The 72,089-nt window shown below is 31.4% G+C and overlaps 2 protein-coding genes and 1 long non-coding RNA gene across 4 annotated transcripts; all 3 read right to left on the reverse strand.

Moving 5' to 3' along the window:
* Window positions 1-31,786: 31,786 nt before the first annotated feature.
* On the reverse strand, window positions 31,787-32,961 carry LOC123654349. Its single transcript, XM_045590261.1, has one exon. It carries the CDS (start codon window positions 32,950-32,952, stop codon window positions 32,197-32,199), a length of 756 nt encoding a protein of 251 aa, XP_045446217.1. The 5' UTR covers window positions 32,953-32,961; the 3' UTR covers window positions 31,787-32,196.
* Window positions 32,931-34,726, reverse strand: LOC123654350. 2 transcript variants are annotated; one of them, XR_006743226.1, is made up of 3 exons: window positions 34,446-34,726; window positions 33,362-33,825; window positions 32,931-33,167 (listed from the first exon to the last, which is right to left on the reverse strand). XR_006743226.1 is itself a non-coding variant. In XM_045590262.1 (3 exons), the coding sequence occupies exon 2, from the start codon at window positions 33,783-33,785 to the stop codon at window positions 33,435-33,437; it is 351 nt and encodes a 116-aa protein (XP_045446218.1). In that variant the 5' UTR covers window positions 33,786-33,825; window positions 34,446-34,716; the 3' UTR covers window positions 32,931-33,167; window positions 33,430-33,434. The 2 variants fall into 2 exon arrangements, 1 of the variants encoding a protein (XP_045446218.1); XM_045590262.1 differs by having other exon boundaries at window positions 33,430-33,825; window positions 34,446-34,716.
* Window positions 34,727-53,647: 18,921 nt separating this feature from the next.
* On the reverse strand, window positions 53,648-53,965 carry LOC123654352. Its single transcript, XR_006743227.1, has 2 exons — window positions 53,729-53,965; window positions 53,648-53,680 (listed from the first exon to the last, which is right to left on the reverse strand). It is a non-coding gene; the product is annotated as an uncharacterized LOC123654352 (long non-coding RNA).
* Between the last annotated feature and the right edge of the window lie 18,124 nt (window positions 53,966-72,089).

A 72,089-nucleotide genomic window follows, 5' to 3' on the forward strand; every position in this document is an offset into this window, starting at 1 on the left:
TGCATAGTTGTTGGAATTTGCAAGAGGCTTATAGTGTAGTGTAGTATAGTTAACGTCTCTGATCATTGTTCTACATTAAATGTATTCAATGATCTGGAAAATTTAATCATAATCAATGCCAAAGTTTCAAAATTTCGAGCTCAACTCGAGTGTCATGTCATGCATTTTTGGCAGACAGAAAGATTTATAATAGAAATATATTTTGAAAAGGACATTGTTATAGACTTTTTCATTATTGAAAAAATTAGAATAGATATTGTGCTCAGCTGTTAAAAAAAGACTAATCATTATGCGAAGAAAATATCGTCTTCAAAGTTGCGATAGCTACTATTCGAAAGACAAGGATTAAATTGCTTGAATATAAAATATATTCTATAGGAATATCCCTTGTGACATTCATAATTTTTCCTTCCTAAGATGGAATACCTTTCAGGGCAGGAAAATATTTGGAGGGTAAAAAATTTGAAGGTAAAGGCATTTTAGGATCACCGAGGCAAAGTCGATTTTAAGACACACTACGCATTATAGGACATTTTTTGATTAGAAACGTAATATGTTAAGGAAACAAGAGTTTGGTCTTGCGAATCTTACAAGTTAACAGACAAGACAGTAAGGTTACCACTTTAATAAAGATAGCATAAAGATGTTTAACCGTCTCTTGCGTTACTATATTAAAAGATTATGTTGATTGAAGGCAGTCAAACATTAAACTGATATTAATACGAGTACATAGCGATTCACATTTTAGTCTGCTTTAAATTTCATACAATACAGTTCTTTTTCTGTTTGTACTGTATAATCATGAATTGTTAGAGTAATTTATATCCTTTTCTAGGCCTGAATACGAGTATATCTACATAGAATTTTATTACAAACAATCAAACATTATTCATTTTACAAGTTTATCAAAAATCTGTATACATAGCCGAGGATGTCGTGTCAACTATAAACACCGAATTTTTAGTTCCCGTGTAGAATGTATGAAGATGCGACAAGGGAGCATGCGCAAGCAAAACATCTTGTACTTTAGTAAGCAAAATGTCTCGTGAAGACGAGCAGTGTCGATCAGATATGTTATAACCTCACATTACAGGCAAAAATGTTGTATGTAATATGTACTGTAATATTGAATTCTATGTACGAGTGTATTATTCAATATTTTATTTGAAAACAATTAAGAAAATATCTTATACGCAGCGGCCCTACAAATATTTAAATATTATAAAAAAGTATATGAAATAATGACAAGAAATTATGCTAATTATTTATTTTTATTAAAACCTAATGCTAAATATCTCAATTTCATATCGCTGCCAAACAAAAATATAGAACTATTAACATATAATAGATATTCTTTAGTTTAGTAACATAAATTGCCATTCACGAATGAATGAATATTTTCCCTGATTAATACGAGAACATCCCTTAATGCCTGTGACATATATGTACATTATAAGTATATAAAGTGCCGCAAGTGACTATAATAGCTCAAGAGGCCACGGGAGGCAAACTGTCGTCATTTTATAAAAGCTGAAACTTTCTAAACGCATGCTCCCAACACTAAGTTAAACCTCATAGTGGCTTTGGCAGATACCAGGTATCAATTAAAAAAAAAGTGTTGAATACATGGTGTGACTAAAAAAAGGGAATGATAAAACAGATAACGTAAAAATAAATAAACATTAAGCAGAAATATAATTAAAACAGTTTTTAATTTTGAATTGGAGAGCTGACAGTTTTTTTTTATACAAAAGTTGGCAAACATGCGTACGAATCACCGGATAAGTGATTACCGTAGCTTATAGACCTGCAACACCAGAAGCATCGCAAACATGTTGGAAATCAAAATCAAAAATTACTTTAATCAAATAGGTTTCAAAATCAATTACCATAATATTATATTTAGCTAAATTAATTAATTATTATAGCTAAAAGTGAAGTTACCACCGATTCGGAATTCAGATTCTGTAGAGAAGAATCGGGAAAAATCTCGGCTGTTACCTACTCATAAAAAAACATGTATTATTATAAAAATAATATTATATTGCATGAAATACAGCTTCAATAAATCTACAAATCTGTATCGATAATATAATCCTGGACCGAATAAGGAGCTATACATTTCTTTTTTAATTTTTAATTATAACGTTGCCGACGCTACCCCCGAACCTGCCAAGGAGCTCGACTACCTTATTACCACCACTCACTACCACCATATGAACACAACACTACTTGAGAGCAGTGTTATTTAGCTGTGATCTTCTGTAATGAGATTCTGATGGTTGAGGTACCGTCCCAGACGGACTGCTCCTAATTTTGAGCAGGATATATCCTGCTGTGACCTCCCAATCAAGTTATAGGTAATTATTGCCGATATGAAAGATCCACTAAAAGGCAACGAAGTATATTGGTTTTTGAAAGATGAAATAATAACTATATAATGCTAAACTTAACTAAATAACTTTGTGTTAGGATGTTGTTTATGTATTTAATAAATATGAAATTAATAAATTTAATATAATTTAATAAACCATCTACAAAGTAGATTAAGATCTTTATCCAATCTGTTTTATTTAATGAAACAACTGAAGGGAATAAAGAGACTAGCATTGAAAGATAGCTTACGGCTATGAAACACCGGTTAAGAGGGGGCTAGGTTGTTTGACGTCACTTGCGTGACGTCAATCCCGGGGGTGGGGCGCGGCCGATGACATAGAGAGACTCGAGTAATAGCTGCTATACAAAATATGTTCCTACTGCTATTATGACGATCTGAATTTCTATCAGATTAAGATAAATGCATACATTTGTAGAGTAGAATTTATCCATAGAGTCGATGTAACATATCGACACCTCCGGCGCATAAGGTCGTATACAGAATATGGCAAGTTTACAGTATGGCCATTTAAAGTTTACTTTTGTCACTACTCGAAAACGAGAAGGAAATTTAAATTTTCTAAAACTCGTTAATTAAAAGTAATAATAAGATTCTTATTTCAGGAATTTATAAAACTCATATACGTAATTACGATAATGTAAAATATAGGTTTTCAATAAAAAGGGCGTTAAGACCTTATGCGTCGGAGGTGTCGATATTTGTGTAATAAAAGATGTGACCTCACTCATTCAATTCATAATAAAATAATAAAATTGTTAATGGATAATGAAATTAAAATATTTTTAATATTTTCTACGGAAAAAATTAAAATATTATATCATTGTGTTAATATAGGCTGTATCTTCCTACCTACCTGTAATAGGTATTGTAGTATTGTAAGAAAAAAGAATATTATGCTATAACGCCATCTATCTTTCACATCGTCAACTAATATTTCAAGAGTAGACATAACTTCTTGGCAAGCTGAAGCAACTACGCCGGCGGAATTCACTTCAGGAGTTTCGTCAAATATCTTCAAATTACTCATAGATGGCGCTTTCTGAGGTTTAAGTTTCTACAAATACGTATTAGGTGGTACCTACCAAATGATGAGTATTATTTTATAAGCCACTACTTTAATTGATAGTTTAATGCTTTTTATGGGACATAGGAGTAAATTTTATTAGCTTGTAAAACATTATTGGCGCCCATTAACCATAAATATTAAACCGAATTTAGTTCAACTTTAACTACCGAAATAAAATTAAGCGTATTGTTTATTTCAAATCTAAAACAATATTTGTATGTTGAAATTTCGTAAAAGGATATTTTCTTGGTAAGCTATAGAGAGCAAGCAAACATTGGCTTTTTAAAATGTGTCCCTCAAGCTCAAAATACGAAAATGACCGTAACTAATTTATTTGTTTATTTTGACTTTACTAAAACATATTAGATAAGACATAAACAGTACGGGAACAATAGTAGCCTGTAGCTATTAAGAAAAGTAATATAAAAACAGTAAATAGCTCATATACTTGAAGGAACTTATGATTCCGAGAACATGAGGGAGCTATGCTTGGAAGCTATGTGGGTGTCAAGATTGTTTGCAAATATTTGCTATCCAGTCGGTATTATGATAACAATAACTATGTTTGCTCGCAAACTAAAAAAAAACGACTTCAATCACATCGACAAGTAATACAACGTAAGTAGACGAACAAAATTAACAAATACACTAGTTGCCACTACGATTTTTGAAGGTTAACCTCGATTTCTTTAGGATGCCATCATCAGTACCTGGTCTCCTTATCATGGTACTACCCTTAGGATATCTCCTTTCCAACAAAAAAAAAAGAATCATCAAAATCGGTTCACAAAAGCCGAAGTTTTCCGCGAACACACATAAAAAAAAAATCTATATACGGTCCAATTGAAAAACCCCCTTCTTTTTTGAAGTCGGCTAAAAATGGATGCCATAATTTTGAAAATTTTATAAGATCATTTATTTTACGTAGGTTAGATTTTATCAAATAAATTTTCTCAATATTTTATTTAAGGTTATGTAACAACTTTCGTTTCCACTTACGAACAACAAATTCGTTTAAGAAATCCGAATAAAACTGCAAAGATACTCAAAAGAAGTTAAGGTAATGTGTTATTAAAGAATTGAATTATTATATGCCAGGAATGATATAATGATAATAAGACTAGCAATTCACATTCACAAGCGCTGCGTAGTTTGTTACGAAATCAGACAATACAAAACTAATTGTTTTAAATATCGCGAATTAAATATAAAAAAAATTGTTTTATCAGATTAGTAAATAATCTAATGAGCTAAACTATGTTTGTGAAACCAAAGACTAACGCGTTTTAAGCTACGTCTTTCAAGGGCTTAAAAGGTTCGGTTCACGATGCGATCGAATGAAATAATCGTGAATTAATAATATAGAAATAATGAAGTAAACGAGCTTACTCGTGTCTAAATAGTTTACGTCCATATTTGTGTTATAAGACACACAAATTAGCTTAGTTTCAGTCGGAGAAAGTATCGGAGTTACATTGAATAAGGTAACAGTAGCCTGACACAAAGATCAGTGACGTCAATCCACATCTGTAACGTGAAGATAAAATCAGCGGTAAGCGTGTGGTACCGGTAAGCACCGTGGATGCAAAGTGCACGGGTAGTTCTGGTGGAGGTTGAGTCTCGTAGAGACTACAGTTGTATGAACTCACAGATAAATAAACAGAGGTTTGTTGGGTAGAATGGATAACCATAGGCGAAACGAATAAGATACCTGCTTAGTGATAACAATATGTATGAAGACAGAATAACAGAATGAACCCCAAGGATGGGCGTAACGCAGGATGGTCCGCCCTGTCGGAGACGTAAACTCGTCGTACGATTGAGAAGCAATTTGCGACGTAGTTTTTTGCTCGATTTTTCCACTGTTCGCCCACATGATGATACATAATAATATTTATTAAAGGGACACTTTCTTTCACTAGCTAATATACAATCATCTGTATAGAATAAGGGTAAAAGTGTGTATGTTTGTATATATATACAAATATAATTATGTACATGTGTATATTGGTATGTATATTTTATACGACGTATTTGTTATTAAAGTAAACTTGCAACTAGGTATACATAGCTGTTCAGTATGCTATTTACAAATATTTTTTTTATATGTTGCTAGGATTTTTCTTATATACTCTTATAAGTATACGTACATAAACGTTAAAGTTAAATAAGTAGCGCAAGATGTAATAAATTAAAAATTTAATAAAACTTACACTGTTTCTCCTGCTATATGAAATTCTTTCTCATGACCATGGGTTAAGATAATAAGAGATAAGTTCATATTTGTCATCAACCTTATAAATATGTCATAATTCTGTATACTTTATAAGTGTAGAGTATATAATTTATGCAACTTTATAACAAATACTCCAATATAGTTATGTATATAAAGGACTAAAATAATGTTTATTTTACCAATATTCAATTTGATATGTAAAGATGAGTATCGAATCTTCGCAAATACTTCAATAATTATTTATTTCACAGTCACAAAGTTACATTTTGTTATGATAAACAAATGACATAGTCTAAGGTTTCGCTACGGTTTATGGCAGCCGAGAAGTAGGTAAAAATAAAAACACGGACGTGTAAAGTGGAAATAAATAAAGTCATGAGTGTACGTAATAATTAAAGATGTCAAATACCATGTAATACAATTTATACTTGTAATATTAGTTGCAACAAAATTATTATTGATATTATTATGTATTATCGTATAATATTTTAATAGTAGCGGATTCTGTTCTGCGTGAAATTGAAAAAATTGCTACGTTTTTTTAATTTTCAAATATTCTTCATAATTTTCTGAAATTTTCATCCGTAATAATCGTCCACAAAGTATTAGAAAACGCGCGCGACTTAACAAAACAAATTTAGCGCTTAGCATCACATTTAGCGATTCATTTTTATATATTACATTAAGTGTTTATAAAAATATGTTTATTTGCATTCAGTTACCAACACAAAGCTATAAACGAATTGATAATACTGAATTATTCATTTATAAAATTATTTAATTACATCGCAATCTGGTAGTCGAAGGCGCAGACAAGTTTAAACTAAACTTAGCTCCTATGAAAACGTTTAGCCTTGATATTCTCATTTAAAATTAATTCATATTTTGTTTAGACTCATATCATGTATGTAAATTACTTTTGACAAAATCCTTAGCTTTAGAGAAAACGTTAAAAGAGATCGATATTTTACAGCTTTAAGCATCGTCGAAAAGCTTCGTATGTCTATGTATGTTCTGTTATATACTGTATGTTACTGTGCTCTAAATCCATATATACGTGAAGGTGAGTTAAACTCAGGTGTGGTTTCGCATGAATCCTTTCATCACTCAGGCTGTCTTACAAACTGTATACATGTTTATAGCTTAAATTAATATTTTAAAATTACTTTCACGTATATATGTTATTAATTTCATTTATAGTATTTATTACCTAGTTATTATTAAATATTTATTACGTTTTACACTAATACTACAAAAGTTTTTCTTTTTTCTTTTGTTATTGCTTTTATACAGCAAACTGTTTTAACAAAAATGCCAGTAGGTCATAACCGTGTTTCATATAGTTGCACAGATGTTTTTTTATGTAGGTATGTATGATATAATTTTTTTTATTAAAAATTATTTTAAACGAAAACCATTGGTGTAAATAGACCATTATAATTAAAACTAAAATATTTTTAAAATTATACAAAAGTTTTTTTGGTTTACGTTTGTTTTTCTCAAGGTTGAAAGTTGTAAAAAGATATTGATTATTTTGAAAACATCTAAATGCAATGATTTATTAAAAATAATACCCTAAACGCAAAAAAAAAAAAACTTTAAACAGTGAGATTCAAATATAAATGAAATTATAGTCCTTTTTAATATATGTGTACCTACATACATTTTAGAATACATACATCAATAAATATTGGGTTGTCTGGAAGAAATGGCTAATTAGCCATAAGTTCTGTAAATATCTTTATGCTTTATTTTAATAAATTTGTGGTGTACAATAAAGCATAAAATAAATAAATATATTTCGAAAGATTTTCTTTTTAGTTCGAAAAACCGTGATATTTATGTTTTTTTTCTTACGCTGTATTTTCAGTAGGTAATGTTAGGTTGCCACTAAAACACAAATGATTACCATCTGACCTTTACAAGTGGTCTGAAGCGTACCAGAAGCACATTAGTTAAATTAATCGCCTTACCCGACGCTAACGATTACCACCCGATTATTGCGATATTTTGCTTTCACTGATAATGTAGGTAAGTTTTAAGTCACGCTAACTGCTTGTCTGCGGGGGTTGTTATCTAGTCAGGTCAATTATTCAGGTCCTAATTTATCTGGATAACTTAATAAAAAATAACAATAGAAATATTTATTGTTATTATTATAACAATAAATATTAATAGCTTTATACCGATATGACTTGGCGAAGAAAAAAGTACTAGAAGTGTCGCTTAAGTATTTACTTCCACAATATCTTGCTATTATTGGCAAAACCCTTGATGCAATGTAAGAAATATGTGGGTTCAAAAGGACCTCTCTATGAAAGTAAACAAAGACTACTATAAGTAGTTTATATTGAATTAAATTTCGCACGCTGCACGTATTTTTTCCTATCGATATAAATAAATAATGATAGGCCAAATAGGTTGATAGGCTATAATAAATAACGATAGGCTAAAACGATAATGATGATGATGATGAAATAAATAATGATAAACACAAGTAATCTATACTAATATTATAAAGATTTTGTTTGGTTGAACGCGCTAATATCAGGAGCTACTGCTTCGTATTGAGACATTATTTTACTGTTTGAAAGCCCATTTATCAAAGAATATGTATAATATTACTTTATAAATAATAGGAGCGGAGAATCAATGAAAAAGAATTTAAAAAACCTATAAAATTTATTTCTTTCATATCATAACATATAGACCTATATTAACATTTCTATGCGAAGAATTCGGACACGGGTAACAGCTAGTAACGTGTACTAATAAAGTAACACTCATGAGTTTAAAGCAGACTGTTGCATCTTGCTTATAATTGTGTTTGCTCGTAAACAATAAAAAAACGACTTCGATTAATCGACAAGTAAAACAACGAAAAATGCTCAAGTAAATACGCGTTATCAAAGACTACTCAAAAGGTTGTCATCAGATCTTAATCAAATTTAAACGAATCTACAACACAAGCATCAGCTTTTGATTAAAATAAGAATCATAAAAGTCGGAACACGCAGTGAAAAGTTATGTGATATTATACAACGTAGGTCGACGAAAAAATATGAAATAAAAACTACTTGTTAGATCTCAATTAAATTTGAATGGGACCATATGACACGAACAATTTTTTGTTTAAAAAAAGAATCATATACATCTGTCCACCCAGTCAAAAGTTCTGAGGAATGACGAAATTGTATTTTTTAACCGACTTCCAAAAAAGGAGGAGGTTCTCAATTCGACTGTATTTTTTTTTTTTTTTTTTTTATTTTATATATGTTACATCAGAACTTTTGACTGGGTAAACCGATTTCGACAATTTTTTTTTAATCGAAAGATGGTGTGTGTCACTTGGTCCCATTTAAATTTATTTGAGATCTAACAACTACTTTTCGAGTTATATCTAATAATGTGTTTTTACTTGACGCTTTTTTCGTCGACCTACGTTGTATTATACCGCATAACTTTCTACTGGATGTACCGATATTGATAATTCTTTTTTGTTGGAAAGAAGATATCCCTAGTTTAGTATCATGATAAGAAAACCAGGATCTGATGATGGGATCCCAGAGAAATCGAGGGAAACTCTTGAAAATCCGCAATAACTTTTTACTGGGTGTGCCGATTTTGATAATTTTTAATTTAATCGAAAGCTAATGTTTATCATGTGGTCACATATACATTTTATCGAAATCTGATAACACTTTTTGAGTAATCTTTGATAACGCGTAGTTACTTGACTATTTTTTCGTCGATCTAATCCGGAACAAATATGTTTAATAAAATGAGTTTTGTAAAAACCCGCATATCAAAATCGGGGAAATACCCGACCGAGCTAATAAAATAATCTGATTACCTAACTTATCTTTCGAGTAAATAAGACATAATTTAAATGTAATATTATCGAAATTGTTACTTGACCTTTACGAAAATCGATAGGTTAAAAAACAAGTAATAAAAGCTTATATAATTGTGTTTGCTCGCAAATGAAAAAAACCGACTTCAGTTACCTCCACAAGTAATACAACGTAGATCGACGAAAAAATAGTCAAGTAAATACGCGTTATAAAAGATTACTCAAAAACTTGTTATCAGATCTTGATGAAATTAAAATGTGACGACATGATAAACATCAGCTTTCGATTAAATTAAAAATCATCAACATCGGTACTATAATACAACGTAGGTCGACGAAAAATAATAGTCAAGTGAAAACGCATTATTAGATATAACTCGAAAAGTACTTGTTAGATCTCAAATAACTTTAAATGGGACCAAATGACACACACCACCTTTCGATTAAAAATTCTTTTGTCAAAATCGGACTACCTAGTCAAAAGTTCTGAAGTAACATACAAAAAAAATTAAAAAATAATTACAGTCGAATTGAGAACCTCCTCCTTTTTTGGAAGTCGGTTAATGAATAAAAGAGCTTAGTGAGTGGATGTAATTGTCGCAAAATTGAAATTTATTATACCATTACCAATTATTAATCAAAACAAACTGTAACGAGAACGGCTTATTTGACGTATTTTTTAATAAAAGCGACGTTGTTGTCTTTTCCTGATAAATTTGTTGTAAAATGAGTTTCGAGTAATAAGGTATTCAGTGAAGATTCAACTGATGATAGCGTCGCGTTCGCTTAAGCCGCGTACTGAAATTGGAGAGAACACTTTGGCTTGATACTTGAAAAACGCGAGTCCTCATTTATCACAATTTTTACCACGATTTTTAAATGAACAACTTAAATTTATTATGAGTCTGTTTGAGATAAACTTTAAGCTAGTTTATAAATTTACTTTATCAAAAAAAAATGTACTCATTAAAAAGTAAAGTGTTGTTTAATTTTGACAATAAAACGAGCAAGCGACTATTAGTCCTAATAGTAGTAATGTTTATAATTAAAGAAAATTTAAAGAAAAACAGTCCTTACAAGAATGTTAGTCTGTTTGAAAAACAGAAATACGCATAATTACAACGAATAGTAATATTTTTTGACTTTTAGTTATTTTCATGGGTTTCGTAAAAATGGTAAATGGAACCCTCATATGGTCACTCACTTAATTCGGTTACTTGTTCGTAATTTGATATACATATCAACTTCTGTTATCCGCAAAATTATCTGAAACATAAATAAACAAATTTCGTACGGGTCACTTTGGGGTTGAAAGTAGAAAATTAAAAAAAAAGTTCTATAAGCCGTACCGTGAATCGTATCAAATGAAAGGGATTGTTGTGAAGGTTAACGGTGTTTCATTTTACAGAATTACGCAATAAATTACACAATTAGTATGTTCACCGTTAAACGGTGTAGTTATTTATTCAACGTTATACATAGAGCGTATACAGTTTTATTACGACAACTACTAACAGTTATTTTCAAACAAGACCTACACTAGAAATTGTAACATACTATATTTATTATTTGACTACTAAATGTGTGTGTTTTGTTTTTTACAGTTTATATTGTACTGCTAAGGTAATACCTATACGTTACCGACCATAACTGGCTCATAACTGAAAAAGTTCTTTCTTTTTTGCTTTAAAAGACGAGGATAAGGATTCCCAACTCTAACCCACCTTTGCGAATATGTCGCAAACTTTTTACAACACACTCGCGTGAATCCGTATTTATATTCAGCGCTGAATATGTTTAATTTTAAACAATTTAGCAAGCGAAAACCCGTTGGAGTTATCACAAAGATGTGTATTATCAATTATTGTCTCAATAATGAATTAGTATCTATTAAAAGACGTCATAATTATATTAAGAAAATAAAAGATAAGTTTTTTTATACAACTAGGTACGGCTCACCTGATGGTTAGTGATTACCGTAGCTTATAGACGCCTGCACCATCAGAAGCATTGCAAGTGCGTGGCCGACCTTACCCCCAATTCCCCCCAGGACCTCTGGTCACCTTACTCATACACAACAGGAACTCAACACTGCTTGAAAACAGTATTATTTAGCTGTGATCTTCTGTAAGGTCGAGGTACTAGCCCAGTTTGGCTGCTCTAGTAAGGTAGGGAGTAGTTAAACGAATTTATTGGTTTTGGGTCTTTATCATATACATTAATCGCGATTATTTTTCTTGACAAGGAAATTGATTGAAGAGGAGGATTTAGTGCTATATTACTCTTGTACTCTGTCGTTTATATTTATAATATCTATTAGTTGTTTATATTGCATGTATGTATGTATGAATCTATGTATGTATGTATGTATGTATATGTATGTTTATGTATGTACTCTTATATGTAGTTTCATGCCTGTAATTATATCTATTCAAGTGTATGTATAGTTATATAATTATATGTGTTTACATATATTATTTTAAAGTACACCTCTATGCCGCTTTATTCTTATTCATGTCCTTTTTCTAAAGGTTGTCTGGAAGAGATCGCTCTTTAGCGATAAGACCGCCTTTTGTACATTCCTTTTTTGTTATTATTATTATTATTTCTCGCTTGTTTCTTTTTCTTTTATGTTATTTGTATTGTTTTTGGTTGTACAATAAAGTATATTTGTATTGTATTGTAAATTGTCTACTAAACTCGCAGATGAGTAGCGTTGTTACTTAAATTCGAAACTCTAGAGACTTTAGGTTTTTGCTTACCAATGAATGATCATGATGTAGGTAGTTGATATTATACAGTTTCATATTGTTTTGTTTCATTCAAATGTCCTGTATTGTGATAATTCGTAAATAAGGAATTGCATGGTTGAGGACAACAAAATTTCTTGAATCTGATTACAATAGAACAAAAAAACTTCTCTTTGTTTCCTAGTTAAACAGATAACATAAAGTAAGACTTAAATAAATAATGCTTTGATATTACTTTTTATTTTAAAAACGAAGCGTGAGTAATTGTTCAGGAAATTTGTAAAAAAAGTTAAGGTAACTGTTCTCAGTTGGTGTCAAGTGTGGTGGGTTGATGTCAGTTTTGTATTGTTTTTGTTTTTTATTATTTTTCAACACATGTTTCAGTAGGTTTCAATTAGATATAGCATAGGTAAGCATATATCACACGTAAAAAACGAGACGATTGTAATATTGATAAAATTTATGACTAAGAAGTCATCATCGCTAAAACTGTGAAGTGATTCAGATCGTCATCATCATCTTAAATTTATTATTTGTTATTTAATCTTAAATTTATTATCTTAAATTTATTATTGATTTAAATTATGTGTTTGAAAAGGTTTAAAAGTATAAATGAAATTGTGTTGTTTGTTGCAGATTACAAAAATAAAGAAAAATGGAGATATATTAAATATAGGTAAAGTCATTCATTACAGGCATTAACTGACATAAATTTGTTAAAAGGTATTTCATAAATCTATACAAATAAATAAAATTGGAGTGTCTTTTTGTAATATTAAAAGAACCTCTTTTTACTAAATGCACGGGGTTGTATACACGGTACATATACCAAAATATATTTTTTTACAATTTTTGTCTGCCTGTACAATATAAAAGAGACAAATTTTTGAATTACTCGTTCACGGGTTTGATAAGGAAATTAAAATCTTGATGGGTCTCTAGATATGCAATTCATACTTTCAAAATTACTTTGAGTTCCACCCTTAAGACTTTACCTAAAATATTAAACAGATTACGTTAGTATAAAGAGTCAACCACATCAAAATAAATTTAAGACCTACGTGAGTTGTTATAGTCATTAATATAAATAATACAAGTATTTTAAAACGTTTTTTTTATTTTACAGTTCCTTGAATAAGACGAAATTTAGATTAACAAAATACGTTATTTCATCAATAAAAGCTTGTATTTGATCTTCTGTTGGCCGAAGGTTTCCATTAGAGTTGGCATGTTTGAATTGTAGACTATGCATATCTCAAATACCTTGTAAGGCATACATACATAACCACGAGACAAAACAACACTGAAAACTATGCGGTGCTCACACACATTTGAGGCCACTTCCATATTCAAAAATACTTCAAAAGCGCTTTTGGATAGGCATTTTACAAAATAAACATTTCTTTAATATAAATTAACTATAATAAGCTAGCACCGATTTGGAAAGTAGATTCTGATGAGACAAACAACTAGTAAAATCCAACTGCTACTCTTTCAAAAATCGTCAATATATTTACATTATCATAATCATCATTGTCAACAGATGGACGTCCACTGCTGGGTCTCTTATAAGTCCATTTGCGACATCGCTCAAGCATTAAAAATTCAGTTAAAATATGTGAATAGCGAGCCGTTTTGTTTCATATATATTATCGTTATCTTTTTTATTAAGATGTAACAAAATGAAAAAATATGTATGTATCCCGAGGGTAATTGAAATAACTTTTTTTTTTGTAAGAAAACGGCAATACAAAAGTACTATGAATAAGAAAATACTCGATTTCGGTAAAAATCTACTTGACAATGACTGTGATGTTGTGGTTCTCTATCTAATAACTTCACCTTTGACAACTTTCGAAATTCTATTTGAGTTTATTTATTGAAAAAAGAAAACTGTATATGACTCCATACAAATTCTGTTCAAAGTAAGCGTATTGTTAAGGTAACTTTTACTTGTTGTTATGTTAAATATTAAGTATGATTGTAAATAGAATTACAGAATATAATGTTAAGAAATTCTACCGATGAAATAATTGCTATATTTTATTTATTAAAACATGTTGAACCTGTATTACTTTTGTGTATACTTGCCTTTTTGTTTAGATTAGATATTCATGATTACATACCCACGTTCCTAAGTGTATTGCACGAAAATCTTCTTTACTTACCATCAATAACTAATAACAAGATACCCAAACGCTTTTCACTTACCTGAAAAAAAGAAAAACAACAAGTAAATCTATTTGTATTAGGTTTTTAGTAAATTTAAAACGAATAGAATTATTTAAAATTTTCAGGCGTTACGAATTACGAATTCACTTCTTTTTGGTTTTACAAAATATGCCTTTGAATTTTCATCAAGTGGTTTGATTAATTTAAGTTCAGTGCTATTTTTTGAACTATTAATATATACTAATTCGTAAAAAAAATGTTCCTTTTTATTATTACCTATACATAGTTCGACATATTAAGTAACCATGTCCTCGAATTTTATAAAAGCTTAGTAATTAAAGTAAAGGTTGTGTCGCAAAATATCAGTCAAACTAAGAACTTTCCCTAACAAGATTTCGTTAAAGCATCGCGTATCAATTTAAACAAAACATTAAATACGCATAACATTACTATAAAATTGGGTAACAAGTAAATAAATAAATATCTTATAACATTCACACATAGTCGTCTGTTCCTAATGTAAGCAAATTAATGCTTTTGTTATAGGTTTACAGCCAGCTGATATAGCTAAATAAGTTTTTTTGATAAATATACATAGAAATATTACATATACTAATATATAAATACAAATATTACACCCAGACTCAGTGGGGAATCGAAACCGCAACCCGCGGACTACAAACTGCGCCAACGGGCTAGTCACAAGTACCTTTTATTTTAAAAACCTACTTCGATTACTTTTTGTGAAAATGAAATGAAGTATTTTCAATTCATTTCGCTGTGTACATACATACGCACGTTAAGTAGAGCATATTACTCATTTTAAATAGTTTATGCTATTCTGCGTTTTTTTTTTCCATGTATTTTTGGTTTGACCTAGTTTACACACTTTCTATTTGCATGAGAGTATTTTAAAGACACTGACGTGATTTTATCGATATGTAAGATTGTTAAACGGAAAAATGATATGAATGATAAATTTTATATTTTATTTTCAACTAGCTGTGCTCGCGACTTCGTCCGCGTGGAATTAAAAAAAAATATTGTTCAGCTCACAGAGTTAAAAAATTAAAATATTTCTAAAATAATAGTCTATTTTTATTAATTATTCCTTAGTACAGAAGCTATCTGGCGGTGAAAGTCCCGTCAAAATCGGTCCAGCCGTTTCTAAGATTAGCCGGAACAAACAGACAGACAGACAGACAAAAATTGTAAAATATATTATTTTGGTATATGTACCATGTATACATCTATATGCATATAGTAAAAAGCGGTAATTTTAATATTACAAACATACACTCCAATTTTATTTATTTGCATAGATTTAGTCAGTCAACACCAATCAAAGTTTTTCTAACTTTTGTTAGTGTTTAGTTTGTAATATCCAATTATCCTTTTACCTACAGAAAATACAAAAATATAAAAACGTTACCTATTAGCTTAAAGCTTCCAGGTTTCAGAAAGACCGAGCACGAAAGTTAAAATATTCATGAATTTCCTCTGTTCCCGTCTCTCACTGAGCTCAGAGGGGAGAATCTATAATTATTATCATACTAATATCTATAGTTACAAGTACGTTTGATGGTATAAATTTTAAATTAGTTCCCTTGTTGAATAGATCGTATTTAACGCTATATATTTCGTGAACTTGTTATAATTTTGTTGTTCATATTATAAATGTTTGAAACGTAAACGCGTTATCAGTTCAGCTATTTTCTTGACTAGTGAACTTTACTCGTAGCCATTGGTTCAAGTATTATTCAGTGAAGCTGGTAGGTTGTAGGGATGGAATATTATAATCAACGTAGAAACACAGTAATTTTCCGATCTTGCAACAGTATTGCTTATCCACTTATCGATTATAATAGAATCGTGTAAAGTTTTTATTTCGAAAAGTTTTAATTTTCTTAATGTCATTATTTTTTTTATTTAATAAAAAAAAAAAACAAAAAAAACTTACGCTAAAAAAACGCTTAATGAGTTAATACACAATAATATAATAATATCCTGTCCTATACCCAAAGGATGTCTGGAAGAAATCGCTCTTTTAGCACCGCCTTTGTACATCTTCCTCTAATTGTACTACTTTTGCGTGTATCCTTTAATGGTGTGCAATAAAGATTATTAATAATAATAATAATAATAATATATTTAGATATATTTATTATTTTAAAAAATTAGTTCAACGACAGAAATTTTCGTCATAAGGAAACGTTAAGTAACGGAGCAATAGTAAATAATATGTTATTAATAATAATTAAAACCTAGCAATTATAAATAAAGTAGTTGACTCGGCAAACGTTGTTTTGCATGTATATACTATTAAAAATTTTTGCTGTGTGGTTACGGCAATGAAGAATATAAGCCGACCGATGGCGGGATAACCATCCAACTACTGGCAATGAAATACAAAGGCCGTAGACGGGCAACAGCGTCTTCGGTGCGACAAAATCAGCCCTGCGGTCACCAATCCGCCTGCCCAGCGTGGTGACTATGGGCAACACACATGAGTTCACACCATTTTTGGCGTGAACTTGTGCAGGCCTATGTCCAGCAATGGACTGTGATAGGCTGAAATGATGATGATATTATTAACCCCCTTAACCCCCCCCCCTCTTATAACTTAGGGGTCTGAAAAATAGACGTTGGCCGATTCTCAGACCTACCCGATATGCACACAAAATTTCATAAAAATCGGTTCCGCCGTTTCGGAGGCGTATTGTAAATAATTGTGACACGAGAATTTCATATATAAGATTACAGAATGTATATTATTTGTAGTGTTATATTAGAAAACCACAGACGATTCGTATAGAAGCGCATTCATCTTTAATATTGAAAATGAAAAAGCAATAAGAACAGTGAAATATTTGATACTGCCACCAACCAGCTATCAATACTCGTAACAAGTATTATTTGTATCAGTTTCGCTAACATGTGAATGTACAAAAGAAGAAAGGATCAAATGGGGTGTCTTTGGCATTGTTAGTAACGTGAAACAACATTTTGTCAAAGTCGAAAGGAGTTTTTTTTAAGAATGTTATTATAGCAAGAAATATTTCCACTTTTTTAAGCTTGGTTATCGAAATTTTCTTTCAAGTAATTTTAAGTCTTAAACAAATATTTTCATAAAGTTATGATGTAAAAAATAATTGGAGCATTAAGAAATCGTTTATGGTAACGCGAATTCAGATTAAAATAAAACAAAAAAATCGTACCTATTATTATAATTTAGGGGTAAAGTTTTCGAAAATAGCTAATTTAAAATTATCAACTCTCTATACAATTTTAAAATATAGTAACATATTTCATTTACTATGCTTACAAACTAACAAAAAATAAGTTTCAGAACCAAATCTATAGTAGTAAAATATAGTGTCAGAACAACATATACAATTACAAAACTAAATATATACTTATCACTTATTTTAAGTACAAAGAATAGTTATAATATATTTACTACTAGGTGTGCCCGCCACTTTGTCCGTGTGGAATTTAACAGAAAAGTTATTGTGTAGTTCGCAGAGTTATACAATAAATATATTTCTAAAATAAAAGTAGCTTAAGCTACTTCTTATTGCACCAGCTATCGGGCAGTAAAAGTTCCGTCAAAATCGGTCCAGCCGTTTCTAAGATTAGCCGGAACAAACAGACAGACAGACAGACAGACAAAAATTGTAAAAAAATGTTATTTTGGTATATGTACCGTGTATACATCCATATGTATTTAGTAAAAAGCGGTGATTTTAATATTACAAACAGACACTTCAATTTTATTTATTTGTATAAGAGTAAAGATTTGGAAGGGCCGCATGGACTTGACACAATCAACTAATGTTTTAAAATTGTCGGATCAATCAATAATGCGATCAGGCGACCTTTTCGGCCGAGCCCAGCTTTTTTAATTCGTATCCCCGTGCGCCCTGCACCATTCTACTTCCTTGTACGAACTGTGATGTTTTAAAAGTAATGTACATAATTGAGTACATTTTGGTAGTGGACTAAGATTTACGTTTAGTTTTTTCCACATATAAGTAAAATATGTCATTCAATAGTATGTAATGAAAGTATTTATATATTTTTATTTTTGAAAATATAATGCCTTATTTTATTTATATTGGACTAACAATATTCTAAAAAATTCTCAAATCTAATCGCCACGCAGTGAAGGAAGTTTTTGTTTTATCAAAAGAATAAAATAAGAATAAAATCTTTTTACTTCGTTCATTCGTTTGTTTCGTCAGTCGACTGTATTATTCACTTCATCATCATCATCACTTCAGCCTATCGCGGTGCACTGCTGGACATAGGCCTCCCTAAGTGCGCGCCAGACATCCTGAAATTCCGCAATCCTCATCGAACTGTATAATTATGATAACTGTATCATTATGGACTAATAAATAACAACAGTCAAAAATCGATGACAGGTTCGCATATGTCCATACACAAGTAGCTTTTCATCTTCTTGAACTTTGTTAATGAGTACATGTGTTCATTTGTACTTAATAAATATACTAAATAAACATTTTACTTAATTTAAATTTATGTGAAATTTAATATTCATCGCAAAGTAACTTTAATGACAATTTTTGATATCTTTTCAGTGATATGCAGCAGCAAAGTAAATTTCAGATTGATCGTGCCTGAAGGTATGAAGCCTGGAGGGTTTTACAGAGCAAGAGTATTTTGTACTGATATTGGAGTGAGGTATGTCATGTACACATGAGTACACAGACTTTATGTTACATGTTACTGTTGACTTTACACAGCTTATGTCTATACTAATAACTACTAATAAGCTAAAGTATCATTCGCTCAAATCTAGGGAGGATCAGATTAGTGTATATATTTTAATTTATACCTAAAGGTTGTTTGTGGTTATATATAAAACAACCATATTATAAAAACATAATTCACTTAAAACACAAGCGTTGGCTAATTATTACAGGTCCAGCAAATGTACACAACAATGTAACGTAACCAATGAAAACATTTTTTTAAGACGTTTGTGAATGTGTGTGTTTTATGTATCAAAAAGTCATCATTGTAGCTAAAGGTAAAGGTTTTATATGTATATAGCTACAATTATTTTATATTTTAAATATAATTATTTATTAAATTGCCATTAAGGTTTTACGAGTGTGTAGTGTAAAATTACACGGACGTAGTTTTAGCATTGTTAGGCACGTTTCCATTTACTTTTCACGAAACCATTTTGCCAGCCCGTATCGAATCTTGCTATGTTAAAATTAAACGCAATTTATGACATACGTTTTTAAAGTTTTTATATTGGCTTAGTAACACATTAGTTTTAAAGTATTTATCTATTATTTGCATATACATATATCGTCAACGCTATAAAATGTCTAATAAACCTGCTTTTATATAAATGCCTCATGCTATATTGTCTTACTCGGAGCGGATGGGGGGGGGGGGGGGGGTTGATATCACATTGAGCTAAATAAATGGTAGGTCAATTAAGACTTATGGCGCACGAGATATTAAATTAATTGAATGACGTTGTAATTCCGGCGCAGGAAGTAAAAACGTGTTGTGTATGGAAAAACACATTTATTAAAAATACAATGCGTAATAATAGTAAAAGTCGTAACGAATGGTATGGAATATCTTTTTAACATTTTACTGCTGGATTCAGTCTGTAACATTCCGCATACCGTTTTCTCTATGTCGGAAAATAATTGTGTTTGTTAGCAAATGAAAAAAATCGACTTCAATTACATCGACAAGTAATATAACGTAGGTAGATGAAAAAAATTAACAAACGTACTAGTCACCACTACATTTTTCGAAGGTTCCCCTCTATTTCTTTGAGATACCATCATCAGATCCTGGTTTTCTTATCATAGTACCGCCCTTGGCATATCTCCTTTCCAACAAAAAATAATCATAAAAATTGGTTCATAAACGACGAAGTTATTCGCGAACATACATAAAATATATATATACGGTCGAATTGAGTAAACTCCCCCTTTTTTAAGTCTGTTAAGAGTACATTTAGCATTTACTAAAGGGTTAAAGTCTGTTGCAAATTGTTAAAAATTTAATGTAGTGGTTCATCATCATCATCATCATTACAGCCTAAACAGTCCACTGCTGGACATAGGCCTCCACAAGTTTACGCCAAAAATAACGTGAACTCATGTGTTTTGTCCATAGTCACCACGCTGGGCAGGCGGGTTGGTGACCGCAGTACTGGCTTTGCCGCACTGAAGACGCTGCTGCCCGTCTTCGGCCTGTGTATTTCAAAGCCAGCAGTTGGATGGTTATTCCGCCATCGATCGGCTTCTTAAGTTCCAAGGTAGTTGTGGACCCTTGTTATCCCTTAGTCGCCTCTTACGACACCCACGGGAAGAGAGGGGGTGGCTAAATTCTTTAGTGCCGTAGCCACGCAGTACAATGTATTGGTTGTATAGTTTTAATAACGATAAATATTCATTCGTAAAGCGATTTTTTCATTAGTCCATCTGGTTAGTGAGTAGGTACGTGACCATTCATTGAGTCATGAATGTACCTAAATGTGAACTTGACGAAGGTACAGTTTTTCTTTACATTAACTGTTTTATGCTCCTTCATTCTATATGTATATGTCGTTTTTCTGTGCAAAATTCCAGGTTTAATAAATTTTAATTGTTTAAAAATAAAAAAAGAAGGAGCGTTCTGTGTGTACTCATAGAAATATGTCTTTGTGTATAATATCGGTAATAGTGATAATACATAGTAATAGTGATGATACCTTACGAAAATAGAAAATAGAAAATATATAGGTATGTATTAATATCTATAAAATGTGGTATAGTATATGCTTATAATGGTACAGCATAAGTATAGACCAAGTATTGTACATACCTTTTCATGGAAATATAATTGGAATACCAATGTCGATCATGTGTCTGAGATGGACATAATTTGTACGTTTCATACATCAGTACATTATACGCAACTAGTGACCCGCCCCGGCTGCGCACGGTTGCAAAAACTATCAGTGTTACTGTTACTTAAACTATTAGTGTTACCTATTATATTATGCATGTATTATACATATAAACCTTCCTCTTCAATCACTCTATCTATTAAAAAAACTGCATCAAAATCCGTTGCGTAGTTTTAAAGATTTAAGCATACATAGGGATATAGGGACAGAGAAAGCGACTTTGTTTTATAGTATGTAGTGATAAGGAATACATAATCAAATCTAGCTTTAATTCGAACATTAAATACTTTTAAAAAAAGTATTATAAATAAATATCATATAACATACACACACGGTCGTCTGTTCCTATAGTAAGCAACTTAATGCTTGTGTTACAGGTAACAGCCGACTGTTATAACTATATACATATATATTTTTTTGATAAATATACAAAGAAATAGTAAATATATAAATACAAATATTATATTACACCCAGACTCAGGCGGGAATCGAACCCGCAACAAAAGAAGCGCAAGCACTACAAACTGCGCCAAAGGGCCAGTCAAAATACTCGTATATTAGTATCCCACCAAAAACATTTTCATGTAAAATGTTGCCAAGACGAGATCATATGGCTCGCACTGTCAAAAAGTTATCAGATCTCATGTAGAGCCAAGCTTCTAACTCTACACGTCCTAACTCTACAAGCCCTAACTTCACAAACTCTACACCTTAGTCAAAATATGTGGCTTGGCCGTTTCGCTACCTTCACGTGGGCGTAAGGTGAAAAATTTATTCACTGTTTATTACTTTTCTTTTATACAATAGTTCTATTAAAGAAAAAATAAAAAGAAAAAGAATAATTGATATACATATAATACAAATAAAAATAAAAAGATATATATATTTATAAATGAGACAGGAAAGTCGTCATCTACAACATCGGCAGCCGGTACTAACGAAACGGCCAAGCCACATATTTTGACTAAGGTGTAGAGTTTGTGAAGTTAGGGCTTGTAGAGTTAGGACGTGTAGAGTTAGAAGCTTGGCTCTACATGAGATCTGATAACTTTTTGACAGTGCGAGCCATATGATCTCGTCTTGGCAACATTTTACATGAAAATGTTTTTGGTGGGATTTCACTTCTTTTTGTAAGTTGCTTATGACAATATTATAGTTACATTTTACCTCCGAGACATTTTATACCATAAATATTATCCAATCTTCACCATATTCGGTTTAAGCAAGCTGTTTTAAATTTTATGTTGAACTGATATGCAAACGGTGATCTCCGCCAAAACTTAAATACCAAAATTACAAAATGTAAATTTTCGACATAAACTAATAACCGATTTTTATTTTTTATGTATTTTATTATTATTATTTATAACAAGGAGTAACTAGGAGTCCCTATATCAATTTTCAGAACTCTAGCATCAAAATTTGCGGAAGTCTCATACAAACTTCCATCCCCTAGTTTAAGGGGTTGGGGGGTAAAAGTTCCAAGTTTTAGAATTTTTTTGTTGTTTGTGTACTAATACTAGCTTACATACCAAATTTCAGCTTTCTGGGACTTCAGGAAGTACTCTATGAATTTTGATGATCATCAGTGAGTGACGAAATCGGGGCTTTTTAGATATCAATAAAATCTAAAGTATAAGAGCTATGCAATTGAAACTTTATATGTTTAATAAATCCACTATTGACACCATATCCCCAGAATTTTGTTTATCTGGTATAATCCAAACCCAAGTTATGAGGGTTCAAAAAAACGACGAAGCACTTCGAGAAAAGATAGGTAGTGCTTTTCGTTTTTTTTTTTTTTTTTTTTTTGGTTCGTCTTGACGGGGGCACTACCGTGCCCCCAGATCAGTATATTTGATTATCATAGATCTTTTTTCAAATTCACTTGTGTTTAGTTCTAAAGTTGTCAACAAACACATTACAGTACCATAAAAACAATTATTACTTTTTGTAGTTTGTCGATTTTTTAAACCACATCTGATAAATTTTAAAAAATATTAACCTACAACACTTTGATTAAAATCGACCATACTATATATTTTTTTTAAATATTCTCTGAAGCGCACCAAAAAGACTATTTCATCGATATCTCACGTTTTAAAATCGGAACAGTCGTTTGACCTACATTTACAATGTATATAAAATACATACATCCGAAACACCTTTCTGTTTTAGCAGCCGTGACAAAAAATAGCTCACAACAGCGAAATTCACTCTTCAAGTTATTACTGATAATTCTCTTTGAAATTATTTATTTTACTCTGAGGGAATAAAAATGTACAAAAGTAATCACGTAATTGATACGATAAATTCATGAGTTGAGCATTTTACTTTAAAATTTTTGAGAATAAAAAATAAACTGGAAAATTTCGTCGTGTCTAAATTTTATAAAATAAAGAAAAATGTGTATATAGGAAATATGTGTATATGTATAAGTGTAGAAGGAAATAATTATATTGAAATTATATGATTTTATGCTTTATTTAATGTTTTTATAAGTTATATATGATTTTTATAAATATATTTCATACGAAGTAAGACTGAAATCAATTATACTATTAGTTAAATAATGAACATAAAGTAGCGTCGTCAGGTTTTAATATTATTAACATACGATCCAGTAACAAGATTAATCGGAACTCTGTATGCACCTGTAGAGTGGTACAAGATGAGAAAACTATTTTATATATGCTCAATATTTAGAACTAAATGTATTAAATAGGCCATATAAACGTAATAATAAATATAATCTCTTCTTCTTCTATATATCTTCTTTCACGTATCAATAAAAAATCTTAGTTTCTATAGTAGCACTATGTAAGAGGATGATGTTAAGCGTTATTGATGCTGTAAAAATTGGTAACGTAAAGTAATTCTATAAAATACTCTGCTCAATAAAATAAAAAAAAATCAATTTTTCAGTTCAGTTTAAATTAAAAATATAATACGTCTTATTTCTGACCAATAAAAATCGCTAAGAGCCACATATATTGCAATTTTCTTGAAAATTTTACAGTATAAATTGAGTTATTATATTTTTTTAGTGTGACTGTGTGAGACAGTTTTATGTTTATAAATTTACATTTTTATCTGATTTTTTTATTAATTGTCCAGCATATTTTAGTAAGAAGGTAACAACTTATTTTGCAACAGTAAAATTAATGTCCTTTCGTTTGATGTATAGGTAATTTTACAATAAGGTTATTAAACGAGCTGTTTACAGCATACACATTATCCATAGATTGGAAAGAGAGACGAGATTGGCGAATTTATTATTCTATACTTACGATTTTTATTACGATATTTTCTGTCACGGTCGAGCCCAATGTATGTTTACGTTACCTTTTGGATAATGATATGGTCTATGGATAATTTTCTTAGCGTTTCACTGTTATGATATATGAAGTGCAAGATTGCTGTAATATGTGCATATAACCGAGTTAATTTAAGAACCTAAATAAGAGTCTACATACGCTTCACATTACATGCTTGATTTATTACCACATTACAGTATGGTACTATTTCTGTTGCGCATACATACATTCCCATTATTTACTAGCCAACAACTGCGCAAACAACAATAGAAAGTAGAATACAAACTACATCTACATGTTAACAGAATATCACTAATTATTTAGATAATTTTATGTTAAGCACTATGTATTTTTAATGTTAACAATTTAACAACCAGAAGAATATATGTTTGGTCGCTAAACTCTAAAATTGTTATATCGATTTTAATTTCTTTCTATTCGAAAAGCAACGTTATAAATAAGTAATATTTATCCATATTAAACTCCACGATACGACCCAACGTAAGGGAGCATAAGTCAGAAATACGTACGCGTGTAAAGTCACTAGAGACTTTTACCTGAATAATAAATTAATAACGCCACAGTCATGCCTAACGGTAACTCAATTGGACCGAAATATAATAGCCCGATAATAAATAATTTATCAATTTTTTTAACTCTTTTCACTGATACCATAATATTGTCATGTCTATACCATCGTAAAAATTTAGTGAATGTAAAGTTTCTTCCTAAGAGAAAACCTGTTAGGCAATGTCTCATTATTTCGTTACTTAAAATATGATTAATGCTGTTATTTTACTTTATCCGACGCAAAATATTGATTATCAAGAAATGTTTTATATGATTATTTTTTGGGTTTTCACGAATAATACGCCTTGCAAAAACAAAGTGATAAGGTCTTAAGCAAGTAGTAAGTGAAGTATAATTTTATATTAAACTGAACTTGGGCAACTTTATCTTCGCTGTCAATAAGGAATTAACTTACCTAACTCCAATTATAGTCAGGTAAGTTATTTCAAATATTTTTTTTATTATGCATTTCATTGTATGTCATCTTTAGTAAAAGATCTATATTCACTTAATAAATAAAATTAACCATACGAGTTTAATCTTTTCGAATCACTTAGACACTGAGCGAACATTAAGAATAAAGCTTTAAAACATCGTATTTACACATAAGCATAACATTAGTCAATTGCAACCAGTACCAAATATCGAAACTTATGAAAGGCTAAGCAGCGAGTAATGTCTAGTTTCTAAGGCAATCCTTATTATAATACATATGCTAATCACTGTTTATATTCCACTAGATCTTATTATGAGGCATATAATCAAATCTAAGACATTCTGTTTTATTATGACATATTTACGTTTTTATATTATAACGTTGGTGAAACCTGTAGGCAAGTATGTTGTCATACAGAAATCCATAACGATTTTGTAGTTTCGGTTTAGGCTTCATAGAACATAAATCGAAACTGCGAAATTCGGTTTACATTTGTCAAATAAACCTACCTGTATACTAACACTCAAAGAGAAAGGGGTGCCCACATAAATGAATACAATACACTCGTAGATTACTTAAAAATTAATTGATTCATTACAGAACCGCGGTAATTCAATACTCGTTGAAATATAAAGGCTGTAAGATTTGAAAGAATCTACTGCCTTCAGCTTGTATAATTAAAACTATTATTTTATGAAAACTGTTAAAAACTATGTCATGGGGTATAATATGAATTCATCGCCCGAACGTTACCTGAAATTAGTTGAGTACATGTTGTAGGTTCAAACTGCATCAACCTGTGTGATCTGTAACACCTGCTTCGGTTGAGATCATACAGTATTTAATTTAGTATTTTATTAATCTTATACTATTAAACGAGCAATTCTTGTATATATATATATATATATATATATATATATATATATATATATATATATATATATATATATATATATATATATATATATATATATATACATCTCGGAAATCGGAAACGGCTCCAACGATTTTCGTAAAATTTAGTATATAGGGGGTTTCGGGGGAGATAAATCTATCTAGCTAGGATTCATTTTCAGAAAATGTCGTTTTATCCCTGTTTTTAGGGAGTGAAAAAAATATCGTTAGAATGCGAAAGTAAATTTCGCATTTGTCAAGTTAGTTGCAATAGCTCGGTGGGAAATCGGTCGGTCGGGACCAACCGAGAAGATCATGGTTCAAATCCCCATGTCCCTGGTCAATTATTTTTTCTTTTTCTTTTTCTAATTGCACTGGTTATTTTTTATTTAAATAGGCTGTTCCTACTTTTTTATTTATTATGTCGGTAAAATCGAAAAATATTATTCATATTTTACCATTATTATTTTTTAATTATTTTTTATTTTTGATTTTTTATGTTTATTTAAATTTTTTATTATTGTCGGTAAAAAAATATTATTTTATAAATATATAATTCGTATTTAAATGTGATTTTCAGAAAAAAACACGATTTGTTGGAGCGCCTGTCAATTTTTGAGACGCAATTATTCTCAATCTTGTAATTGTGTTTGACACGCGTTGGGGCAAAGGTTACGCCATGGATTGTACCTGTTGCGTTGGCGGTTGCGGGTTCGATCCCAGCACGTGATAAACATTTGTATTGGCCATACAGGTGTTTGCCGTGGTCTGGGTGTTTGTGCAGTCCTTGTGGGTCTCTCCACCGTGCCTCGGAGAGCAAGCCGTCGGTCCCGGTTGTTATCATGTACACCTGATAGCGATCGTTACTCGCTTAATATCCGCCAACCCGCATTGGAGCAGCGTGGTAGATTAAGCTCTGATCCTTCTCCTAGATGGAGAAAGAGGCCTATGCCCAGTAGTGGGATATTACAGACTGAAGCGTTGTAATTGTGTATTTTGTATCAATTTTTAATTTATCGTTATTTTTTATTTTTATTTTGTGTTAATTCATTATTAATAATTGTGTTTGCAGGCAAACGAAAAAAAAAATCGACTTCAATTACATCGACAAGTAATACAATATAGGTACACGAAAAAATAGTCAAGAAATACGCATTATCAAAGATTACTCCAAAAGTTGTAATCAGATCTCGATGAAATATGACCACATGATAAACATCGGCATTCGATTAAGTTAAAAATCATCAAAATCAGTACACCCAGTAGTATGCTAAGTATTATGTAGTTAATGTAAAGTTATGCGGATTTTCGAGAGTTTCCCTCGATTTCTCTAGGATCCCATCATCAGATCCTGGTTTCCTTATCATGCTACCACACCAGGGATATCTCCTTTCCACCCAAAAAGAATTATCAAAATCTTTTCATAAACGACGAAGTTATCCCCGAACATAAATTAAAATATATATATACTAGCGACCCGCTCCGGCTTCGCATGGGTATAAAATATAATTATAGCCTATGTCATTCACTGAAAAATGATTAAAATCGATCCAGTAGTTTTGATTTATTCATTATTGCCCGTGGCACGCGTTAACTTTAGAGTAAAAGCCGGCCGGAACTGTCGCAAACGCTACGTATCACAATTTTTAAATCTATAATATCTTTAAAAAATATTCATTTAAATCATATCCTGTAAAGGGCTATATTAAATCAACAATGTATTTAAGGTATTTAATTAGATAAGGATTAATGCTGTATTGGTTAAAATCGCTTTGAAAATTAGCCATTATTTATCGTAAAAAGTAAATGACAAAAAAATGTTATTGTGGGATATCCATAAGAGATAGACATATACTATAGCGGAGTTTTCTGTAGAACTTTTCAATGTGTATAATACTTAGTACATTATTTTGATAAATCTCGTAGGGTTCAGGCTGCGTTTGCAATGTAAGCGAAAAAAATGTAATTATTTACGACATCACATTAGAAACCTCAAAAATAACAGTATTTCTCCACTATTTAATGGATGTTATTATACATATAAACCTTCCTCTTCAATCACTGTATCTACTAAAAAACCTCATCAAAATCCCATTGCGTAAGTTTAAAGATTTAAGCATATGTAGGGACATAGGAACAGAGAAAGCGACTTTGTTTTATACTATGTAGTGATAGTGATATATATATATCGCACCTTCGGTGCAACAAAGTCAAAACAGCTCATTTCTTAATTTTACAGGAGAGGATTTTCAATTTTTTTTTTTCGCTTTTACTTCCTCATTTCTGGATTACTATTTATAGTAGGTTTGAAATCTTTATAAATTAATAGTTTACTTTCTTTGCTATAGTTTAAAAATCTTATATTAAATTATCAAAAAGTCCTAATAAAAGACATAACAAAAAAAGTGTCCTGAATTGTGACTTTGTTGCACCGAAGGTGCGATATATATGTATTGAGTTTCCTTCAGCCGAATTGAGTAACCTCCTCCTTTTTTGAAGTCGGTTAAAAAAAGACTTCATCCAAACCGGCAGCGAATCATTTTAACTCTCTCTTCTACTACTAATCCTTCACGATTTACTAAAAATACCGAGCTGGGCTCGGTCGCCCAGGTACTATCATTGATAAGTAATAAATTATAAATCTCTTGTTATGACTATAATTAGAGTAGACCATCGAGACCGTTACAGTAACTGCCTTAGTTGGCTCTAATGGTTATTGCTATAGTGAATAGCCCCCACTCTCATCCATGGATTGTAGAGGAACCTTTATTGTACGTGTATGTTATACGATTAATTCCCAGGCAAATTCCAGGTAATTGTTTTATAAATATGTACACAATAGTTATAATAGTAGACTGTGGAAGTACAAAAGTATTTTAGGTTTAAATTTATTATACAAAGCATTTGAAACCAATTAAACCTCACCTAAAATGTGATTTCTTAAAAACAATATTTTCGTACTTTTGTTTTTAGATATAATCAAAGTATATAGTGACTTTTTATATTAATTCAAAATAAGACTGAGCTGCAATTACATACACAAGTTTTTTTTTGAAACTGCTTTTAATAATAATTAGGAAAAAAAATAATGATTTTTCTTGATATTGTTTTTCTTCTTTGGTTTTTACTAAATCGTAAAGTCAGTCAGTCAGCTCAGCCTATTACAGGCAACTGCTGGACATAGGCCTCCCCAAGTTCGCGCCAGACATCCCGGTTTTCCGCAATCCTCATCCAGCCTGCACCGGCAATCTTACGTAGATCGTCGGTCCAATGGGCTGGAGAACGTCCCACACTGCATTTAGCCAAGACGCGGTCTCCGTTCCAGAACCCGTCTGCTCCAATGGCCATCGGTCCTGCGACACAGATGACCAGCCTACTGCCACTTCAACTTGCTAATTCTGTGGGGTATGACAATAATTTTCATTCTCTTGCGGATAGTCTCATTTCTAATCTTTGAGAGAAACCCCAAACATAGCCGGTTCATTGCATGTTGAGCGACTTTAAACATGTGAACCAGTCCCTTCGTCAGTGTCCACGTCTCGGCTCCGTATAACATAGGCTGGACGCATTGCGGAATCTTCGAAGTGAAGACTCGACGAAGCCTGCCAAACGCCTGGGGGGATCGGGGATTGGGTCGGCAACGCGCTTGCGATGCTTCTGGTGTTGCAGGTGTTTATAAGCTACGGTAATCGCTTACCATCAGATGAGCCGTACGCTTGTTTGCCGACCTAGTGACATAAAAAAAAAACGCTGCTCAGCCCAATTGAATTCTCCTATCGGCCTCCTTCTTAAAATTGTTACGGTCTAGTTGGATGGTATGGCCTAGGTAAATAGGTATAATCCTGAACAACTTCGAAAAGGGTACCATCGACCTATACCGGTCTCGGTATGACTTGGTTGTTACACATAACTTTCATTTTGTCCAAGTTTATACCGAGACCGACCCGTCGGGAGAACTCGTTTAGGCCAGCCAGCATTAGGCCTAGCTCATCTAACGTCTCCGTAAAGATGACAATATCGTCGGCAAAACGAAGGTGAGAGATGTATTCATCATTGACGTTGATGCCTCGTTCCCCGCAATCCAAGGTCTTAAAGACATCCTCCAGCGCAGAGGTAAACAGTTTCGGTGATATTACATCTCCCTGTCTTACCCCACGCCCGAGGAAAATCGTAAAGTAATTATCTTCATGTTTTTTTCATTAAGCGTCTTGGAAAATTTAAATGTTTGATCATAAAAGTTTAACGTAGTTAGGCAATTTTTAATAACATATAAATACTTATTTTTTTGCTGTTTAAAACAATTACACCATATCATTAATATGTGGCTATAATATATGATCACTAATAGACGAAATAATAGTAAGATAAATAATAATTTAATTATTTTGGTTGTAACATCGTACAACGGATAATTAATCATCAAAACACGTTTCATATACAGTCACATTACGTTGCTCGTTTTATTTTATTTATCCAGACAGAAATTCTACGTAATACAAAACTACACTGGCTGGTTTTCCTAATTTTTCATGTAAAGTTTAGGGTAAACTGCAAGTCATTTTGTGTGTGTAAAATATTTTCAGTTCTCATTTCAAGATCATTATTGTTTCTCTATGCAAACTATTACCCTGAAAATTCTACTATCACGGTGAAGATTATCCTAAGCCCTTACTTAAGATCTCAAACTGTTCGTACATAACATTAAAATTGGCCGCTCGAATTCACTTTAAAATTTACTGGATCGATACTTCGTATTACATACTTATTTTTTTTAAGCAACTTTCATCTAATTTACTCATGAGAAGGTACTATAAGCGTCGGGTATAATATAAGCGGAGAATATGTCTAAAGATATATCTGTTACAGTTTTTTAAATATTAACATTATACGAAGAGTTATTTTTAATGCAGTGAGTAATTTTTCTGATTGATTACTTATAACCTTTAAAAAAAGTAGATTTGGAAATGTATCACTATGATCACTATAAGAATACGGAATTTAAGGGTAATGTTAAGCTTTTTGCATTATTATATTCAAATTTATTGACAATATTCTGTTTGTGCTAGAGTTCCAAAATAAAAGTAAAACTTTTTTAAATTAACGTGAACAAAACAACACGTGAAATAAAAATAAAAATTCTTATTTATTTTCAGCCATTTATTATTTCCAACAAAAATATCAAGCTATTGTTTGATTTACTGTTTAAGTAAACCGAAAAAACAAAAAAAAGTTCAATGAAAATAAATAGGTTTTGATTAGTGAAATGCGTAAACATCGTTATTTTAGTATTGACGCAAATTTAGCAGATCATATGTTTTCTAGAAATTGGCATCAGTGTTGAACATAACTGTTTCTTTTTATTTCAACTACCTTGCATGTTTAATGTTTATTTTTTACTGCAAAGATAATACGAGATGATTGCCAAATAATTCTTATGTAAACATATACATTGAAACTCGATCTTTTACGAGTTATCCTATAACTCCATTTTTTAGGATTTGAAAGTTAATATTTTTTTGACTATTTTTAACAATAAATATAGACACATGAAGTCAATGTAAAAAAAAATTAAGTAAATAACATAAGCACCTTTCAAAAAATACATCTGAGCCATCGGAGTCACTGCGAGGTAGAATTAATTTCGGTAACACCATTCCTTTCTTTCGACGACCGCGGATACCCGAAGAAACCGGCCATTGAAGTTCCCCGGATGCCATTGGGCTATGTGGACTTAAAATTGTCAAACGGCGATCCGGCGGTGGTAAACTCAGCTGTTGTAGAGCACGTCGTTCAGTACATGCAAAAAGGCCTCGTCTTTTTTCTGCATTACCCATGTCCTCGCCTGACAAAGCTCTGCGAGCTGGAATACCTCGCGTTTCTCTGACATCACGTTCACTTGCTGTTAAAAATGAACTACGGTGCACACGAACAGATGTACAGGAACTCGCAGGGCGTGCCGGCGATGTGTCTTTGATAGGCCGAAGACTTTCCATTGATCTCGCTGTTTCAACTCGTTCAGCTGCCAAGTATTGGCCACTCGTTACTGTTGTTTGAGCTACCTCACATTCCTCCTGACTAGAACTGGAAGTGCCACTTCGCGAAAATGTACTCGCTTTGGACACAAAACTTCTATCACTATACTGAGCTGTTGAGATACTTGATACTGTGTTTACATCGTTAGACTCAGATGAAACTTGTTGCCGAACAGTACCTTCCTCCAGGGAGGAATGTATGACACGGGTGTTCAAAGAGCTAATAACTGCAAGTTTTGGCCTGCGGTTTTTTCTTTCCTCATCTTCCTCCTCCATTTTAAAAAATAATAAATTCTATTAATTAGACTAACACCTACTTTAGAATATCGAAAAACACTCTTTAACAAGCCATTTTTCATTTAATTATATATTTATTATTCATATCGCGTATATTACATTTTTAAAATTCTAAACTTTATATATATTTTAAGGATCACTGGCAACAGTCTTTATCACTTTTTCAGAACACCTCACGCACAATCATAGAACACCTGAAACAAATTGATTAAGTTAAATGAATAATTAATGATCAATGTGTCACGTTATAGTATTGTACGTAAAATTTTAAGTGAACTCATGCGAAATTTAAACGAAGGATGGAAGGATCGGATATATAATTTACTGGGATATTGTGCATCTCGAACAACCTTTGTAGTCCTAAGCTATTTTTAGAAGTTTAACCCACATTTTATCTTTTAATGTATCATTAAACCTTGTAGACATTTTAGACTTTTAATTAATGATGATGATTACATTGTTTAGTTGGCAGGCTTAGAGTCGAGCGCTAACTGTCCGGCTTCATTTGCACAATCTGTTAGAGCTTTTACTTGTTCAGCATTTAATCCAGTTGCTTTCACTTTTACATCAGCACTCCTAGTGTGTTCCTTGCTTTCGCTGCTAGATTCTACTCGTTTCGTAGTTTCATTTCCAAATTCATCAATAAAAGTTTCTTCCTCAAATTCTTCTTCATAACTCTCTTGGTAATGTTCACGAAACTCCTGTCTAGCTTGAATTGTAACTTTTTCGGTCGTTTGTTTTTGTTGAATTAATTCATCCATTGTTTTCTTAACAAGCTGTTGACCAGCTTCCAAAGTCTTAGTTTCAGACATTGTTATAAGTCTTAGTTTTTTTTATAGAATGTAGTACTGCCTAGAATAAAATAAAATACTGTTGTTGTTATTGATATCTAATTTTTAATATAATATTCATACAGGTTAAAGCTTTATTGTACTATGTATGGACATACAAAATAAAAATAATTGATTTGACAAGAACTTTAAATACGTTTGCAATATGAGAAATCCTAATTCGATAGAATTTGATAGTACTAGTTGGCGGAAAGCCAACAGCATGATGATTGGGAGGCATTTAAATTTGCTTTGTGAAGTTTTCAGAGCAAACTGACTTCTATAGTTTTTAACGAAGAAATCATTTAGGTATATACTGTAAGAAATATTTCATATGGTACCTAAAGTAGTATTCAATAGAAAATTCATTTAAATTAAACGATTGAAACAACTATATAAAACTAACAATTTTCTTCAATAAAAACCGAAAAACATAATACGATCAACATTGAAGAAACAATTTATATTATTTTGAAATAATTTATCTGCTTCGTTAAATTTTATTTTGTTAGGCCTTCATAAACGTGTAACATGTTGTTCTAAATTAAAGATACGCACAGGTATCCATCAAATAAATTTAACCTGATTTGGGTTAAAAAATATTACCCAGTAAATACAAAACAAAAATATTAAAAGAGTTACCTTATTTTTCAAAGAAAACTGTTTATACCGCACAAGACACTTTGGTAATAATTTGTGTTTTTTCTTAAATTCAATTTTCAATTGTCTGAGACGTTGCTTTGCTAAAGACTGCGAGTAAACTGATGAAGCGCGCTGTGTCGTTTTGTTTCGTCCGGAGCTTTGCGTGGGTGTTGGTATGTGTGTTTGTTATACATCTGCGTCTCGGGGTTGGCCAAAATATCTGATTTATCCCTTGTAATTATTATTCCAAACTAATAAATCCCGATTTTGATAATTCAGTAAAATATGTAATGCAATGTTCTATAAAATACTTATATGATTGAACTTTTTTTTGTTTTATATATTAAAAGTAGTGAAATTAATTTGTCTTTTGAATAATATTTATGTAATTAATTCGCATTTAACCAGCTTCGTATTAGTTACGCTATTCGAGGAACTTTTGTAAATTAAACAAACGACTCATAAGCATATTCCAACAAACCTATGTGCTATATTATATAATGGTATTATATAATGGCTACAGAAAATATTTCTTTTACTAATATCTCCTGATATAAAATAATAATTAATAGTCCATGCAGCCTTTTTTTCGTTTAGTTTCATAATATTTGTGTAGAAAATTTATATATTGCACAACATTGGCTATGTTGTTCATATATACGCATATATGAGTCAATAATATGTATATTTATAGATACAGTGCTCAAAAATGTTCCTAAAATAAATGAAATTGGAATGTTAAAGGGTGAAGACAAGCATCCGAAAAAGACCTTTACAAATGAGACCAATAAGCTTGCAGTGCACTGCCCGCGCTGGAAATAGATGGCATGCGTCAGGAGACGAAGACCGTGTGATGACTCTCCAATGGCGGGGGCGATAAACGTGAGTAATAATATCATTGCCAAAGCTTTCCCGTGACTCAGCTGACATCAGGATTGATTCGAAGAAATATTTATGATGACTTTAAATATTTTTTTATGTTTTGACTGTTTTTATTTATTTAATAAAATTATATGCTTCTTATAAGGTGTTGTTTAGATATCACTTTATTGTTGTATTTTTAAGGTACCTTTAAAACAGTAATTTTCGCATAATATTAATTATTATGATCGCTATAACATCATATAGTTCAATTTAATGGCAGGATCTAAAACAAAGGTCTCTGTATGTTTTATACGCACCAAGAAATTTAAGTAATAAATAATAAAGGTGTAACCAGCACAAAACAATCATAGATCGAATATAATAAAACAAATTAAATTTTTGAATTGTACACGAATATGGCTTGTGTTTCATATTGACTTATTGTTCTTAAATATCAAGTGGAAAAAGACAGAAACATTGTATAAATACATTGTGCCTACACGATATTATAATATTATATTTTAAGGCAATAATTACGTAATTATACGATAAATTATGATAAATAAGATAACATTATCGTATGAAAATACAGGCTACACCTAACGAACAAACAATCAACTCTGTCGTAAGCTTTATTGATTTCAGAACGGATTACAAAACTTTTGAAGAGACTACGGCACAGGCTACAACCTTATGACATAATTTATCACGTTTAATCCCGGGTAATTAAAAGGCAAAAATAAAGAAGAAAATAAGGGTGACAGGACTGTGTAACAAATATATGTAAGAAAATATATAGTTTTCAATGTCAGACGTGAACAGGAATATCGTCCGAAAAAATTATCGTACAATAAAGGTAAATAGGTCAGGGAAATTTTTATTTAAATATATCAAAATCAACGTATCATAGTCAACATAATTATTATGTAAAGGTGTAGGTATCTAGTTCATAGCTAGAACATATTTAAGTAAATAATTAGAAAAATAGACGAAACATAAAAAGAAAACTTACCAAAATGTGACCTATATTATATATAAAACACATAAATATTATACATACGATGTAATAATTGTATTAGCATTTTATTACTTTTATAATGATAACATTTATGGTTTTTATCAAATTAGTCAAGTCAAACATTTTTTAAATAATTCATTAAAATATCTAAACTTAAGTGTTTTAAAATAGCGTGATTCTAACCCACTATTCTTCATTAAAACTGGTGTTTATAACTTTTCGTTGCATGTTTTTACCCAATTCTTCTCTTAGTTAAGGTACATACTTGAAAACAAAAATACATTTTGATAAAGAAAGTTTTTATTTACGTATAGGCGCAATAGTATTATCAAATAATAAAAGTTACCTGTTATCCTTCAAGTAATTAAAATTAAAAGTAAAAAAACTTAACGCTAAAAGGAATAACAATTTTACTTTAAAAATTGTGCTATCAAATATGTATAGCGTCATCACACAATTTATATAATATAAAAAAAGCTTATAATGAGATTCACCTTTCACGTTAAACAAGCAAAGAAACCATTAAATAACTTAATCGAATTGATTGAATTGTAATACGAGTACTTGAATCGCGCGATTTATTATTATTGTTGATTAAAATTTCGCAGTATATGAATTTATGTTATATTTAAATTTAATTAGTATTTTTTATTCTTTTAAACTTTTTAAATATCACAATTTCATCACAGAAAGTTTTAGTGAATATTTAAATCTTGCCAACGGTCGTCGAGATGTACGATAATATCTCCAACTTCTTGGAAGTATTTAATTATAACTCGTAATATATAAAATCTATCGCCATATATAAATCTCAATCTCCGTGTCATATATAAAATAATATTACAAACATACCTATATGATATAATCCAATAGCTATATGATGCAAAAATTAATATATATACTACATGCTGTTTTTATTAACGTTTTTCCTCCCTGGATTGAACGTACAAAAAAAAAATAGGAGTATAATAATTGCCGTCGGTAACATGTAGATATACAGTATGTACAGAAATATCTTGAGTATTATTATTTTGTTAATATTATTACATAACCTGAGCCAACGGCTAATTAAAGATCTTTATGTTTTTTAATTCATGGTATATACAAAACTATGACCGACTAAAATTTCGCTGAAACGCTTATCTGTGCTATTCGATCAAATTGATTAGCGTTTTTAATATTACACGCAAAATTCAATATCTTTTCTTTAAAAATTATAGGCTGATGATTCCTGCAAATTGTAAATTAGTTGTGGCGTTTATTAATTACGTATCATAATAAAATTATTACTTGATTAAATTTTGTTAATTACTACGTGTTTAACACGTAGAACCTAAATTATTTTAAACTTTAAAATCACGCTAATCTCGTACATTAAAAGTTATCTAAATGCTTTTAATGCATAGTTGTAGCCAATTTTTAAAACAGCCGGTTACTTGGATCGGCTTTCCATTGAACAGTAGCAATACCATTCAACTGAACGCCTAATATCGATTGCTCGACAGAGGTCGCTCAGTGGCTAAAAACCATACTGGTTGAAAGTTACGGCGGCTTTTATTAGCCATGATGTGAAATATTTTCGATGCTATACCAAATCATTTTCATATAACCTTTACCTTATGTCCACCCTCAAGTACGACACTACGTGTTTTTTTTAAATATTATCAACATTATTTCACTGTCCCGTTATCTCAAAACATTATGAGTATATCGTGATTAATTATGATACAACTGTGGTATACTCAACACATTCAGTTAAAGGAAAAGCTAACAAACTACAAGAAACATATAATTATGTCCTAGGTTTACTCGGCAGTCACTGGACTGTCAATTTTAAGTCACTTATGTAATAATCGCATGTAAGGTAAACATAATGCAAGATATTTCAAAAAAGCATGTGCAATTTAAGGCCCTTTTATACTACAATAATATTTAAAAAAAAATATTCAATAATAATAATAAAAAATCGAAATTACTTATCGATCCCTGATTTTCTATTGTGACACGCTTGTAATAACAGGATTGTGCCTCGGGTCGTGCTAATAGGCGTAAATATAATATAAGGGCCTCGGGGAAAAATTTATGTTTCCGCTATTTCCAATACAAGAACATGTACCGCGGGGAAACAGACCTGTTTCATTATTAAAACAGCTGTCAAACAAGCTTACTGCAGCAAAACACAACAGTCACAACTGAAACTGTTAAGTCTGAAATACGAATGTTATCCTATTTGGAAACTCTAATTTTGTATAATGACGGACTCGTGATATTCTACCAGTAACTACTATGTTCATAATTACATAATTATTTTGAAAATTTTTATAAGAAGTATTTTTTGTGGGTAATTTAGTAATTCATAATGAATCAAAAATTATTGATAATTTTTGATTCCTTTAAAATTAAATATATTGATGGCACTGTTCGAGTCTTTCTTTACATACATGGAGAATGAAGCCTATGCCCAGCAGTGGGATGTTACAGGCAGAATCGTGAATCGTGATTGTTACCAGACCTGTCACAAAATAGCGTGGTTTAATAAATTTCATACATATTTTATACTCATATTCATAAATAGTTTTTAAGGTGCGATGAATTATTCAACATTTTCGAATTTTGGGACGATATGCATTAGTTTCAATATTTATATCGTGTCGCAGTGAAATGGCGAACAATTTTCGTTTCGATTTAGGTGTTTATTAACATAAATGATTTAAATTTAATAAACGTAACGCTTAATATATTTAGAAGAATGGATTAATTAAAATAAAATTAGGAATTTGTTTTGTTTGTTTTGTTTGTGCAGTCCCTGTGGGTCTTCCCCACCGTGCCTCGGAGAACACGTTAAGCCGTCGGTCCCGGTTGTTATTATGTACACCTGATAGCGCTTCTTACACATAGTAGGGAATATATCCGCCAACCCGCATTGGAGCAGCGTGGTGGATTAAGCTCTGATCCTTCTTCTACATGGGGAAAGAGGCCTATGCCCAGTAGTGGGATATTACAGGCTGAAGCGTAATTAGGGATTCTTTGTTTTATTTTATTGTACTTATCTTATTACTGAATTTTTATCTCTATCTGTATTATTGGAATACAAATCATTAAGATAATAGAACCTTTATAATATAGATCAACTTCTTTATGCCTTATGTCCCGACGATCGTAACATATATCATTACAGCCTATACATCCACTGCTGGACATAGGCCTCCACAAGTTTGCGCCAAAAATAACGTGAACTCATGTGTTTTGCCCATAGTCACCACGCCGGGCAGGCGGGTTGGTGACCGCAGTACTGGCCTTTTCGCACTGAAGACGCTGTTGCCCGTCTTCGGCCTGTGTATTTCAAAGCCAGCAGTTAGATGGTTCTCCCGCCACCGGTCGGCTTTTTAAGTTCCAACGTGGTAGCGGAATTGTGTTATCGCTTAGTCGCCTCTTACGACACCCACGCGAAGAGAGGGGGTGGCTATATTCTTTAGTACCGTAGCCACACAGTACCGCAACATATATAGTAATATTAAAATTGTAAGAAGTACGACGTAATTCAGTTATGTAATCTTACCACATCCGATAAAATGTGACATCACAACACTAACGTGTACAAGTCAAATACAAAATGTCAATATCGATGGCTTGGCGAATAGAACTCTGACGCAGTAATTCCGTCACATTTATTACACGAAATGTGAATAATGTGATTGTCTAAACCGCAAGGATAATTACATGATAAAAATGACGTATAAGTTGACTAACTTTACTGACTTTCCTGACGCATGATTAATTTTCTTCATAATTATAACACATTAGCAATATACTGGACTGAGCAATTTTGATTGTTCCGTTTTCTCTCTTTAAATACTCATATAACCTACGAACGTATATTCTACTAGCAAAAGAATTCTTAAAATTGGAAAAATAGTTTGTAAGTTCATCCGATATAGAAAAAAAAAACAGAAAACGAATATTTCCTGTTTATGCTATTAGAAGATTAAATAATTTTAACATCAATATAAACGAGAGTCTATTAATGTACTAAATTATTATATACTAGCATCCCGCCTCGGCTTCGCATGGGTATTAAACAAAAATTCAATATAATAATATAATATAGCCAATGTCACCCGAGGATAGTGTAGCTTCCCAACTGTAAAAGAATTTTTCAAATCGGTTCAGTAGTTTCGGAGCCTATTCAATGCAAACAAACAAACAATCAAATCTGACCTCTTTATAGTATTAGTATGGATAAAAATTGATCAAAATACAATTAACCAGCATTTAAAGTCACTGAAGTCTTCCTAAATTATTACTCGTATAATTTTTACATAGGTACTACAATAATTTAAACTTACCATTACAATATACATATATAGTTTTATGTCAATAGTTTTACCTTATCTAATGTATAAGTTAAATTCAGTCCGTGCATAGGTTAAATAAGTTTCTAACCAAAATCAAAGACTTGGAAATTTGCTTTATGATTAGGAACATGAGAAACAAAGCTCTGAAGTAGGTACTATAATATATCTACGACGTAATGTACGTTCAACAGTTTCAAGACCATTGCAATACAGACTAGATGAAATTGTATGCATATAATATAATTTTGTAATAAATAATAGTTAAAATCTGGTTAATGATTGCAAATGTCTAATTATATTTTTAGTGTGTGTATACTGAATAAATATTTACACCCAATTAAAATATTATAGCGTCGCTCAATTAACCAAATTAATTTTTACAGTATATATACTATATGTGTAATGAAAGATAGACTATATGTATAAATGAAATGACGTTTGTTATTATCACGAAAAGTAAAGAAAGGTTACACCGATTTGGTTTATTTCGAAATATTTGTAAAAGTTAAGGTGGTTCACAATATCAAGAAATTGCAAGAAAAACTCTAAAAGCAACAATTTTATTTTCCCATACGTTCGTACTTGTCAAACGGGGTGCATTCAGAAATTGTAAATTGGCATGTAGTTGTTACATATATATATATATATTTTTTTTTTTTTTGCGGAGAATGTTTTTGCTTATGTTTTTTTTCTTTTTTTGCTAAGGTTTAGTTACCTGTTTATTTTTTACTCATTATATCATTCTGAGGCGCTACAAAGTTCGCCGGGTCAGTTAATGATATAATAAAATAATTAGTTATTAACATGTTGCGATCAGCATAATTATACATCGTTATAATGTTTGATGTTTAATTTGTGTAGAATCTATATTTATACTACCAATTAAATCAAAGTTCTACGTAAATTATTAATACGATTAATTGTTTATCTTAAATATCAGAAAACCTTAATCTGTTTTCAACATTTAATGGCAGTAGTCGTAATTACAAAAGATAAAACATTCTATATAAGTACACAGCCACGTACAGATTAATGAGAAATATACATACTCGTACATCTAGATGTGGCTGAACTTTTAACAAACAACGGACTGATTACTATTATATATTGGTATCATTGCATGGAATCTGAATGGATGAGATTTCTATCGGACGACAGAGCTTTTTTCGGACAGCACGTCTGTCTGATCTGTATTTGACGTATAAATAACCTATTTATGTACCTACGTATATATAACTGCACACATGCTTGCACTTAGTTTGTTTCAAAAAGACTATAGCAGCGGGTATGAAAAGCGTTTGTATATTAACAAAAAAATTAAGTAATATAAAAAAATTATATTAATTTCAAAATCAGTTGTTATTATATATATGTGAACTAATATAATAAATAGGTCGGAGAAAGTCTTTTTCGTATTTTCGTATTTTTTCAATAAAATTTTTTTGGTTATATTGTTGCTTGCTGGCGGGCAGCAGCGTCTTCGGTGCGACAATGCCAGCCCTGCGGTCACCAACCCGGCTGCCCAGCAGGGTGACTATGGGCAACACACATGAATTCACGGCATTTTTAGCGCGAACTTGTGGAGGTCTATGTCCAGCAGTGGATTGTATTAGGCTGAAATGATGATGATGATGATGATGTAGCTTACTGGCAGGTTTTCATAGCATGAAAAGGTGACATTTTAAAATGAAATTAAAACGTAAAATACCATTTTTCATTTGTTTTTCCGTCTGCCAAAATGGGTGAATCCAACGAAGAAGTTTGGTACATTTATAATGTTTGCCATAAAAGCTTTACTTAAAAAAAGTGTGTGAAAAAAGATAAAAGCATCACGACAACGTTTGACTTTAGCCACTCAACAAAAATTGAGAGAGTTTGAGTAAGAGAGTTGAACTGGAAGTCATATTGCATCCACATATAGCCCCTATCATGCACACTTAGATTTTCATCTGTTTCAGTCTCTTCAGAATTCGTTATAGGTAGTGTAAAGTTAACATTAAGAGAGGTCTGTCAAAACTAGTTGACGCGGTTTTTTAATGAGACGTCCCAATATTTCTATAGCAACGGAATCCTGTCACTACCTACGAAAAAACGGCAAGCTATCGACTCAAATGTTACATGTATATATATATATATATATATATAAATTTATTTAAATTAATTTTGTAAAATCACACCTTGACCCGACCTAATATTTCCATACTCGTCCTCAAGTTATAATTAATTATAACTTGTCGTTTCCTGTAACATCGTTCGAGCTGAGTTAGAACTTTAGATTAAAGAAAAGTCATGTGTTGAGATTTATAAGAACACACTTCCTTTAAAACGATAAAAGTCCGAATAAAATTGTAGTCCTACTATAGTATTTTTTGAAAATTATCTTTTTCCGTCTTTACAACGTTACGGATTTGCGTAGGTTTTCTAAAATACTAATAGTTAAATTTTACTTATACCTACCCCGTAAAACTATGCGCTAAAATGAACATTGGTAAACAAAAGTTATATGTATGAGCATGTCTGCTCGTAATAATGTACATGTTATTTCTTAGCGGTACCTATAACAACTGATTTACGTACGAAGGTTGACCTTTCAGTACCTTAGAACTTTGGCCTCGCTGTTAATGTATACTACGTAGTAACACACGCGAAGGCAGCGGTTTCCGTCTTTCTTGATACCTATCTACCAGTACTGGGTCAAAAGAGTCACAAAGTATGTAAAGTAAAACGCATCTTTTGAATACATTAGTAAGATATAATACTATTTAGTTTCATAAAAAAGGTGAATTTTTGTGTCTATTCGTTTCGGGCATAATACATTCAATTATAATCGGATATTTTAGTTTTATGGCTCACAGTTTATTGGAATAATTCACAACGATAACGAGGTAGATCGCTGTTAATTTCAAATTGATGTCTGTTGTCAGTAGGTACATTGACTTTGTCAGATTAATTAATGTAAATTTAGACTGAAATTTTACCTGGCCGTAAATTTTTGTTTATTTTATACATATTTACAATTCACAACTTAACAACTAAATATTAACAGATACTTTACTGGAATTCAGTTGAAAATTCAATTTAATCAAAAAATTTACAATTTTTAAGTTATCTCATATTCAATTTTATTATTACTATTTATATCAAAAGAATCAATATTCTTGTTATTTATCTATTAATTAATGTTTAATTATAGAAAACGTACAAGTTAAAGGTATTAATAATAATAATATTATAGCAATAAGTATTATTCGAAAAAAAAAACACAACATTTTTTTTTCTTTTAACTCAGTCCGCTTTTTAACCGACTTCCAAAAAAGGAGCAGGTTCTCAATTCGACTGTATTTTTTTTTTATGTATGTTACATCAGAACTTTTGACCGGGTGGTACGATTTCGACAATTTTTTTTTAATCGAAAGGTTGTGTGTGTCATTTGGTCCCATTTAAATTTATTTGAGATCTAACAACTACTTTTCGAGTTATATCTAATAATGCGTTTTTACTTGACGCTTTTTTCGTCGACATACGTTGTATTATACCGCATAACTTTCTACTGGGTGTACCGATTTTGATAATTCTTTTTTCGTTGGAAAGTAAATATCCCTAGTTTAGTACCATGATAAGGAAACCAGGATCTGATTATGGAATCCTAGAGAAATGGAGGGAATCTCTCGAAAATCCGCAATAACTTTTCACTGGGTGTACCGATTTTGATAATTTTTAATTTAGTCGAAAGCTGATGTTTATCATGTGGTCACATATACATTTTATTGAGATCTGATAACTACTTTTTGAGTAATCTTTGATAACGCGTAGTTACTTGACTATTTTTTCGTCGATCTACGTTGTATTACTATGATGTAACTGAAGTCGGTTTTTGTTTTCGTTTACGAGCAAACACAATTATATTTTTTTGTTGAACTATCAGTCTAACAATAGTAAGCAAACGTCAATCGGAATCTTTAATCACTCGACTCCATTCACCGCTGGGCACTTCAATTTATCAACGATCCTAAACTCACAGACGGTTTAGAACTTTTATGTGTAATCTTTTACTCTATGTATTTTTTACCATTTATCGAATGGGGAGTATTCTGAATAGCTTTTCGACTTGGTGTCACCGTCACTTCTTTATCACCTACGCCGCAGTATAAATTATCAATCTCGCTACTTATTTTATGCTATTATTATGTGTACAGTTGTATAATGACCTTTTTTCCGAGGTGTTCCCGAGCGCTATAATTTTGGAGTTTCCAAGAATAAAGTGTTGATAACGTTAAAGATGTCCAAGAGTTGATAGCCACTTAACAATAGGTCGAGTTATCATTAATATAAACCTTTCGTAAAAATGAACTAGACTACTACAGTCATCACGATCACACAGATCAAAGTTGCATAATTACAAATACACGCACACAGAGCAACAAACCAAGGTGAGTTGAACAATCTATGGTTGAAGCGGTTTTGTTGAACTAATTGGATGTCTAAAGCAATTAGGTGTCGGAGGAGTTCAACCAAAGTATTAAATGACACATCCTAAACACTGGATAAATTTGAGAAGATTCAAAAAGATACATGAATATTGAAGAATGAAATATTTAAAAAAAAATTGGTTAAAGTGACTTGTGTAGTTAAAAACAGCGTTTATTTATTGTTTTAATCTATATATATAGATTTTTATAAAATAATATTTAAACCATTTTATGGATATCTTAATTTTCTTTTAGCCATTTGATTGTGCTTTGTATTAGTGGCTCGTGAGCTTTTTATTAGTTCATCAAGATATTATGTGTGATAGTTAATAATCATGTAATAATCATGTAATAATCAGGTAATAATCATGTAGATAACAACTGTTTATATATTATTTTTCTATTAACATAGGCCGCAGTGGGAAATATCTTGTTCAGAATTTGGCCTTTAACAGCCCGACCTTACAGAAGATTACAGCTAAATAATCTCTCAAGTAATGTTGTGGCCTGTGGCGAGTAAGGGAGCCAGAGGTCCTGTGAGGGTCAGGAGTACAGTTAGAAACTGCTTGTTGATCTTGGCATTGCAGGCATTCTTCGCCTACGACATCTGCTTACCACCAGATCTTACGCTTGTTCGCTACCTTTGTAATATAAAAGTAAAAAAAAAATGTTGAGTATAGAGCAGATATTAGTATTTGGCATCTAAGGCACAGATAAAAATCAACCTACCAAGGTGAAATATGGCGTGTCAAATACGATTTGAAGTTTCAATGCTATGATTGATACTACGAAATTATTTGCTGTGTAATATTTCGAAATGGCAACTTCAAGGTCACTCACGCACGGTATACCTATAAACCTTTGATATACCTATCCAAAATGTGAAAATAATTTTGTCTGTAATGGCGATGACGGAAAACATTATGTAAGATTACGTACCATCAGATTTTGGAAGAAATTTTATGATAAGTGTATTCGCAACTAGCTGCCTAGTAGAGAGATTGATAATACTTTAAGCTTCTTCTTCTAGGTTATAGATGCGTCGTAACTACTCTTTCTGAGGGTAAAAAGGATATGCTCAGCTGTAGAATGCTTACAAATTGTTATTATTATTACAATTTGTTATTATATTATTAAAATGTTACAGTAACATCCACACGTAAATACTTCATTGCTTACGTAATTTTAACTTTTGTACAATACAGTAAGAATCTGTATTTTTCCACATCTTTGGCGTAGAGCTCTTTTGTAAATAAAACAAAATATCGTAGCTTAATCCTCCATACCAGGTACAGCACGGATTGAAGAACATAGTTACATCATAATAATAAAATATTTTATATAAAAGGAATAGTATTTCATGAAACTCAGAAGCTATTCAAAATAAATTAAGAAAAAAACTTTTTTTTTAAATACAACTAGGTCGGCAAAAAAGCTTACGGCGTCAGGTACGCGATTACCATAACTATATATACTTACACTTATACACTTGCAACACCAAAAGCATAGCAAACGCTTGCCAAACTACCCCCAATCCCCTCCAAAGGCTCTGGTTACCTTACTCATCACCAGGAACACAATGCTGCTGAAAACAATATTATTTCGGCTGTGATCAGTATTATTAAGGTCGAGGTACTTTCCCAGTCGGGCTGCTCAAGATTTTGAACAGGATATAGTGCTGTGACCTACCTCAGTTGAGTTTTGCGTATTTTTATACAGAATATATAATGGTTGGAGTGTAATAAATTCATCATATTGCGGCTTTAAACGTTGGTGGAGAATATATGTGATAGCAGTAAATGAAAAAAGACCGGCTAACATTTAAAATTATAAACTTGAAGGGTTAAAACTTACAACAATAAATAAAGCGATTATCGTTACGACCGTTACTATATTTAGTTAGGTACTATAATATTATATGAGATAGTATAAGCTACATGCAGATTTTATATAAGTAATTACTAAAAAAAAAATTGAAATTTTAAAATATTATGAATATTTAAAAATAATGTAAAATGATGCAGATGAATAATGTTTTTCAATGTATATAAATATTTACAATAACATTTTCGCTATGTGACAATAGTTACCAAGTTTCCTTTGGTGGAAATCTCAATATGAAATTTAAATAGAACTCACAGTAGGATTACAATTGAATTTAAAGGGACAGTTCAAGATTCAATGATGAACAATCAGCCTGGAAGAAATGGCTAATTAGCCATAAGACCACTCATTGTAGTAGTAATTCACTATAATTAATTTGTAAAATGATGATTCAAAAGTGTCAGCACTTTTTTTCTGATTTTAATTTTACTTTATTAGACATTAACCAAACGATATAAGGCACGCGGTAAGAAAAAAGTATTAGGAGTTTTTTTATATTTACAATTAGGTTCTGATGGTAAGCGTATAGCTTATAGACGTCTGCAACGCTAGAAACATCGCAAGCGCGTTTACGACCCTACCCCAATCCCCGCCAGATGTTCTGGACACCTTACTCACCACATAATCACAACACTGCTTGAAAGCAGTATTATTTAGCTGTGATCTTTTGTAAGGTCGAGGCACTTCCCCAGTCGGGCTGCTCCAGATTTTGAAAGATTATTATAATTTGATTAATTTGCTAGAATATTTTAATTTTTAAATGTCATGGTAAAAACAAACTTGGGCGTGTGTCGGAGGACTCGGAGGTGATTTGCACATTATTTAATGTAATTGGCTTTGAAATGCTGTTGTATTATCGAATTAATTTGGAAAAAAAATGTTGACACGCACTGGTCTCAATATTTGCGGGACCCATTAGTAAAAATAATTTAGTGCTTGCCAACCTGATTATATTTGTAAAGGTCTTGTATGTTCTGTTAACGCGGATGATACCACGCGCACGGTGTAGTATAATTATTGAGACTGTGGTTTCGCCAGACACATACTTATTAATATTTTAGTGATGCATGTAATTTGTTACGTAATTGAGCATTTTAAACTAAAATTATATTGTAACAAACTTTTAATTAATTAGTAATTAATATTCATGGTTCCGTGCTTCTAAGCCCATTATAGTGGACGTTAATATTTTGGTATATTAAAGTAGATAAGTATTTTGAATTCAACTTTTTAACCGACGTCCAAAAAAAGAGGACTTTTTAATTCGACTGAATCATTTTATCTATGTACCTCAGAACTTTTACTGGGTGGACCGATATCGATTATTCTTTTTTTAATCGAAAAGTGGTGCTTGTCATTTAGTCTTATTTAAATTTAATTTGATAAGTACTGTTCGAGTTATACCTGTATTTACTTGACTATTTTTTCGTCGATTTACGTTGTATTTATTACACCTCATAACTGTTTACTACAGTACTAATCTTGATGATTCTGGTTTTAATTGAAAGCTGATGCTTGTCTTGTCCCATTTAAATTTGATCGACATCTGATAACTATTTTTTGAGTAATCTTCGATAACTCGAATTTACTTGACTATTTTTTCGTCTATTTATATTAGTTGTCGATGTATATATTAAAGTCGGTATTTATGTTCGTTTGCGAGCAAACACAATTATTTTGTGTAATTAGAATAATGGATTTAGTAGTTTTATCAATACATATAATAAAAATATAACGGGTCGCTGTCTGATATTTAAGATACATAGAAAAAATATTGTTGGCACCTTTATAGCACCCATAACAATGATTGTCAGAATTTTTGTCTGTTTGTCTGTGCGTTTGTTCACGCTAATCTTAGAAACGGCTTATTCGATTTAGATGTGGTTTTACTAGTATATATAAGCTTTCTAGCTTGTTTCATGTTAATCCGTTCATAAATAAAAAAGTTATGGCCATTAAAATAATCGCGTTGAACATGTAAAGTCAATATTCCATGCGGACGAAGTCGCGAGCACAGCTAGTATCTAATATTCTAGAATACCAGTAGCAATCTCTTAAACATGTATAGTGTTATGATAAATAGCACATTCAAGCATTAAAATTTACAAAAAATATATCATGATATTAAATATATAAAAAATAGATTCTTTTTTGAATAATGTGACATACATTCACATGATAATTTTACTTTCTTTGTTCATATTATTCAATTTATTTGCTCTGTTGAATATCATGTTATCATACCAAATATTATTGACTTTTTTAGTGAATGAAAGAACGTCTTTAGTAAAATACCAAAGTCTCTCAGAAAAAGTAAACGTTGCTTTCGATTCTACAAATTAATACTCAACAAAAAGAAACGGTCACTCAGTCCCGGTCACGAGCAAGGAATCTCATTCATTAGTGAACAGAAGAAGCGCGCTGATCTCACAAAAGGAATAAAATACTTGAACAGTGGGTATATTATTTAAAACATTTACAATTTCACACTACGAGTATATTACTAGATATTTCGGAGAATAGAGCTGAGAATGTCACGTGACAAAATATTGTAGCAGACGTGCATTCGAATTTGGCACCGCTAAGTTTTCTAGCGCTTAATTTAATTAAAACTGCACAACTTCTTAGGTGGTGATGAGAGCTCACGAGAAATCTTTCGGGATATTTATATGTACCTTTGACTAGCAATTGAAAAATTATAAACCTGCTACATTATGGGATTAACTATTTAATTTGGTATTATGTTTTTAAGCCCTTATAATTAATTCATTCAACATTATTCTCATTATATACAAATAAGCTTCGGCACTTTATTGATATAAAATATAACGGAGTAAATAAAACGGACTTGAATACAAAATGAATTCGAATATTTATTAATTAAAATAGTATATTATTTAGGCACTTGTTCTGTGAACTTAATTTATTGAAATCATAGCGAGAGCGTTTCATTAATGTATCACACATCTATGTATCATCATAGTAATTATTTGTATCGCCTTTGTTAAGAGATTCTTTATCATTTAACAAGTTCTAATCTAATCTAATCTTCTCGTTAAGTATAGTAAAACTTAGCTTAATGAAGAAAATCTATTACATGACTGCGAATGCGACTTATCTTAACGTATAAAATTATTTCTTCAAGTTCATTTTATTTTAAGCCTAATGTGTGTGAAATAACCATATTCTATTTTTTTTTCTTTTCATTTCGCTGTTAAGTAAACTAAATAAAAAATATTTTACATACGTGGAAAGTTTTTAAAACAATATTATTTGTTTTTGCAAATACATATTGATATTTTAGCATAATACCCCATGTAAGAACATGACCGGACAGTAACAACGTGAGTTTTTATTTATTTATTATTCAAATGAATCATCGCAAGTCGCTTAATATTCATCCATTTAAATATGGAACGGTTAAGTTTAACATACATAAAATGTAAAATACTTGTTGGCTTTTGTGCGTTTGCATGTTAAAACCTTTTTGAAATATTCTTTATAATAATTATGTTAGCTTTATTAGAAAGATCCGAGAAACACAATTAATTACGGAAGGCTAAGATCTAATTATAATGCAATGACGATTAGTCGACCTGCCCACGTCTTATTCCTAAGCCCAGCAGTCACGACCATTATAATATCAATTAAATATATATTCATGCAAATCACCGCGTTCCGAGCTCTACGGCGAGTTCTTGTTATTTAGTTCCAGTACAGCTGTACAAACATAACACGATATACATCGATTTACATATATTGTATTTAGCCGTGAATGTTGTTAAAAAAACACATGAGTAATATATTTACTAAGTTTTACAATAGCTGTAGTTGCGACTTTGTTTGTATTACCAACACTTTCCTTATGCCAGAAAGATATAAAAATATGAAATAAATACCGAAATTTAAGTTATTTGACGTTTTCCTAAAGGTTATTACCTATTTCCATAACGTCCATACTCTGTAAGAGTATGAAACGTATATTGAATAACCGGCTCCTGGCACACCTTGAGGAGAACGATCTTCTTAGCGACCGACAGTTCGGTTTTCGCCGCAAGCGGTCCACGGGTGATCTTCTCGCGTATGCCACACACATTTGGAGTGAGGCTATCGAGAAACACGGGGAAGCCATAGCGGTCTCGCTCGACATCTCGAAGGCATTTGACAGGGTCTGGTGATGGCCTTATTAGCAAACTTCCTTCATACGGCTTACCCGCTTCTCTCTGTGTTTGGATATCTGACTTCCTGAGGGATCGATCAATTCGCGTGGTTATAGACGGTTGCGAGTCCGATCGTTTGGTCATCAATGCCGGGGTCCTCAGGGGTCTGTACTCTCGGCAACGCTATTCTTGCTGCACATCAACGACCTGCTCAAACCCGGGACCTTTGGGTATGCAGATGACAGCACCGTTGTCGAGCGTTACATGTCCGACGCACGAGCGAGTGGGTCTGAGATCCAGTCGCTGAGGGAAGCCATGATTCAGCGACTGAACTTGTCCCTTAAAGCCGTCTCTGATTGGGGTGACGCTAATCTGGTCAAGTTCAACGCCTCTAAGACCCAAGCGTGTCTCTTCTCGGCAAAACGGAGTCCTTTCCAACTGACTCCGGCTTTCCGAGGTGTGCCCGTGCCCATATCCGGCCACCTGGAGCTTCTTGGCGTTACTCTAACATCCACCCTCAATTTTGGCTCGTACATAGAGGCAAAAGCTCAAACAACTGCCAAAAAAACTGGGCGTCCTCTCGAAGGTGAGACGGTACTTCACTCCGGAACAGCTTCTGAATTTATATCAAGCACAAGTTCGATCATGCATGAAGTACTGCTCTCATCTTTGGGATGGCTCAGCCAAGTACCAGCTGGAGCTTCTTGAATCAATTGAGAGACGAGCCAGGAGGCTCATCGGTGACGATGCACTGGTCGCCACCAAGCTGCAAAGCTTACATCATCGCCGTAGGGTGGCCGGCCTGTCGGTTTTTTATCGGATACACTTCGGAGAGTGTGCGCAAGAACTCCATGACCTGGTTCCCCCCTCCCCCTTCCATCATCATACAACCAGACGCTCTGCGTTACGTCACCCTTATATGGTTGACATTCCCCCTATACGCACTAAGCGATTCGCTAGTACATTCTTGATCCGTACGGCCAAAGAATGGAACTCTCTACCAGCGTCTGTGTTTCCCGAAAGCTATGACCTGGGGATCTTTAATTCGCGAGTGAATAGGTTACTTCTAGGTAAGCGTGCTCCATCTTAGACCGCATTTTCACTTACCATCAGGTGAAATAGCGGTCAAACGCCAGCCTATCTATGTATAAAAAAAAAAGTTATAATATCTTTAGATTTTGAACTAACAAATTAAAGACTTTTGAATATTCACAGAACAATATTAAAATTATGTCCTTCCATAGAAAAAAGGCGTTAATGAAATCGGAAAATGCTTTTAAGAATTACAATTTTGAAGACGCGTTGGCACAAGTCACAGAGCTGGATTGTGTGTGTAGTGTGAAGCGTGTATTTATTTATAAAAAACTAGTCAAATTAAGGACATCTTTCTTTTTTGGAGTCAGTTAAAATATCTTCAACGTACATAATCGATTACAGTTTTATTTTAAGTATAGATTATAGTATTAAACAAGACTTTTAAAAATGTTATAGTAATAAAAATAGGTTGTTCGCAGTAAAACATCTTTTGCAAATAATACGACGAAATATTTGTACGTACACACTTTGTTTAGTAAAACACGTAAATAGATCAAATTGTAAGTAAAGGTATAAATACAGAATAAATAACAGAATAAAATTCCGTTCTAAATATAAGACACGAAATTGCCTAATGAAGCGTTATTCAAAATACGTTTCCTTACCAAAAATATACCTTTTTTTTTAAGTATGTTAAAATTTCATATTTATATATATTTAACACGGTCAAAACTGATACATATCCTATGAAGTTTTTATCAGCACTTATATTAGTTTTTTTTTTTTTAACTGACTTCCAAAAAAGGAGGAGGTTCTCAATTCGACTGTATTTTCTTTTTTTTTTTTTTTTTTTTTTTTTATGTATGTTACATCAGAACTTTTGACCGGGTAGACCGATTTCGACAAATTTTGTTTTAATCGAAAGGTGGTGTGTGCCAATTGGTCCCATTTAAATTTATTTGAGATCTAACAACTGCTTTTCGAGTTATATCTAATAATGCGTTTTTACTTGACGCTTTTTTCGTCGACCTACGTTGTATTATACCGCATAACTTTCTACTAGATGTACCGATTTGGATAATTCTTTTTTTGTTGGAAAGGAGATATCCCTAGTTTAGTACCGTGATAAGGAAACCAGGATCTGATGATGGGATCCCAGAGAAATCGAGGGAAACTCTCGAAACTCCGTAATAACTTTTTACTGGGTGTACCAATTTTGATAATTTTTAATTTAATCGAAAGCTGATGTTTATCATGTGGTAACATATAAATTTTATCGAGATCTGATAACTACTTTTTGAGTAATCTTTGATAACGCGTAGTTGCTTGACTAGTTTTTCGTTGATCTACGTTGTATTACTTGTCGATGTAATTGAAGTCGGTTTTTTTTTCGTTTGCGAGCAAACACAATTATTACACATTAAGGTCGGCAAACAAGCGTACAACTCATCTGACGCCTATAATACTAGAAGCATCTCAAGCGCGTTGCCAACTACACCCAAACCCCCAGGAGCTCCGTTACTAACCTTACACAACACAGGAACAAAACATTGCTTGAAAGCAGTATTATTTAGCTGTGATCTTCTGTAAGGTCGAGGTTGAGTCGGGCTGCTCCAGATTATGTGCAGGATATTTCCTGCTATGCCTTACCTCAGTTAAACTTATCAGTCACGCTGCTCAGATAGAGTTTTGTTTAATATATTATAGTATATACACACACACACATATATATATATATATATATATATATATATATGGTATGAGCATTAAAAATATCCATAATATGTATAATAACCGCAAAAGCTGATTTTTACTTTCTCGAAACTCATTTCGAAACTCATTCGGTCCCTTGAAATTATTTGCCTTATATTCAAAAGCTGAGATTTCAGTCATTACATTGGTACTGAAATATTTTTAATAACACGCAAGGGAAATAATTGAGGTAGCGGACAACGAAAAACGGAAACGAAATATTTAATGTACTTTGAGATTTCTATTCGGGTAATTTTGTATGAGAGTTTCAAACGATTAAGACGAAGTACTTTTGAACATATCTTACAAAGCTAATTTCTGTGAAACACATTTTCAGTGCTGTTGTATGTTTTTAACGGGTTGCGTTCGGAAATGTATTTTTAAAATATTTAATTATTATGAGTATTGAAGTTTTATTAACCAAGGGACTGGAGCACTGCACTGATGGTCGCGAATGAAAATCCCATCTAGGTGCAATTAATTTGACAGAATTGAACTGAATCAGACTGAAAGGGGACGGACGGGCGCTTTTGTGGGACGCAACCTGCGTTGACACACTTGCTCCGTCTCATGTCAGGGAAACAGCCTTAAAAGCGGGAGCCGCAGCGGAAAAAGCTGAAACGACTAAACGGCACAAATATTCGTCACTAATTCCAAATTACATCTTTGTGCCGTTTGCAGTCGAAACACTTGGACCTTGGAGTAACAGTGCTAAAAAAAAATTAAATGAGATAACTCCTCGCCTTATTGCCTCCACTGGTGACAAGAGGGCTGGTGCATTTTTTGCCCAGATAATCGGCATAGCGATTCAACGGGGAAATGCTGTCAGCAATCTTGGCACAATTCCACGCGGACATGATTTATACCAAAACTATCTGTAAATATTTAGTTCTTAAGTTGTGAATTGTAAATATGTATAATGTTTAATAAATCCTTATGTTGTATCAGACTGTAGTGTTTGACGTGAACTTGGAGAGAGCTTTATCTAGCAGTAGAGTCCGATTGGATGAAGAGAGCGAGCGAGCCTGTAACGACTCCAGGACCGAGCACAGGCTACTTTCACACACTTTCAAAACTTTCGCACAGGACCCATAATCCACCTTGCTGCACAATTTCCAGTTAGTGGGCCTACAACGAGTAAAGAATGTTATTAGTTGTTTAGATAACAACTGGGACCGATAGCTCAGGGACGTGCTCTTATACACCAAAAATAAAATAAAATATTGGTTCAAATACATATATCTATCCAGAACGACATCGAACCTGCGACTGCTAGTGTTTGGATAATTATAAGTTGTCTCTTACGAGCCGTTTAATTTTTAAATCCTTTTTAAGCTAAAATATGAGGAGTATAACGGATTAAGCTTCAATTTATTTAGATAAATTTGGGATTATGAGAATTATGACTATATTTTGTAGTATTAGCATTTTATGAATTACAGACATTAATTTACGTTAAAAATTCAAGGCTAATAATACGTTTAATATTTTTTGTTTTTATTAAAAAAAATCACTTTTATATTATAATGCTATAAAACAACCTGAAGCTAAACGAAACGTCCAAACGTCAGATGATTTTTAAACGCTTAGCAAATCCTGAGATCTTCGCCTGGTCAAACAAAGTTTTCAAATTTATTTTATGAGCACAGACAGACTGAAGTGTATAAAAAAATAACAATAAAACAGGTATAAATAAAATTGTGCTTCTTTAGATACCAATATTCATGACCTTCAACATGTTTGACTTTTCTATAATGTGCGATTACTTATGCCTAAATTGAACGCCTCAAAACAAGGCTATTTTAATTTAGGCTAACTTCTTTTAAGGCTTTGACATTCGTGTTTTTGAACCATAGTCTAGTAATTCCTAAAGTACATTTATCTGTTTTATTTTATTTTCTTTTAGTAAAATAAGTCGTAGTTTGTAAAGTTATTTTTTGACAGGGTTTCAATAAAAGTTTAGATAACTAAGCACTTTATACTATGTTACTAGAAATATTGAAGAGATACCAGTATGGCACAAGATGTAGCAGGAGGAGTTACTCTACTTTATTAAATAAAAAATATAGCTAACTTACTGTTTATGTCTTGTTACTTTACTCAAAATATAAAACACAAGCGCGACGTTGTTATATTTTTAAACAGTCTTCTTCAATGTTTTATCCCAATAAATAAAGAGAACATTTCAAAAGTTTCAAATTAATAAAACTGCAAATATGTGTAAGTAAGTATATATTAATGTTTATAATCAGAATTTTTAAATTACTCAGTCAATACAACATAATTTAATAAATCCTGTTATATAACTGAACGCGATTTGAACAGACAATTTTAAATCAGAATTAGATACGTTAGTAATACTACAATGAGTTCATATTTATACTATGAAATATATAAATATAACATCAAAGCATTTAATATAATAAATTTCCTCATTTTGTAATTATATGAATGATTCTCGTATACATTACGTATTACGCATTAACAGTATCAAAAATATCAAGATAATAGCAGAGATACGAGATAATCTAGACGTTTATTAAGTGAATAAATCAAGTGCTACTCGTGATGTGCAGTGTTAATCTACTAAATAAAACATTTTCATAATATTTTACCTTTTTAACCGACTTCCAAAAAAGGAGGAGGTTCTCAATTCGACTGTATTTTTTTTAATGTATGTTACATCAGAACTTTTGACTGGGTGGAGCGATTTCGACAATTTTTTTTTTATCGAAAGGTGGTGTGTGCCAATTGGTCCCATTTAATCAAATATTATTATTATAACTACTTTTCGAGCTATATCTAATAATGCGTTTTTACTTGACGCTTTTTTCGTCGACCTACGTTGTATTATACCGCATAACTTTCTACTGGATGTACCGATTTTGATAATTCTTTTTTTGTTGGAAAGGAGATATCCCTAATTTGGTATCATGATAAGGAAACCAGGATCTGATGATGGGATCCCAGAGAAATTGATGGAAATTCTTGAAAATCCGCAATAACTTTTTACTGGGTGTACTGATTTTGATAATTCTTTTTTTGTTGAAAATAAAATATCCTTAGTTTAGTACCATGATAAGGAAACCAGGATCTGATAATGGGATCCTAGAGAAATCGAGGGAACTTCTTGAAAATCCGCAATAACTTTTTACTGGGTGTACCGATTTTAATAATTTTTAATTTAATCGAAAGCTGATGTTTGTCATGTGGTCACATATAAATTTCATTGAGATCTAATAACTACTTTTTGAGTAATCTTTGATAACGCGCAGTTACTTGAGTATTTTTTCGTCGATCTACGTTGTATTACTGTTCGATGTAATTGAAGTCGGTTTTTTTTCGTTTGCGAGCAAACACAATTATTCATTTTACCTTTGTAGTTAAAAGATAATGTAAGTATCTAAAACTGAAAATTTTTTAGACAAAGTAAGGCGAAATGATTCGTATAAAAATTTTACAGAAATAAAAGATTCGTAAAAAATACACCGAAAAAACAATTCTATTACGTCCTAAAGATATTGCTGAATATTTGATTAAAACATAAATTCGATTACAAACCTTAGAAATAAAAAATTGTAAAAAATGTGTATTGTAACGACGCAGAGGCCACAAAGGTATAAAGTGAGTATAATCGCATAAGCTGTGTGGCTACGACATTATAGAATATAGCCACCCCCTCTCTTCCCGTGGGTGTCGTAAGAGGCGACTAAGGGATAACACAGTTCAACAGGGATAACAAAGCCAGCGCTGTGGTCACCACCCCGCCTGCCCAGCGTGGTGACTATGGTCAACACACATGAGTTTCCACCATTTTTAGCGCGAACTTGTGGCGGCTTATATCCAGCAGTGGACTGCGATAGGCTGAAATGATGATGATGATTATGATAATCATATAAGTTTAAACATAAAAGCCTGTTAATAAAATAGCATACTTATAAAAATATTTTAATATAATTGTATTTTTTAGTTACAGTTAGAATTTTTGATCTCAAGACGTAGTTAACCGAATACCAAAATAGTTTTAGCACAAAAAAACGCTTATTGGGATATATATGGTTCAAAACTATCATTCTAATTGTTTCATTCTCTTAAATAAATGATTGTTATATTCGACAATTTTTTTTTAAATATAATAATAGCAAATAAAAATGAATATATTTGTAATGTATATAATATAAGCGCAAATTTCGCAGAAACACTGTCACGCAGTTGGCGTGTTAAGAAATTGTAAAGCGATTTGGTCCAAAATAAATAATTTAGTATTTATTATTATAATTTCATTAAACAACTTCTATTGTTTATGAAGATAGTTTTGTCAAATCATTTAGAAATCGAATAGCAGTTTAAACGACCAATCACTGAAATTCACGCTCAAACTATTGTATTCAATTATTCAGTCGAGCATAATCAAGCGACGCCTTCGTCATCGTTTGTTTTATTTATGATTCGATATCATACATATTGTAAGTAATGATAGTAAGTAGCATACAATAATTCTTTAAATTAATTAGTGGGGAGCGTTTAAGATAAGTTTCAATGGCAGTTTTGGCACAGCGCCACGTTAAAAGGCTAATCGTTGTGCCAGGTGGCTAAAATTTAGGCTATACATCGATCATGTCGAAACAGTCGACATTAATATTTTGATAATTGGCTAAAGAAAATATAACACTAATTCAATAATTTTGTATAGTTTTAAGATCTAAGATTACATAGCATACTTACGAATCGGTGGTATCATTATGTAAATACAAAATTTTCATAATTATACAATTTGCGTAACGAGCTTGGCGAGTTACGATTTTTGTTAAACATTAAATTAAAAAAATACAATGATCATAATATTACATTTTTTGTATTTTTTACTGACTTATAAAAGCAAGTTTTTACAATTCAACTGCATTTTTTTATTTGAATTGAATAGGTAAGTATTAACGTTGAATGAATAAAAATTCAAAAAGTACTATACTATCAAACAACACTCATCTTGTCTTAGTGTTCTACGGCACGGAGCTAGTGAAAAAAATAGTTTTTCATACTTATTTTATTCAAAAATAGAATATTTAATAATACAACTGAAGTGTAACAATAAATACAAAATGTAATTAAGAATTGGTTTCTTTTTCGTACGTAATAATGCCTTTCTTCATTGTACGATTCCCGTGAAGAGTAAACATACATACCTATTAATATTTAAACACCTCTACTCTTACTTGACTCTTACTTCACAGACAGGTTTTAACGAATTGTGAACGAAAAAAAATAAAATTGAATTTATCAAATATGCAATAGCATCCATGCTTAAAGTAATTTATCTAAAAGTATCAGAAGATGACGGTTCCATGTCTGATATTTTATTCAAACTCCTTCTCTGTTAAAGCTGTACAGCTTTGGAACAATCTTCCTCTTTCTATTAGGCAAGCTCAATCTCTATTCTGTTTTAAAAAATATCTAAAGGCTCATTTTTTGTCCCTAAATAACTGTTAAATATCATCTTCGCAATGTATTATGTTGTATTTGTGTATGTAGTATATATGGTGTGTGTATGAAGTAATGTATATGTAGTGTTTATATAAATGTATAATTATGTGTGTATATATATGTATTATATGTATATATATATATATATATATATATATATATATATGTATTATATGTAGTATATTTACTTATTTTTATATCATATAGCTTGTAAACTCCATGCCAATTCTTTATCAACTATTTGTAAACTTCCCTACCGCTTCTCATTTTATATGCCCTGTCCTATATACCCTAAGGTTGTCTGGAAGAAATCGCTCTTAGCGATAAGACCGCCTTTGTACATCTTTCTTCGTATGTATCCCTTTTTGTAACATTTCTTTGTACTGTACAATAAAGAGTATTTATTATTATTATATTCTTAACTTTTAATATCACATGAATATGTTAATATAAAGTACTTAACATAGCGAATGTAGTATTAGGTATTGTGTTCACTGAGGAGTCATAGAGAGATTACAATGTATTCACATAATTACTTTTAGAATACTTTATTTTATAAACACGTTCTTAGTGTCGGAGCTACTATTTCTTACTTCACCAAAATACAAATTTATAAGACATATCAGGATAACTGAATTAATTTAGAATTATTAAAATTAATTTGCTTTTCTTTCTGATGAATTATTTTTTCATAAAATTAATTGATTCAGTATTAATTTACGTTCATTTATTCTAAATTTTATTTTTATTTTCTTTTGATAACGTGAAATTGTATCAAAATTCAAATAAACTAAAAGGTTAGTAAATTCAAATTTTATCTTAAAATTAATTCTTTAAAAACATTTCATTACCATTATGGATTCGCAGAATATAGCAGTTTAAATATGATTTTATATTATAATATTCTAATGTTTACGCTAATTTTACTCATTATAATGTCGTCCCGTGACCATGGTTGTTGTAAAGTATCCGAATTGGGTATGTAAAAAACTTCTTCTAATCCTAAGAAGTGGTTTAATTATAATTTCATATTTTACATTTTTTTTTATATTTTAAATTTTCATTTTTAAATATTTATTTACAGAAACATAATAAGACTGGAAAGTTTGTTTTAATGCGCTAATATAGGAAAAGAAAACCATTTTCATTTTTTGCGTTATTTAACCTATATAATGAGGAAGGCTAAAGGAAATCACGTCATGGCTCATAGAAGCGGCAAATAGCCATAAATGTCAACCAATCTTATACACGTAGATCGTTCAACTTATCTTGGCGCGTGGTTCCATGTATGCGCGAACTTGTAATTAACTAACCTTAATTTCTTGTAGTACATATAATTTTGTTTACTCGCAAACAAAAAAAAAAAAAAAACGAAAAAAAGACGAAAATATAGTCAAGTAAATACGCATTATTAGAGACAACTCAAAAAGTACTCAACAGATCTCAATCAAATTAATGTAACTAGGTGACAAGTAACCAGTTTTTGATTAAAGAAAGAATCATCAAAATTTGCAGACCCAGTAAAAAGTTATGAGGTATAATACAAAATAGGTCGACGAAAAAATAGTCAAGTAAATACAAGTTGTTAGAAATAACTCAAAAAGTTATGATTAGATCTCGATTAAATATAAGTAAGACTCAATGACAAGCAAGATATTTCGATTAAAAAAATAATTATTCAAGTCGGTCAAACCCGTAAAAAGTTATAAGGTAACACTCAAAAATAAAAGAATCGAGAAGAAGAATTCAGAATCTCCTCCTTCTTGGAAGTCGGTTAAGAAAGTAAAAGTTATTTTGATGCAAATTCGAAAAAGTAGTGAAAATGCATCTTTTTGCATAAATTTATATTTAACTGTAACTCTTGACACGCAGTTAATGTATCTAATACAGCTTAACACAACAATACCGTGCGTTAAGATAACTTGGAATATCCATACAAGAATCGAAATTCCACACTAATAGCGTAGGACCTCTAGAAATAAAACATTACAATAATATGCGTGTCTTTATAATAAAAAAGCCTATCAATTCTATACCTACTAAGTAATCCTTTTTATTTATGTAATAACAAATAAACATATCTTAACTCAATTGTAAGATAAATATGTCTTCAAATCAAAAATGTATGTTATAAGCAAATAATCTGCTGTTCAGTACGAGATCATTTCAAATGATTGTAATGATTTATTATCCGGTTTTTATTACACACACCAAATATTGGAAGAATATGAATACTAAAGATATTGAATTGTTAGTTTTGGTAGTTTTGCATATTTAAATAAACAAAATAAAATGTGTCGTGACTAACAACTTACAAGACTTATGGAAAGCATAATTTTACGATGTCACTGATCGTCTCCAGATCAATCCAGATATCTTATGGAATTGTGTATGTTATTTAAACTTTGTTGAATGAATCGACGTCCCCTTCTCATTCCAAAACTTATTTCCAATTTTTGTCGAATTACTTTCGTAATTTTTACCAACCAAAAATTCCTTCTTGTGTAAATTTGATCCATTTTAATCAAATTTTTGCTGTTTTAAAAGATGTGGTCGCCTATACACATAATCTTGTAAGATCGTTGTAATGATGCAGATACTACACCATTAATCTTGATAAGCGGATCCATTTCGAGCTCATCCGAAGGTCGATTTAGATAAGAAGAATAGGCAAATATTGCATTACATGAAAGAGTAATTGATATAATAGTTATTTGTTTATATATGTATATAGTATTTATCAATTTGAAATAGTCTGTTTTTAGTTGTTTTTTTTTTTCTTATAATATTTTATTAAAACTGCTCCTTGATTCGCAGTTTTCAGATGTGGGTTTAAAGGCTCTATATTACTTTCACTTTGTCAGCCTTAATTTAACACATTGTAGTTACTTGTGCTACTAATAACAACTACGTAAAGTTGTAAAGTTAAGTAACGGAAAGTACATAATACTTTAAGACAACTGGTTTATACAAAATTGTACGTAATTTGTTACATCAAAAGTAACAAACATGTCATTAGTGACACACGTCTTTCTGTGTAACGAAAATAAAATCATTCAAAACAAAGCTCTCAAATTGATCGTTTTCCAAGTCGTTTGGTACATACATGTACTTATATTGTATATATAAATTTAAATTACTTCAGGGTGAATATATTTTCTTTACTAAGTTGTTCGAGTACACATTAGAAAAGGAGAGGATTTGTGCTAAAGTTACAAAATGTATATAGGGCATACAAGGAGTCTTTACCTGAGGTTGAGACAAGGGCTGAAGCGAGCGCGGAAGCGGCGGCGGGCGGCGTCGGGCCGCGGTGCGCGTGTGGCCGCGCTTGCCAACCGAATGTGACTGCCGCCACCGCCGCCGCCGCTCGCCGCGCTTTGCCCGGTCCGCGCTTATCGCCCGCCACCACTATGCACTCTACTACGATAACGATTTAAATCCCTTAAATTGCCATTTAATTAAAGGCTGAAATTATTACTGGATCTATCTGGAAGTTAACCCTAAGTTGTAACTGGCTATCAATTTAATTAATATCGTTTCTAGCGAAAGAAGCGTCGTTCAAATGCAGACACTTGATATTTGCTTAAATGAATTATGCATACCTGAACAGTTAAGTTAATAATGTTCTGTCACATTCAGGTCTGCTTTTTTTTAACTCTAAATATTATATTGTCTATACATATAATAAAATGGTAGGAAAGTCAAAACTGTACATTGAATATTTTTTTAAAGAATACTTGGTGTTTGATCTACAGTCGATACCGAAGCCAAAAATATAGTTTTTAGAATTTTTGTCTGTTTGTCTGTATGTATGTTCGAGATAAACTCAAAAAGTACTGCGTGGATTTACTTCAAATTTGGCACGAATATTATTAAGAAGTCGGGTCAACATATAGGCTACATATTATCACGCTACCTACGGGGAACGAGCAGTGAACCTTTATTTCTTCAACGCATTCTGTAACAACGTGTAATCTAACGACGCATATTTGAATGTTGTTGTTATTATGTTAATAACTACGCTATAAGCTAGCTTCACCCTATAAATAAAGACATTCTGTAGTATATTTAGTATCAGCATTGCACCCGTGCGAATCCGGGGCGGGTCGCTAGTACGATATATATTAATTGTGTACATACATACATATATTTATTAGCACAACTGTACAACCATACATAAGATACTCAGCATTAAGCAGCCGCAGAAACTCGTGTAACGTTTGTTACGTTGCATTTTTAGTTAAGTTTGAAGTTTGAACATAAGACTAACTAAGCTTATTGCATTATATGCATTAAGTTTTGTAAAAATATTTGTCATACCGAAATGTATTTATAGTATTTTCTATTATTAGACACAATAATTGGCTAAAGTGAAACAAAATTTGAATCTAAGAGAATACGAACGAACGGGGAAAGGATGTTTGCAATTGTTTTTCAATCGTTAAGTAATATCAGTAATAATTAGTATGAAATACATTGTTAAGTACCTAATCATTATAGTGGGAAAAAATTAAAATATTGGTTACAACACAATTGAGTGTTAAAAATAAACAAGGTACAATGAAAATACTGAAATATGCATACGTATATGGATACGAGTACGCTTCAGCCTGTAATATCCTGTTGCTGGGCATGGACCTTTTTTACTCATGTAGGAGAAGGATTAGAGCTTAACCCACCACGCTGCTCCAATGCGGGTTGGCGTAACGATCGCTATCAGGTGTACCTACATGATAACAACCAGGACCGACGGCTTAGCGTGCTATTCGAGGCACGGTGAGGAGACCCACAAGGACTAACAACCAGACCAGAAATAGATATTTGTATAAACGAAAATATCCACTCCGAGTGGGAATCGATCCCGCGACCGTCGGTGTTTAGGCGCCGCCGACACGGCACATGCACCATTAAACCAGAGCGGCCGTCATATACGAGTACGGGGAAAATCAATTCGCGCTTTTTAGTTTTTAAGAAAACATCATTATATATTCAAAATAGAAAGTTGCACAATCAGTGTTATTTCAGCTTGTCGCCGAGCAAAGCATAAATTATTAATTAGGCACCAGACCTTTCGAAAAAAGTATTTTACCACTTGATTTAACAACCAGCGCTTCCTTAATAAATGACCTCTTTTACAAACCTCTTATTTCTACTATTCTACGTGTTTGTTTAGGAAAAACTGTAATGAATTGAGAACAACCTCGAGCATACATAAGATAATTTCATTTAAGTACTTAGTTCGTTTAAGCTTTATTTTAGTTACATCAAATTTTATTGAATATACAAACCCTTTATCAAAACGTTTAGTTTATTCTTTATGGATTTGACAGCATTTAAACTATTTTTATAGTTTCATAATTTATAATAAATAAATTAAAAAAAAAAAAAAAAAAATTATTTTAGTAACATACTTTACTGTAATATAGTTGAATAATTTATAAATGAAAAGCTAAATACATGTTCACCCAGACAAATCCAAAAAGATGTTTTGAAATAACTCGATTTAGATTTGTCACACTAATAACTATATACCGAGTAACTGTGTAATTAAGTTACTAATAAGTGACTTTCAGCAGTGTCACGTTTTGCTCTAAACTTCGCCGACGCTAACATAATGTACTATGACATCTAGCATATCATTAAACTTTTGAACTATCTTTGTATGGAATTTCTCATATCAATTACACTAGGAATATAAGTTGAATCGGAAGTCGGTTTGATCGGTAAAGTACATGTCCAATTTTTAAACGAAAAGCACCATAAATTTTAAAAATTAATAATTAAACTTTTAATTAGACATCTTGCTAACTGTTAAACGCGAGACTTTTAAAAAATCTTTATTTTAAGCAGTATCCTAAATTTCGTAAGAATCCTCTAAAAACATTTGAAAACTTGAACAAAAAGGTAATCGCCACATTTATCCAACCGTTCTCAAATATTGCGCTTAGTAACATATTTCGGTATTCATTTTTATTTATATAGATATCAAATTTTTTTCTCAAACGGCGAAGACATAGCTCATTGCGATACAAGCTCGGAACTCTAAAAATAATCGAAGGATACGTATTCACAGCTTTTAAGCTTCTTTCGTTGCTATTGTCATTAGGTATATAGAAGGTTTATGTGGGTATGTGTAGGTATTATATTCGTATTTTCTTTTGTATTCAAACAGAATTTCAGTTTTTCTTCTTTTATTCTATACACGCATACACGCTTTCCGCTACTGTTCACAATATCCTTTACCTTGGATGTCTGGAAGAGTTGGCTATTAAACGACTAGACCACCCATTGTACGTCTCATACATTTATTTTTCTTGGCTATAAAATAAATAAAATGTTAAATGGGATAATATTGATAATATTAGTCTTATTAAGAAACATTACAAAAAAATATTTATGAACACTCTGAAAACATCTTATCCATTATAGAAGTCATACAAGGACAATAAAGTAAAAGAAAAAATAACAAGAAAGCTTTAAGACGAGAAGGAAAACACATATCAATAATCTAATTTTTATTTTTTTATTTTAACTTAAAAAGTATGCTATATCTGTAAAAAGCATTCAGCAAATGAAACAGTTTGTTTCTGTTTCTAAGAATAACATTATCAACGATCTACATCGTCTAGTTTAAGAATCTTTATTTACTTATTTATTTATAAGATAAACCACAATATATCCACTCAAGCTACAATTATATAAATAATATACACTAGTTATATATCAGATAACCTTGAATGTCTAATTTGACCGGACAAACAGTAAACAAACACAACTGAAAGGTATGAATCATCTAGTATACAGGTTCCCAACGGGGGCAACACCACTTCCTAGTGGGCGCTGTAGCTTTTCATGGTATGGTAGCCGGTCCAAAGAAAAATGGGGGGCGTTATAACAGCCAAAGGGGCAATCACGACATACCTACCTAATATAAAATTGAATATAATAAAATACTTTGAAAATACATAGATTTTGATGAAATGTATAGCCGTTGAAGATGTTTATATCTATCTTTTATATATTAATACGTGAGCAAAAACTACCACAACGCTACCATGTATTTGACTATGTATAATCTTTTGTTAGTATTTAATATATAAAATTCTCGTGTCGCGATGTTTGTTACCAAGATTTTGTGTAGATATCGGGTAGGTCTAAAAATCGGCCAACATCTGTTTTTCATACCCCTAATGGGCGTGGGTAAACTTGTTATATTTAAAGGAAATCTACGAATAGGTGAATACAATCACTTTCCGATATGATCAGCAGTATCGGTAAAATTGGAAGATTAAGTTACTTACTGCCAACACCTGGACACTCTACATGCTGATTTTATAGAATAATTCCAGGATATTTAAAATATTAGTATACCGAGCTGGGTTTTGAACCCTTTTGCAAATGCAGATACAGAAGAATCATCAAACTTAGAAGAACAACTCATAGACCTCACAAGTAATGAAGAATTAAAAGTCAAATTCAGAAATGAATACCATGAGTGCTGGCTTCAAAAATTAATATCAGCTCTCCACCCTGGATTGTGGAAAATAGTAGGTACGGAAATTTTAAATCGCGTTTCCTTCATCATAATTGGATTTAGTGTAGTTGCTAATTTACTGTCTCAGGAAAGAAAAATGACTGCATATTTCTGATCGTGGTGATTTGCGACTGATGTTAAGTAAATTAAAACACGACATTAAAAAAATCTTAAAACTTCCTAACCTTAACCGTTTCATTGATATTTATGTTTCTTATTGAATATTATTTTTTATTATATCGTTTTACTAATTTGGATTAATCGTCTCGACTTTGTCTTTGTGCAGTGCCCCAGTGCGGGTGCTCAGGCTTTGTACTGTCTTACATTTGTTGGTTATGATTTTGTTCATAACACATTGTATTGTCTTTGTTTGTAAAAAAATGTTGAAATGAAATATTTTTATTATAACAGGTTTTTTTTTTAAATAATTAACAATCACGAGACACTATAATTACATACAGAGAGAGAGAGAGAGAATAATTTCTTAAATTAAAATTATAATTTTTTTTTTTGTTAAAAATTCGGTTTCTGTTTAAAGTATAAACTTTCTTTAGAACAACTAATCAATTCAATTTAACGTTGTTGTAGATTAAAACGAACGGAAGGAACGTATTGTTCTATAATAACTAGAAGTTTTAAACGTAATTAGGAAACTTAATATGGCCAAAATTTCTACTTCTATTTAATTTAAAATTCAAAGGTAAAATTAGGTATTAAATATTCGCTTGTTCTTAAGCGTATTTCAAAACTTCCGATACGAACTGGACTTACCGAGTAGAACATACTAACCACATAAGTAGTTACAATTGTGGCTTAGCTATGTTACTTATATACCTCAGTCTGCGACACATATTATGTATGAATTACCTTAGCGAATTATGAACAACACATACATTAAAATTTCAGTATAGTTAATGTTTTATGGCATCCTATTAACAAACATTTAATATCCTTTTACAAAATCTTAGAGACACATAACATACATGTAATATTATTAACACGAATGACTTGCTTTTTTAATTAATTAATATTCATCCACTTTATATGCTAGAATTATATTACGACCAGGTCACAGCATTTTATAGACGTTTGACTAATATATATTGAGGCACAGTACTCGTAAATAAAATTTTATGTACACAATAGTTAATGCTATTTTGTCGAAAGCAGTTTTATTTAAATTGTAAAGGATTTCTTCTCCGCGCTTCTCAGATATTGCGAATATCTCGAAGTACGTGATGTTTTATAGAATAACCGCGGGCATTTAAAATACCAGACGATTTAAAAAAAATCTTGTTATATACTAAGAACTGGAATATTTCATTATTTGTAGCAAAAGAGATCAAAATTTATTTTCCGTTTACATATTTACTTAAGAATTCAACAAAAGCTTTATTTAAATCATGTAAGCTTATAACAACAAAGCGCTAACGGTACTATATGATCATATTTCAAAACACGATACCATGTTACAAGAGAGTATATCGAACGGTGGACTTGCGCCTGTTGTGTTGTCTTATATATAGATTATATCGACATATTTTATTATTTTTGTTCCAAATCTTTATAACTTAGACATAAACAAAGTAGTCAAAGCTTGAAATTTACTGCTTTAGCTGTAACTTTTTTTCATATTACGAATCGATATTTAGTCGTCAAGTCATCATATTGGTAAACTAGATGTGTCAACTTTTGTTTGTGTGAAGTAGTGTATTTTTAACCGACTTTGAAAGAAGGAAATTCTCAACTCGATTGGTTTTTTTATGTTTGTTCACCGATTACGTCGAGATTTATTTTATGAGCATTTTTGTTCACTTGGTTGATCTAATTTTCAGGATACTTTATGTACGGCTTTTTTTTAGGAGAAAACAGCGAAACTTACTTTAGTCTACCTTATCTTATCTAGACAAGCCTTACTAAAGTTACAAATAACTTATTATAGACACAAAAAAGTAAAAAAAATCTACGATTAAAAAAAACTGACTTCAAAAATGAAAAAGTAAAAAATAATTTAACAAAATATTAATTGGAAACACGTCTTCTTATGCAAACGCAATACTATTATTTGTATGTGTTACCTACTGGTTGGTTTGAAGTCGGTTTCAAATTAAATATTTTTTAAGTTATTTTTTGATTTATATCCCCTATACACATAAAAGTCATACTAACCTGAACAAAGCGTAAAATGACACGATATTTAATTAAAAAAATAAATAAATAAATAAACATTGGCTTTAGTAAAAATATTTGGCTTTTATAGAAATTACAGTTTGTGTAAAGCCGACGCCGCCAATTCCGAATGTCGACGTTGTCAATTACAATTTACACAAAGAAAAATTCTTCAACAAAGATTTTAAAAAGGTTAAAGGATCACAAAATTGCCCACAAAAGTCGTCACAAACAAAAAATTAAATATACCTAAAATCAAAAATATATACGGCAAACGTACCAGCGCCGGTCTGATTCCAGTTTAAGTCAACGATTTTGATCTAGAATTAAAAAATAATATAACTCCAACAAATATAAAATACAAACTTAAGATGCATTTCTTGAAATAACTATAACAACCTGTATAAATATTGTTTTGTAAACTTAACATGTATGTATATGTATATTTTTATTTACTGAGCTGCCCGGCCTGTCGGATTTCTTTTAATGCTACCTTTATTTTTGTTGTTTTGTTTTGATTAAGAGCTGTATTGTGTTTCTTGTGTTACGAATGATTGTTGAACGACATATTCCCATGTAAACCTAATTGTTTTTTTTTGTGAATGCGTAATTTCTATTTCTGTTACATTATTGTACGGTAATAATAATAAAAAATAAAAAAAAAAGTTGAACGGATCCGGTTGGGAAGAATTAACAGGAAAGTAAAAAGTCACTTTTTGAAAAACTGTCAATTATTATAAACTTAGTCGTGAATATCTTGCATAATATAAAGAAAATAATTTGTATGTTATTAATTAATCTATACATCTAATTAGTTGCTGTAAAGTATTCGAAACGTTGGGCATGTAAAAAAAACCTAGTAAACCGCTATAAAATCCGAAAAAAATTTTTTCATTACAATGCCTTTCGCGTAGTTTCTTGAAATTTCATTTCAAAATAACTTTCTTGTAGATACGAGGCATTATAAAACTTCATAAAAAATCGGCTAGAATTTATCTTGTAGTTAGTTTGTCTTGTATTCTCGAGTTAGCGCTTACATTTTAGCGATTCCTTTTTATTTATATAGATTATACTCAAAATGTGAAAGAAAATTTCAGCTCAAATATGTCAATTTGTGTCAGAATAAATAAGTGGAGTAATAACAGAATCGAAGAGTTCAATAGGAAACACAACATTTTACGTATCATCCGGTTCTTAAGCGGGTACTAATTTGTTTTGCTTTCCATTTCCCACCCTTTCTTTTTCAAGTGGTTTTGTTTCAGCCTTTAAATCACAAAATAAATCCTACTTTCTGATGCTATATTTTTTTTATTTTATTTAAAACTAGCCCGTCCCAGCTTCGCACGTAGTACAATATTTTATTCTATCACCAATAGTTATCGCAGCGCACGCGATGTAAATTATATGTTCGGATTTTTTTTTACACCTTGGGTGGTTTTACATTGTTGCTGTTTTAGTAAGGATCCCTATTTTTTTTTTGAAAATAGAATGTAGGTAGTGTATCTATCCAATAATAAAAGAATTTTTCAAATCGGTCCAGTAGTTTCGGAGCCTATTCAATACAAACAAACAAACAATCAAATCTTTTCTCTTTATAATATTAGTATAGATTAACACCCACAGACTATAATGTCCATGCTTTTGATAAAAATCACGCGTTATAATTATGCCTATCCTATAGGCGATTTATGACTTAAGACTACAAATCGACAGTCCTGTGACTGCCTAGTAAAGCTAGGGTGTGGTCAGACGCTGACGGAATTTGTCTGGAGCTATATCTAATAGATATAATTAGCTAATAACCTTCTAAACTATTTACTTACTAATAATATTTCCTAAAAATTATAGCTATAGTAATGTACTACTACATCAAATTATGTCTAATGTTCTGTAATTTAGCTAAAATAAACGGATTTAAGCTGCTGATAGAAGTTATAACTAACGCTGGTTAAACACCCACTACCGGAAACCCACTACTGGAAATTACTGACTACTTAGAATGTTGTTGTACTTATTTGGTTATTTACAAAGTTTGATGAATTTCTAGAGATGAGATTAGCAGTCAGCACTTAGATACTAATAGACAATGCATAATTGTGTTTGCTTACAAAAAGAAAACAGACTTCAATTACATCAACAAATAATACAACGTAAGTAGAGAAAAGTCAAAAGTTCAGAGGTAACATACATAATATACATACAATCGAATTAAGAACCTCCTCCTTTTTTGGAAGGCGGCTAAAAATGCGTTACATCTACTAAATGATCGGCACACTATTCTAAATCCTTCAAAAGACTGTTCTGAAAACTATTTATTTTAATTCTTTCAAGAATTGTTTCCAAAGGACAGAAATAATGCTTTTAAGAAATGATAACGGATTTGGAAAGACTAAGTATATTCGAATAGAAATGAACATAAATGAAGTTTTACTGTGTGAAGGAAAATAAACTGTTACATTTTTGTATGCTAAAGGACTGTTGGAAAGTGTACAAAAATATTCTACATCAATCAAGGTATTATTGAAGAAATTAGTCGAGACAATCATTCCAAAGCCTTGTATTAAAACAATGTCACAAGTATAAACAGAATAAGTAATTATAGAGAGCTAAATGAGCGTTTAATTTTAGGCATATTGTTTACATATTCCGTTTTCTGTTTCAATATCAACAGTAGTTATTCATTAAATTTAAGATTGTTTAATTTGTTTGTAAGAGATAAATTAGTTAGAGTGCAAATAGTTAATTTTAATTACGATTTTGATTTTGATGGGTACTTGTCAGAAATTTTAATGAATTAAACATTAAGGTCCTGTTTTTTCTCTCTTATGAGTTACGTTATGTCAATAATCTTTAATCAGAGAAAAATTGTCGAAATCTGAGACAATTTTTACTTAATTTTAAAAAAAAAATAACTATATATATA

Source organism: Melitaea cinxia, chromosome 6 (assembly GCF_905220565.1).
Source record: "Melitaea cinxia chromosome 6, ilMelCinx1.1, whole genome shotgun sequence".
Classification (NCBI taxonomy): domain Eukaryota; kingdom Metazoa; phylum Arthropoda; class Insecta; order Lepidoptera; family Nymphalidae; genus Melitaea; species Melitaea cinxia.

Excerpts from the sequence above, each read along its gene's own strand:
- LOC123654349 (XM_045590261.1), bottom strand. The coding sequence starts at position 32,952 with ATGGAGGAGGAAGATGAGGAAAGAAAAAACCGCAGGCCAAAACTTGCA.
- LOC123654350 (XM_045590262.1), bottom strand. The coding sequence starts at position 33,785 with ATGTCTGAAACTAAGACTTTGGAAGCTGGTCAACAGCTTGTTAAGAAA.